This window comes from Vanessa tameamea, chromosome 22 (assembly GCF_037043105.1).
Source record: "Vanessa tameamea isolate UH-Manoa-2023 chromosome 22, ilVanTame1 primary haplotype, whole genome shotgun sequence".
NCBI lineage: Eukaryota > Metazoa > Arthropoda > Insecta > Lepidoptera > Nymphalidae > Vanessa > Vanessa tameamea.
The window spans coordinates 4586481-4658569 of NC_087330.1; the positions used below are offsets into that span (position 1 = coordinate 4586481).

A 72089-nucleotide genomic window follows, 5' to 3' on the forward strand; every position below is an offset into this window, starting at 1 on the left:
TTCGACCTTATAGTGAATACTTGTAATACGTAAATAGTTACAATAAATGCTATATATTACAAAGTAATTAATATTTTTTTATTAAAGTTATTATATGAAAAATATTTTCAAACTAAATTCCGTTTGGTGCAGAGGGTGTAGCGTTCAATAGCGACCTTTCTCACCAGGAAAATATTGCAGCATCGGGCTAGCGCATCTGAGTGAGTACCACCCACTCAACACAATATATGGCATCGCAAAATAGAGTTAGTACAGTAACGGATGAATGTCGCACTGCCGAAATAATGCCATCTATTCGAAGAAAATATTTGGAGCCTATTCCAGCACAAAGCACCAATGCAGCTCGACAAATATATGTATATATATATATATATATATGTATGTATGTATGTATATGATGTGGTGGTGTAATCTGATTTGTGCTGGTATATCATCAGCCTACTGCTGTCCACTGCTGGACATAGGCCTACACCAGAGCGCGCCATGTTGCTCGGTCCTCTGCTTCCCTCGTCCAGCTTCTACCGGCGACCCTGCGAATGTGCAGGATATTTAATTGTGCAGCTATATTTACGATGTTTTCATTCAATGCCGAGCACGAAATAAATTATAAACACGAATTAAGCATATCAAAATTCAGTAGTGCTTACACTCGTTTGAATCAGGAATCTCTGTTTAAGGTTTACGTGTTCAAATGTGTGGATGTTCAAAGGTGTCGATGATATTTGGAATTCTGACGCGTTGTCCGAAGGAAAATTAAGTGGTCGAGATTAATCCATACAATTCTTCAGAATATTAACCACGAAAGATGTGGTAGAAGATGCAGAGTGAAGTGATGAGACAGATCCAATATCTTTTGCAAAGCCAAAAAGCAGCAAAGTAGATCGGAAAGAGCTTGGTCGATAATTCGAGTTGTTCTACATTGAATGCGGTCAAATGGAAGAAGCAGGACCAGTTTCTTCGATTCGTGTTCAGCAGTGAATATTAGTGCCATTTAAACCATGACATTGATAGGCAGAAGAAAAAATAGGATTAAACATCCTTGTGGAACACCAGAATTAACCTCACCGTATGCATTGTCGACGATGACCTTGCTGCTCTGATCTGCCAAAATGCTGTATATTTTGATGGAGCTGGAGCCCAAACAAAAAATATTATGTTTTGGGGTTCATCTATGTTCCTAGGTGAGATTGTTTATTCCAAAATAACTTTGAAATGTCTGAAAAGGTTCAGATTTATGGGGTATCGTTATAATCTTCACATCATTACTCGCATACAAAAAATTCATACAATAAACTGTGTATCCGTCTATTCGTATTTGTGTATTTGCTTGTATTAAAATGGATTTATTTTCTTATTGTACTTTTTTATAAACATTGTATGATTTTACGTGTCTTTTATTTCAATCGACTTTAAAAAGTCGTTATGAATGCGATCTTGTTATTTTGAATATGTGTCATATTGAATGAAAATTCGTCAACGGATACAATACTTTTAAAGTGAAATATGTATTGTCGCATATTGGTGGCAAGACTGAGTCATATGCCGTGACGGAAAACGGCATGATGCTCTCCTATGTCATCAAGCCCCCTCTCCACCGCGTCATTAAGTGCTACATATTATAATAATAAGAAAGAAAATATTTATTATTAGTTAACCTTTTTTGGTCCATATTTTTTATTATGAATTATTACTATTTGCAAAATAGACTGCAAAAATGTTTACCGAAGAAAGTAAAATGGCGGTATTCCAATTTAAAAGGTGATTCAGCCAGTGTAACTACAAGGATACACGACGGATATCATATTTATGGCATAAATCCCATGGCAGAGCATTGATTAGGCTTGTCACTGTATCACGTGACCGTTAGCCTTTCGAATGTTATTAGGAAAAATATATCATACTTGATATTAAGATAAATTGATTAGTAATACCTTTAAATGAATTCAGTTTTTTGAATATGGTTGATGTAACGCTACAGATATTGAAACTGTTTTTATTCTGCAAAAAAGAGCTGTCCAGTCTATTTATAATATTGGAGCTCGAGATTCCCTTAGGGATGTTTTTAATAACGAAGAAATACTTACAGTTACGTCACAATATGCTTATACAGTAAAAGTCTCCTCTTTAGGAGAAGGTTTGGAGCATATTCCACCACCCTGCTCCAATGCGAGCTGGTGGTCTCACATGTGGCAGAATTTCGTTGAAAATAGACACATACGGGTTTCTCCACAATGTTTTCCTTTACCGCCGAGCACAAGATGAATTATGAACACAAATTAAGCACATGAAAATTCAGTAGTGCTTGCCTGGGCTTGAATCCGCAATCACCTGTTAAGATGGGCGCGTTCTAACCACTGGGCCATGTCTGCTATTCATATGCTTACAATAATACAAAATGTTTGTATAAAATAACGGAAGCCGAGATGCTCCAGTGACCAGAACTTCTGAATCTTCTTAATGTGCTTAATTTGTATTTATTATTGATCTCGTGCGTGTGTGTAGTAAAGGAAATTCTCGCAAGGAAACCGGCATGTGTCGGATGACGAACCTGCATTCGAGCAGCATCACCGACATAACTCCAAACCTCCTCCTCAGTAAAGCAGTCTTAGCTCAACGATAAACATTCACAGGAACTTTATATTGTACATGTATTTTCAGAATAATACGAATTATTTTGATTAAATTAGTGAATCGTTGAAATACGAAAAGTGATGTTAAATTTATATAGTCAAGTTTTCAACTCTACAAAGGCAAGTTTCATTGGTGAAAATCGTTTCCATAATAAGATTCTACAGATGTTTTTAACTTTGCCTACAAATGGGTGGTAGCTTCAGTCTCAATATAATCTTATGACCTGACGATTTAAACGCGACTAAGCGCCTACTTGCTTTACGCGAAAGCTATATTTAAGATATAAATTGCTTAATATAGTCAGTAGACATTACTATTTGATAATCCTATCAAAATGTATGACGTAATATAAAGTCCCCCTTCTATTGGCGCCGTGACATACAATTCTACACCCCCGTTTTACCGCCAACCGTCTTGTAACGCTTTGCTTTCTCATTTCTCATGCGCACAGCTTAGTGGAATTTTCTTCCGTTATCTGTGTCTCATGGGCACAGCTTAGACTGGAATTTTTCGTTATCCTAACATAGAAAAAGTTTTGTTGATCCGATTATCTTTAAAGTGAGAACGAATATAACGTATTTTTTACGCAGGCGTGAATCTTGGAACTTAAAATATTACAATTGAAAAAAAAGAACCCGTTGAGTTTCTTTCGCCGGTTCTGCTCAGGTTCGAGGTGCTTATTTCGGAACCGGTATTAAATTTTTGACTATCAATAAGCAAAAATGAAAAATACTTTCAACATTGCTGTTAGTTAAATATGTATCTGAATAATTACAACTTTAAATATTAAAATAAATTCATGCATAAGAAGAATTCTATAAACATAATTGCGTAATATAAATTATATATAGTGACATTTTAAAAGCAATTAACTGCAGTACTCATTTATAAATTAGGAGACGTTTTTTGCTATTGTTAAATGATAAACTACTAACCCAACATACGTATTAAGAACTTATATCAGAACATGCAACGCATTTTAGAGAAGCTTTCACATATATAGCGTTATTATATAAGTAGATGCGCTTCCCAATTTCATGCAATTAATTAAGACTAAATTCGTGTTCTTGTCAAACCATATTTAAGAAAATCGATAGACATGTAAAAATATTAGTAAAACTAAATTACACCAAGCAAAGACTCGGTATATATCTAGTGTTAAAAGTTAACGAGCTACAAATTTCATCTGAAGAAACAGTAATAATGTTAATAAAATACCTTTTCAGATAATTGAAGTTGGAAATATTGCTACGAGTATATTACGCAGGGTAAGGCATTAGGCACAGATGGAAAAACTCGCGATGCCTGAGCGATACGATAAACCTATAACTGTTTAACAAAACCTGCGAGTAATACTTACTGTCTCTGTTATAAATATACTATTTAGCTTTTAATAATATATATATATATAAGAACTCATTTGAGCTGTAAGTTAGCTGAAGAGACTAATAGAATATGCCAAATACGATCCTTGATATCATTAGTTTCACTATAAAAGTAATGTACAGTCGGTAAATCTTTCTCTGTTGGGTCTTACTCTCTCCCTCTCACCTTTTCAAGGTCAAGGTACGCCCGCAGCATACGGTTTGGTGGACGCATATGCGGATTTTCTACTAACACATTCAAGTTTCCTGACGATGTTTTCTTTCACCGCCGAACAGCAGGACGATTCTGTAAGAATTCACTTCGTATGTCACTCGTGAAATGTTAACAATTGACTTACAGTGATACGCCATTTTGATACATGTATCCTACTAATTTTATAATACTAGTTTCTTGTTCCAGAATAGCCCTCCAGGAAATGAATTATAAACACAAATTCAGCACACGTCCTTGCCAAGATTTGAAATCACCATTATCCATTAATATTCACTTGTATTAACTGTATCTTAATATTAATTATTTTAATATTCTATTAGTTTTTCGCTATGTACCAAGTGTGTTGCAACTCTTATTTCTGTGGGTGCGAAGGATTGATTATTGTAATTTAATTCTGTTATTGAATTTTATCATATTTACTATTGTTTGTATTTCATTAAACTCTCGGACATAAATAATTTATTATAAAAAGTAATAATTAATACGTTAAATTTTATTAAAGGTCAAATTTTTCATTATTGGACGTATATATGGCACATAGATTGAACCTTGTGTAGTATATAATAGAAGAATTATTTACACTCATCCATAAAAATAAAAACGAGAAGTTTATGTGTTTGTGCTGTTTTACTAAGCCGATTGTGATGAAACTTTGATGAGTTGTTTTGCATACTTTCGCAAAAGTTACTAAGGCCCCAGAAAAAAAAAACCAATATTTTTGTTTTTTATGTTTGCCCTTGAAAACCTAAAATAAAAGTTCTACGTATACCGTTATAATACTCGTGCAAAGCCAGGTTGAGTATCTGGTACGCAAATAAAAACTAACTTGAGTTCGAATACTGGCCGTTAATAAAATGAAAATGGGAAATAAATTAAAAAGTTTCATAATCAAATCGTCGCCATCTGTCGCTTCGTGACATTTCCTCCAGTCATTCAATATAAAGAGTACTTTTCAATATATTCCTTGCCGCTGAGAATACATTAAAAACCTTGTTAAAGCGAACTATTTTTACGTGACTTTTTTTAAATAAAAGCGGCAAAGGCGTATTATTTTTAAGCCCAAAAAATGGTCTTTGAAGTCTTTTAAGTAACGAATTTCACTGGATGATTTTTTAGCGATATATTTAGCGCACACAAATACACTTTTGTGAACGCTAAATCATCCCCATAAAATATATTTATCTAAAAAAGTCAAAATGTTATATTTATCGAGATTGCAGTTAAGGCTATATATATGTGTTATTCAATACCATTCATTATATCAAATTTATTGCAACTCTTAACCCCTAAGAATCTCAAGCGATTTGAATTAGCGTGTTATTAAAAACTAGAACCAACGATGCCTACTATATTGTAAAAAACGTCAAAGTGTTTGTAAAAAGAGTTTATATTACAATTTTGTTAAGACTATTAAAGTATAATAGTAACGTTTATCAGTTAAAGAGTAAGTTAAAACGTTAGACGTTAGTGTTGTAGCCGCTTAAGAATTTTTCAGTAGACGGGCGGTGGCGTAGATGACGACTAATAATATTTTGTTGACAACCCGCGGTGGTGTGACAGAGACGGTGTCGAATTAATATCAATAAGAGCTGTTACAACCACATATTAAGCTTATTTTTTATATTTCAATGTTTTAAAAATGTGTTTAATGGTTCTAAGTATGGTTTATAATGAAACAATAACCTTTATGACTTAATATGGGTTAATACTACTGTATAACCAATAATATGAGTTATCACTATGAGTTAATTTTTAGTTAATGGAAGATTGAATTTTTCAAAGGATTAACAAGTTATTTTCTTGTTATTTGACTTCAGACTCAAACGACTCATAAATGAAACTTATGAAGTTGCCTCTTATCACATTGCGATAGAATATTTATTTATTTATTAATGTCACACTAATATTGACTAATGTTATTAAATTAACAGCTCTCTATAGATCCGCCTACCGCCTTCGTGTTGGGGTTAGGGCGGACGTATAAGGGCGGACGCGGCGCTTCGCTACTCACTCGCGACTCAACTCGCCTCCCGACCACTCGGGGTGGCGTCGGACTCCGAACGACACTACGACCGCGCGCGTACGTATCAACATTTTTTCTAATGTTCTAATTTTAAATATTATTTTTTAAATTGTATGTGGTGTTTTTTTATGTTATGTGTCAGATCGGTGAGCTCTGTGTTAAAGGGTGAACAGATAACGCGAGCGTTATTTTATTGCGTACACAAAATAACGTTATATCTCGCCGCAATATTGCCTAAAGGCTGTTCGAGATGTTTTTTGATTGGTTCTTATACTTCAGTGGCTTAACAGGAATAGGAAATTGTCACTGAATGCATCCGTTCTGTATATTATTGTATCTCTTCTGTGGAGACCTATAACGTTAAAGCGTTCACATTTCATTACATACTGTGTTATTTAACAAGTAATTGTATGATTAATCCAAATCAATTTATACATATTTTAAATCGCTGCTTATTCATATTATGTAAAAAAAGCTATTTAATTAAATGTTACAAGTTAAAAATTAACATCATTATTTTTTAAATGTAAATGTCGTCGTGTAAAACAGTTATTAATATTACGAGTACGTATAATTTGTTAAATAAAAATATTGTACTCATTAATTATACCCACGACTCTGTGAAGGTCTCCGCTAAAATTGGTGGCTTGAGCGGGTAAAATTTTTCGTTATTTTTGTATATTAAAAATATTCAAATATATATGAAACCAAGAATCATTTTAAAATTGTTTTTTGTTTATTATAATTTCTCCTCAACCTCATTTATGTTGACAGCGAAATTAATTGTATTTAATCCTTTACTGTGAATAAGCATTATTTAAAATGAACTTTTTTAAAGTATGAACTACTAGTCTTCAAGCGCACTTGAGTGGGGGTACTGGTGTGTTAGGTACGTTTATCGGGGATAAGAAATAGCATATGTGCTATTCCAGACTTTAATCTATCTCTGTGCCAAATTTTACTCAGGTTCGACCAGCCGTTCTTCCGTAATTAGCATTTATAAGATTTATTAATAAGATTATCGTAACTAATCTAACCTTCGAAATTATTTCTTCGGATATGTTTATGTATGTAACGTTGTCATATTTCAGTGTAACAATTCACCGTTTAATATAAATATATTTTAATATTATGAAATATTATAGTATACATTTTATAATTATTATAGTTAACTAATACGTATACTAAAGGAACTTTTAATATATAATTATTATTTTTTCGAGAATATTCTAAGGACCGGTTTATAGTTAAAGTTTTTCTAATATATATTGGAAATTTCATTGCGTTCTAAACTAAATAAACCAATAGCATTCTTCGTATATTATTATATGTATATTTCAAAATTACAATATACAAGAAGATATATTATTAGTTGAGTCGTTCACTAATGTTATTTATCGAGGTATAAAAGATTCAATGTGAATCTCTTGATATTTATTTATAGTCTTCCCAAAGTATGTAAACAAATCCCGTATAAAAGACGTAGTAAATAAAAATGTTATTTAGATACGAATTAAAGTGCTTTTACATAAATAAGAATAACAATAGAAAGTTTAGCAACAATTATTAGGCTAATAAAAAAAGCGTTTGATATTTATCTTTATGATATTTTACACACACATATATATATAAACAGGCAAAAAAGAAACAGTTCAGTTACTGTAACACCTCCGTTAACATTTTTTTTTTATTTATTTCGGAAGCCTGACAAATTGACGAGACTCCATCAAAAAAAATAATTTGTTCGAAATATGAAAATTTAGAGATAAATTCATCTTAACAACAATGACTATGATTGAATTTCGACCACTGCTTAAAGACTAGGTATATTTAAATGAGCAAAATCTCTTCCAATTTGAGTAATGACGTCACCAGTTCATCAAAGTCAAATGTTAGCACAGGTATACGTTACACGCTCTGTATAATGCGGAAAGAGGTCTCATCAGAGCGAAATATTGATGCAAGACAGTGTATCTTTGCTTATTAGACATGCAACGAAACTTCTAAACACAAGCGCTATTTTGCAGAGAGTTGTATTAGAAAGACAATTATTTTGATCTTTAAGGGAATAGAGCTCACTTGTAACGGACTATGCTATACTATTTGCATATAAACATGACAATTAATTATTGTTATTTTAATACAATTTGGTGCCGTGACAAGGATGGTCAAATCGGTTTATTCTTAATTTTAAAAGTAGGCGAAAGCCTACAATTTGTTGTCCGTGAATTGGAAATAGTCTGAAGAGATTTATATGTTCAAATAGGCTTTATAACCTTTACAGTCTGGGGGTTGTACGAACTTTTCTTTTGTTATAGGCGCATATCGAGTTTAAAGAATACTCATAGTAATAAGAATTAAAAACTAGTTGTATATAGTGACAATTATTAGACTAGAGGTGTTAATAAAAGTGCTAAATATTTATATTGAACGTTACTGGAATAACAATATATTGTTATTATTATTAAAATGGTTAGAAAAAGGAATAGACAAAATGACAATGATGATATCAATCAACCACTTGCGCAACGTCGCAAGCAAACCCAAGACAGTGCACATGATCGTAATCCAGAGAGAATAGAACCCACACAAAGCAGCAATGCTAGAACCATACGACCTTCCATTGCAAGACGACAAAAACTTATGATCTCTGACGCTCTAAAAGAACACGGTTATTACACAAAATCAACGTTATATGGATCCTAACTAACTAGACGAAATCACGAGCCAAGCCGATATTTAAATATTAGAAAAATAAACGTAAAATTATATTTTAACTAAGATAGGCAGGGAATAGTCACTGTAGATTTGTTAAGGTCACTAACTCACCTAAACCAAGATATAATTTAAGAGAGAATACGTGATATTCAACCAATGATAGCGATTTCAAATATAGGCCTCTGAATATTCTTATGAAGGAAAATATCGTGAGGCATATGTCGGTTGAAAATTTGCTCCATGTGTATATCAACTCGCATAGCAGTCTGATGGGAAAAATTCCACAAGAGGAGGAGTAGGTCTTAGTCTAGAAAGAAGATATTTAAGCTTGAATCACTTTTATCGATATTTACTTTTTTTAAAGGAGTATTTTTTAATAGTCTACTACTATTAGCTCTCCTGGTTTTCATTCAAAACGGGCAATATCAAATACTAACCAACTACGAATGAGTGAGTGCAGAAATACAAGGACACTTTCTGTATCCACACTAACAGGTAAATATGACTGCAATCCTATACGATACAGGGAGATATCAGACAAATTACTTTACATATCCAAAATTATATTTTAAACTTTTCGAACTTTAGGCTACTGCTGATACTTTTTTTAAAGATAATATACGATTTTTATGGACTAGATCCAATATAAAAAAAGAACATTGTTAAAGAAGGCATATTATTCAATACAAGATTATATAGATGATAAAAAAGCGTGGAGCTAATACTTGTTGACTTCCAGGCAGGATGTATTACATACATAAAAGTATATTTGTATTTAACTAACACGACTTTGTGTTTTTAAATGTTGAAAAAGAGTAACTACTGAGTTTCTTGCCGTATCTGCATCCCGAACCGGCGGTAACTTCACTTATACTCATATAGAATTAAATTAAATATAAAATCAATTAATTCATATTAAATGACGATTCAAAAGCCTGCTTGAATACAATATATTTTGATTTTGATATTCGAACCCACGATCTTATGATCTGGTATCCCATAAACTAGTCACAAAGGCAGGACATCCTTTAGGTTATATAGTTGGTTTCGATCGTTGCCTCACAGCACGAATAATCAAAAACATAACTTACCATCTGAACTATTTATTCATCGATATTCACAGAAAAATAATTTGCACAAAATAAGATTTATTAAAACATCGTAAAATTTATTCGTGTATCGTAGCCTACACGTCTTTATTATTATTATTTTTCAATGTTAAAGAACATGAAACACTTTACGAGCACTTAGTGTAATAAACTGGAGGTTGGCGACAAATGAACACATTTGTGCTATTATAGGCTTTACACTGTTTAAATTAAAGATCACTATCGCATATATTATAGGTGGTATCGACAATAGTGAGGGGCCAATAAATAAGGTCTGAGTGGATTACCCAGACATGCAGAGGTATAACTATATGTATATACAGGTGAAAATGTGTGTATTCGTAAGCTCTTATATTGATTCTGGTCTCTCTTTTCATAGAAAATGAAATTGCAAGTAAACTGTTTCCAAAGCTGCATCTCAAGTTGCAAATTTTAAAGGTTATTTGTTCTGTTCCTAGTCGATCATCCTCTGGAAATGCCATTTGGCTATCCCAGTTTAATGTGAAAACATTTACAATTGTGTTACAACAAACAAACGGATCGATTAGCTTCAAAATCAACATCGGACTCGACGACAGTGGCTGATAGAAGCGATCGACTTGGTGGAGAGCATATTTAGTTGACAATACGGGTTGGTTATCAAATTTTATAACAATATTGAGGTTTTTGAAGAATTGCGTGCAATCTGCAATTTCATTGAAATTGTCAATGTACTACAAGTGCATTGTAATTTTAATTGGATTTCCGCATTAAACTTCTTGTCCTCTGTGTTGTTAATTATACGTATTAATTCCTTGTTTGTAATGAAATTTCAGAATATATAATATTAATTCCATATTAGAACAAAAAGGATTATTACAACCATAGATACGTTTTGGAAATTATCCGCTGTCAAAATAATAAGATGAACGAATAAATTATGTTAGAATATTCGCTTCAGGGCAAATTATTAGAATAACAAAGCGGTTACCTCTTTTTACGAGTTAATTATAGAAACTTTGATTTGGTAGTAGAAAATCATAGAAATATTTAATGACCAATTTTTATTTTAAAGTAATCATCTTGCCTTTAAACGAAACAGTCGAATCGCTTGAAACCTTTTGAAATTATTTCGATATTATTTATATTTTGAACTCGGACTCGGACGCATTTGCTGGAATACCTTGTGCAATGTATTTAATAAACATCTTTTTATATAAATTTCCAAATATAAATAACAAAACATTGTTATATTTTTATAATTGAAACATTTTTTTAATGAATATATAGGCAGCATTTATTCTTTCCAATTATTGCCCGTTCTTATGTATCAAAACTATGTATTAACCTATATAGCATTTTTGCAGATATGTGCATTTTTTATCTTTCAATGATGACTAAGTATGATCTTTGAGCTATGTGTTACCTTGAAGATACCACCAAGTCATTAGTAATTTTATCGTTTACCTTATTTAATTATACATACGTTTTTATATATCTTTCTAAATGATAAATTAATGAAATACAAGGGATCCTGTGACACTTCGTACTATACCCTGTACAAGACAGCTTGATCTTTTTGACAGATGTAAATTTTTCTGATCGACATAACTTTGCAACGACGAACATATTAATTTCTTAATTTAATGATTTTAAAAGGTGTAAAATATTTAAAAAAATACATATAATAAGTTCCTAAAGATTCAAGCGTTATCCGAAAATTTTAAGACTTGTTCTATTATATATTATTGCTTCAAAGTAAAATTGAAATAGAAACACTGAAAATAATAGACAATAATACAATGTTACATCGGTCGGAGGGTAGGGACGCGAATAACATACAGTAACTGCTACAAATATCGATTGTTAGGTTATTGTTACGAACCCCCGTCAGTAACAATAATCTAACAATCCGTCCTTTTGGTTGGGGTCTTTCTGGCTAGTGTTTGGGGTCTCTTTAGCTGGTATAACTCTTTTTAGAAAAATAAGTAAAAAAAAAAAAATCTTATTTGAATTACGCATTCCATCGTTCCATCGATTGTTATATGTGTTATATTTTCTGTTTCTCATCACTAGCCCGTCTGTCAAAAAGATCAAGCTAACTAGAATAGGGTATATTATAGAATAATCCATACTAATATTACAAATGCGAAAGTAACTCTGTCTGTCTGTCTGTTTGTCTGTCTCGCTTTCACGCCAAAACTACTGGACCGATTTAAATGAAATTTGGTACACAAATAGTCTAGAACCTCTACTTTTAAATTGGAAAAAAGTGCTGTATAGGGTTGAAAAGGGGGATGAAAGGTTGTAAGTTGTTGAAAGTACTGTCATTTTTAGAACTAGAAGCATAAAACTTATATTTTAGGCTATACAACCACTAAGGAGCGAATTTTGGAAATTCTACCCCTAAAGGAGTGAAATAGGGGTTGAACGTTTGTATGGAAGTCCATAATTTTTTAAGTTAGAAACATGAAACTTTATTTTTGGGATACTGATTAAAAATGAATAAATACGTATTTAAGTGTTTTTTAATATTCTACCACGAAGGAGGTGAAATAAGGGTTGAAAGTTTTTATAGAAGTCCGTCATTTTTTAAGATAGAAACATGAAATTTTATTGTTGGATACTGATCAATAATGAGTAAATACGTATTTGAGCGTTTCTAGATAATCTACCACTGGGGGGGGGGGTGAAATAAGGGTTGAAAGTTTTTATGGGAGTCAGTCATTTTTTAAGTTAGAAACATGAAGCTATTTTTGGGATACTGATTAAAAATGAGTAAATACGTATTTAAGTGTTTTTTCATATTCTTCCACTAAGGGGGTGAAATAAGGGTTGAAAGTTATTATGGAAGTCCTTCATTTTGAAGTAAGAAGCATGAAATTTTATTTTTATGCCACTGATTTAAAATGAGTTGATACGTATTTAAGTGTTTCACGCATAAGGGGAGAAATAGAGTTTGACATTTCCTATACAGGTTAGTCTGGAAGTTCGTCATTTTGAAGTTAGAAGCTCGAAATTTTATTTTTGGGCTACCGATTAAAAATGACTTGATTCGCATTTAAGCGTTTCTGAATATTCTACCCTAAGGGCTGAAATACACATCAATGTGGTATACAAAGAGGTCTTAACGTACTATTTTAAGTTAATTTGTAAATAAATTCATATTCTACGCGAGCGAAGCCGCGGGTAACAGCTAGTTGTCTATAGGTCATAATACTATAGATCATTAAACATTTCTTGAATATATTAACATTTTCTTAAAAATAAATTTGTCAAGCTTGCTTGATAGCATTCTGTTTAATTCTATCGAATTCGGTACGTACATGCAGAGTTGCTTATGCATTTATAATATTGGTGTTTAGATTGTCTCGGTATGATAGTCATCAGTATGATACTTTATAATTAATAAATTATACACGAGCTTTAACTTTTAATTGTAAACAATAGATTAGCTATAATTATCTTAAAATAAATACTTGTACTAACATTTGGGAATTCGTACCCTTTGTAAGAATATCTTTGAATTGTATTTTTTGAGCAATATATATTTGCAAAATATCAAATACAGCCGGATGGTAATCTAATCCGCATCTTGAGTGATAGTCCAATTAAAATTTCAAATCCAATCGACTCAATTTCAATTTGAGCTTTGTTATCTTGGTGAAGAGTTTAATTTCCAATAACGAAGTTAGTTATTTCAAATGGTAATCCTTCTTTGAAACAAAACATATTGATAAAACTTATATATTACGTTAGTTGTTATTATTTATTTAAAGCGATGTAATAAGTTTCAACTATTTAATATAAAAAATATATATATTTTTAAACAACAATACGGCGTGGCGCTCAGTTATTATCAAGCCTACAAATCAGTGGTTCTTACACGAGTTCAAACATGCATTCTTTGGTTAAAATTCGTGCTCTAAACAACTCTACATTACATTTTTTACATTAACGGCCTGTAAATTTCCCACTGCCGGGCTAAGGCTCTTCTCCCTTTGAGGAGAAGGTTTGGAGCATACTCCACCAAGCTGCTCCAATGCTGGTTGGTGGAATACACATGTGGCAGAATTTCATTGTAATTAGACACATGCAGGTTTCCTTACGATTTTTTCCTTCACTGCCGAGCACGAGATGAATTATAGACACAAATTAAGCACATGAAAATTTAGTGATGCTTGACTGGGTTTGAACCTGGTGAATCATCAGAACGCGTACATTTTGTACGCGTTCTAACCACAAATTTAAAATTGAAGACGTGACTGTTACAGCATATTGGGAAATGAGAAAGTAAGGTTGACTCGCCATTGCTGACTATATGTAGGTCGTGTAAAAGTAATTTATGTGCTATTCTCCATTTGGTCTTGCAGTTCTGGATCTGTGCCAGGTCGTTCTGCATTTGAAGGGTGCTTTTGAGACTTATTTTTGAATTCAATTTTTATATATCGCAAATTAATTTCCCTTGCTAAGCGTTAAATAACAATTGATTTAACAATAAATCTAAGTCAAAATCTTTATTGAATAGGTATGATGCTTAAAGTTTGAAAAAAGCTTCATTGATTCGGAAGGAAACATCTCAAACCTGAGAGAAACCGCATCCATATATATATTGAGTATAACATGACATAACATGACTTATACTTTGATGTTGATCTTGATCGTGCCTATGTTTATAACCGCCCTAGACCGATTAATTCCATTTATCGTGAGGAACCTGCATATGTTGCAATTTAAAATATATATGTACATATATGTAAATTAATTCACTATGATCGTTGTTATTGTTATTACATTTTTCTGTATTTAAATATATACAGTACAATCTGTTTATTATGACTCCGCCTATATTGACCAACCGTTTATGATGACGTAATTACACTATGAAGTTTGTTTCTCATATAAAATTCTTTGTAAAAAAGTCGGATATGACTTTCCTTATAGTGACAGTTCGCTTATTATGACACGTTTTTAATAAATTGTGTCCGGTTATAGTCACCGACATGATTCTTTACACCTTCGCTAATGTTCCCGGTGACGTTCGGCACCTGGCTCATTGTTTTTAATCTGAGTAAGTAATTGTCACTCAAAGGTCGTCTGCAGATTTGTTCATAGCAATATTGAAAATGATAATTTGACCATGGCTATGTCTTCTATACACAATAGTATTAGAGACTGTTATTACAAATGAAAAATCAAAAGCAGACAAAATTACAGATTACTTACATTAAAATATAGTACATACATACATGTTTCGTATGTACTTATTACGTGCAAAATATATAGGTATATATATATATATATAATAAAATTATCGCAAATAGTCACCCCTATCACTTCCTAACGGGAATACGTCGAATTACCAATAACCCTGTATATAGAAGATTCGTATTCAAATATCTCTTTTTGACTGCCTCGTTGATCTAGTGGACACGAACAAAAGAAACACGTAAAAGTCCGTAAAATTTAACTGCTTATAAAACTAAATCTCTGTTAATACAGATGACGATTCTGACCGATTCTGGTCACGACGGACAATCTCAAGGGAGACCAGCCAACTACGGGTTTTGAACTCAGAGCCTCAGGATCTGTAGTCCTGTATATGTGTATAGCTACAAGACTAAAGAAGCACTCATAATCATACATATAATAATAATAACATATGTTTTGTTATAGCTTTTCTTATTAGTCAGTTTTACTGTGCGTGTTGATTTATTAACATTGAGGTTTTAACTATATACAAGTAAAAATTACAAGTATAAATCAGAAGCATTTCCCCTTGAAATCGTAATTCCCATCTTCGGCAAAATTTACTGAATCGTGTAAACATTGGAGCGAATAAGGCGATGTGTTGTACTTTTAATTAAGGCTTTTACACTACTATTCTAAGCTTCAAGTTATTCAACTGCAAAAGGGACAAAGGTCACATTTGGAATAAGAGACGAATATATTGTCTTACTATCTTAAGCATTGTATATTATTAGAATTTTGTAATTAGAATGGTGAAAAAGAATAACTACTGAGTTACTTGCTGGTTCCTCTCGGTAGAATCTACTTTCAGAACCGGTGGCTTTTCATTAATTCAACACTAAGTTAGAACGATTCAAAAGTGCCTTTATGAGCCTACTTAAATAAAGAATATTTTGATTTGATTTGATTCAGTATAACATACTAAGTGCGAAAGTGAGCTTGTTCATCTGTTTGTTACCATTTGATGTCTTTTCTACTGAACTGATCATCATGAAATTTCGCTTATACGTTGGCACCTGAAACGTGCCCTCCCCCCTTACGTAGGGGTGAAGTCGTGGGTGGAAAGTAGTTTGTTATTATTAGAAATAATAAGTGCCTACGACTTTTTTTTCTCAGAAGAAATAAGTTGATTTTGACGAAGTTAAATTAGTTTTTTAATATTCTGGGTAGGCTATGGATAAGCTTCAATAAATATTCCAAGATAAGACTGAGACTATGATTATTTATATGGAGCCGAAAAAAGTCTCTTTAATATAGAACCGAGATCCCATTCATAGATAAAATACTTATTTGTTGAACTGTATTTTAAATAAAATATAATTTACAGCTTTTCTTCAATTTTATCTGTTTGTAAGAGTTAAGTCTTGCTTTAATTTTTGGATACTTGGAACTGTTCTTAATAGTCGTTTAATTGTATATTAAATTATATTTATTGTCATTATTTTAGTAAGTCAATTAAATAAAAAACTTTACGTTTAATTTAAATTAGTGAAATAATCATACTAATATGTATTTTTATATCTTCAAAACATAATTGTAAAGAAAATTTTTAATCGTTTATTATAGAAAAAAATACATCATTTAAATTTCAACTCTCGAAGTACATGTCGGCTTACAAATAGCGAAGTAACGTAAGCCCTAGATTATGTATGGCTTATCTGTGAGTCGATATTACAGCTGAAAACGTATAAAGAGGGGTAGGCACCAAGAGTATTGGTACGCTGTCATACAAAATTTCATGAAATATGTTAATTTATATTTTAAATATAAAGTGACCATCACGAAATGGCCGGTAAATGTAAAAAAATATAAATAATTAAACGAATTAACTAATAATTGAAGAAAACCAATAAATATGAACACTTAGAATATCTTCAGTAAAGTAACGAAACACAGTGATTACTGGTACTCATACACTTCAGGGAGTAGGGACGGCATGCCGTGCGCCGTCACGTTATAGGAGTGTGTCTTGCCAAGAAGACGAGCCAAAAGATGTTCTACATAAAAATATTTATATTGTGTAAGAGGTTGGGAAAACTAGGTACATTATGGGGATAATAATGTTTACTTATAGGAAAAAAGGTATTGGAAGTTTTTGTTCTATTTCTTTTTATTTATCTGAAGTCTCGTTTAAGTTTGACTGAAAAAAATGAGCTCCTAGGTGTCATAATTCGAAAATTCATCGAGACTAAAGCTAAAGTCGTTGCAAAAACTTGGTATCGTTAACAAGGTGTAGCGATACTTTACGCCTTAACAGCTTTTACTTTATATCTAAATCAGGTTCGTTTTTGTATGAAGAGCAGGCACTTGTGTATACTCAGTCAATATATCAATATCAGTTAGGGACCATGAACTCGGTTTATCATCACGCTACGAGACACATCGGTGATTAGAAAATAGACGCAAAGTAGGCTACCTATCGTTCTTCAACGGGTTATTTTTCTGAAGTGTGCTTAGGAGTTACACGGCGTAGTACCTACTTCATTCTTCTATTATCGGAAATTGGGTGATTGAGAGCCTACACTTCTACGTCAACGAAAATCGCACGAAGCGTTTTACTTCATAATTTCGTTTTTCTTCGGAAAAAATGTAGAAGGACCTTTCAGCGTGTGTATTTTTTGTATCAAATCAAATTTATTCAAGTAAACTTCGCTATGAAGCGTTTTTGAATCGTCGATGTTTAAATACTACCACCGTTTCGGAAATCAGCCTCCAGCGAGAAAAAACGGAAAAACTCTTTTCAAATAAACAGATTTACAATGCTGTTTTTCACAATAATTAGTGTCCTGTGACGAAACCCGAGCCTAAATCCAGGCGTTTTTTTCTAAAAAGTATTCTTTTAATGAATAATACGACTTACCTATTTATAAATTTAGTCTTAATAAACTTTTTAAATTTAGTAAATGATCATTACAATCCCGATGGATAGAGGAATAAATATAGGCAAGAATGAATAGGCAATTTCTAGGTAAGCAAATTCCATATTAGACTTCATTAATATTTACCGGCAGGCATGGTCATGGCCAAGAGTATATCTATTTTCAATAGAAAAAATCGAGGCGTCACAGTCCTCACTCAACGTAACCAATTCTTTAATCAACCTACCTGAACTATATACTGCATATTTTCGTACTTGGCGCACTTTTCTTTGATAAATTGCACTCGTGCGAAACATCCGATCCTTAATACATCATAAATATTTACTTATTTTTTTAAGATACTTCTTTTGTATCTTAAGATCCTCGGTGAAAGGCTTTCTAAAAGAAAGGTTTTCATTTAAGCTAATTTCCAGAAAAACCACTATACTTCTATCCGACATAATCTTAAGAAAATGAAAAATATTTTTACTAAACATGTTCGCTAGCAAATGTAGTTTGGAAAAAAAAGTTACGACAGTTACACCCCAGAGGGCATCTGGCAGTTCAGCGACGATAATTCATTTTCGATGGGCAGAAAGTACCCAAACTTTATCAGACACGGGTTGGTAACTCTGTAGTAAACTACAAATTCAATGAAACAAAATATTGGGAGTAAATTTTTACGTGCTTGATTAAACACATATGTATCAAGTTTTTGGGATCGCTTTTTATGTAAACTAATAAACAGTGTGGCTATTGTTTCCATGCTATAAGCAATGGTACTGTAAAATGGAATGTCCGATGAGCGATGCAGTAGTACGAGAATAACTTATGTATGGGCTGTATCGTAGTTTTTCGCAAAATCCTATTAACTTTTTAACTTATATTTTCTACTACATAACGTCAAATTTCTTCATGATATTAATCTTCACCAAAGATCACGAGATAAGCTATAAACAAATTTATAGGGTTTTGTGCAAGTCCGTCTGGGTAGATGCCAACAGCAATACTCAGTATTTTTATGTTTCAGTTTGAAGGGTGAGTGAGGTAGTCTATTACAGGCATAAAATACATAGCGTAATATTTCTCAAGGTTGGTGGTGTATTGGAGATATGATTAATATTTCTGTCAGTACCGAAATCTATGGGCAGTAGTGACCGCTTATCACAATTTGTCCACCTAACGATATGACACAAAAAATTGGAACATGAAATCTCAATGCTGCTTACATTAACAGCATGTAAATTTGCCACTGCTGGGCTAAGGCATCCTCTCCCTTTTTGAGGAGCATGTTTGGAGCATATTCCACCACGCTTATCCAATGTTGGTTGGTGGTTGCACATGTGGCAGAATTTCGTTGAAATTAGACAAATGCAGGTTTCCTCACGATGTTTTCCTTCACTGCCGAGCACGAGATGAATTATAAACACAAATTAAGCACATGAAAATTCAGTGATGCTTGCCTGGGTTTGAACCTGGTTTGAATCATCGGTTAAGATGCACTCGTTCTAACTCGGCCATCTCGGCTCGGCCATTGGTGCTCCTCTGGGTATAAATGTGCAGTCGTCGGTTAAGGTTCACATTCATATATTTTAGCTTCTAGATCATCTCAGCACTTCTCAGTAGTCAAGGTAGGTTCAATGACATGGTCTTAAGATAAGGGACTGACAGCAGGTCTCAACATAATTCACCACACTATAACTAGTGAGCTTATCTACCTGAGTTGTGTAGCTAGACCAGTGAATAACATTTTTCAACGTAAAATAAACAAATATTTTGTAAAAGAAATTATTGTTCAATGAGTAATTTACGAAAGGTATATTGAGAATCACCGAATACAAAGCAGATATGCAAATACTATACATTTGCATATTACATGTAAAATTTAATCAAACTTCCATGTGAAATAACTTCGAGGATTTTATTCAACGTTACCGTACGAAGTAAAATTAATCTTTTGTCATCGAATCGGTGCTTCAATAAGCGTTTAATTTTGTCCGTTTGTATTCCTTCTAACTAAATTATTACAAAACTAGCTCCTTAGCTCGAATAACCTTTCTCAATAAACTATCTAATGCATGATTCAAATCAGTTTGTAGGTTCTTTGATTAGCGCATTCAAACAAACTCTTCCGTTTTATAGACGAATAAAGACAGCAATTCAAAACTATACATGATGGTTAAAATGTCAGTGATATACCAGCTGCCTCGGTATGAGAAAGACATAAGTTTAATCGTGAGTCCTTGGGCGTTTATCTTTTCCAATCCCAAGCCAACGCTTACAAGTGGAAATAGTATTGATTCTATTATTTTAAATAAATAAACCTATATCTGTGTAATATTTATCATGGCTGTTGTAGTTTACAACGCTTGTGGTACACATACGGGTTTATTGTTATTCCTGTACTGTTTAAAAGTCACAATTCACAAAATATTATAATTTTAGAAGAAACAAAAAAGTGTTTGGTTGATTAGAATTTTATAAATAGAAAAAATCTTTTGATGGGTGATTGGGAGATGAAATAGAGCAGTCTGAAAGAAAGAATTAGATTCATAATTTCCTTATGATTTATATTCAGTTGATTTAATTTAATAAGATTTATAATTCAAATCCATCTAGATTTAGATAAGCTTTTCTCGTGCAAAGGCATGGAATCCTTACTAATTTTTAATAAAACCTATCGGGAACGAGTATTTTAAATCGAGAAATTGTTACAATCCAATTTTATGTATCGCTAAAGATAACTTTTAACATTTTCCTTTCAAGGTGTATTCAGAAAATAATTAATATATTTATGTAATCATTATACAAGTTCCGGTTATTTTGAGATATTCTTTGATCTTTTTGAAGATGAGCAAAATTATATTTATACGTAATGAGGAAATTTCTTTTTTAAATTCAAAGACATTCCTAAAAATATTTGTGTTTATTTTTGCGTGTTAAAATTAGTCTCCGTCAAAGTTTTCTTTCATCTATTCTAAAAATGTTCATCTGCCAAAAATCTCAGGAACAGCCCAGATTTCGGAATTCGGAAAGCGCTTTTTCGTGGAAAGTACGTATATATTGCTATTGGTCCAGCACCTGAGTTCATTCAAGTCCTCACAGATTTGCCACCTGAATCACCACGATATCGTCCATAAAATTTAACTAAATAGTCTGGCTTTAGACAATAAGGCGTCCTTTATTTTCTAATGATGGCTTGACAGCCAGATGGGTTGACACCCGTGACCGATGCTTTTTATATATAACAGAGGTAAATGAGGATCTCGTTGATGAGACATCGTAGCAAACTCAAATAATATTATACATATTTTTTTATATTTTTGATATATTTTTATTCCTAATGAAGGATGTGAACCCGTGACCTACGCTAAATAAGTCACCGCTGCTCCATCTACTTCACTCCAGCGTACTAGAGACGACAGTGTCATTCTATTGTCAGATAATGCAATAGATGGCATCTGCAACATATACATTATGTAATAGTTGGGTGAACCGGCAAATAGGCCACCTGATGTTAAGTGGTCACCGCCATCCATAGACATAGGTGCCGTTAGATATATTAACCATCCCTTCGCCAATGCGCCACCAACCTTGGGAACTAATATGTTATGTCCCTTGTGCCTGTAGTTACACTGGCTCTGATGAGTGTGTGGTACCTATCCAGACGAGTTTGCACAAAGCCCTACCACAAAGAATATCTATTGTTACAATCTAACGAATGGATTAAATCTTGTTTCGAGTCATTTAATATAAATAACATAATAGTATAAGTCACTAAAAAATCCTTAAAAGAAATACAAAACCACGTAAGAGGAACCAATACAGCAAATATTTTAAAAAAAATTACGAACAAATTAAATACCGAACGAATGAAACAACAAACAATGCAATCGCGCGAGTTCTAAGTACATTTGAAAAGGAGCTGCCCTTATTTATCGATAGTGGATGAAATACAGAAATTCACTTAATATCTTTGCCATATCAAAATTAAAATATTCTTTATTCAAGTTGGCTCATGTAAGCACTTTTCGTCACGTTACAGTTTTGAATCTAATGTAAACTTACCAACGGTTCGGAAAGTACATTCTACCGAGAAGAACCGGCAAGAAACTCGGTAGTTACTCTTTTTCATCATTTTAATTACAGAGTATCATTAAGTTACAGTAAATATCTGCCTCGAAATCAATAGATACTAAGTCCACACCTTTTAATCTTTAATATAATCTTGTATTGAGTAATATGCCTTATTTATTTATGTTTTTTTTAAATGAGTTTTAATTTTTTTAATAGTTTAAGTTAAAAATAACTGTGCGATATAAAAACGAATATCTGCCTGCCAATATATTTACATGATAATCAATGTATTTTTTTCTATTTAAAATCAGTAGTCAGACCTGTAGGTAAATCACCAAGTGCCAACGTATATGACATTGGCACTGTATGAAATGTTAACCATACCTTACATCGATAACGTGCCACCGATTTTGGGAACTAATGTATCAGATCAACACTAAGTATTGTTCCTTGCATACGATAGGAGCCCTACCATAAAGTTAGTGGTGGACTGCTAGTATTCAATAAGGACAATGTTCCATTATTGTCTCAACTTCATGTTAGTTAACGAAGTCTAGTCGAAGTCAGACTGTACTTGGCATTATGGGCCTCTATATAATAGCATGTCACTATTTTACAGATAGTCAATGTTCTGTTGGTTAGTTAGTTTCCCTTGAGATGTGAGCAGTTTCTTTATGTAACATATTTGGCGTTAAAGTAACTAAATAAAAATCAATTAACTAAATATAATTATTAAAAATAAAGTAACAAATTAAACTCAATATATTAATCAATAATATTTAATAGTTCTTTACTGGATACGAACCTGTGGTAGGTTTCTTGTCTTCTAGCCGCTGACCCAAATCAGCTCTCGAATTTATTGCTAAGCTATTGAAATGATAATTCTACTTTGAATGGCTTTCATTTGTATGCCACACATTCCACAATTGGGAAGACTTTCGATCCACTAGGGTTCAGAAGTTAAATCCTCTTACTAAGGTACGTAAGGTAACAGAGTATAAATGTCCCACTAACGGGGAGACTTTTTCTGATTTGCTCTTTTTTTATTGTATTTGTGGTATTTTTTCTACCAACATATTTAGGCTATCTCACGATATTTTCGTAAACCACCAAACACGAGATGAACAAACACAAATTAAGCACACAAAACTGGAATGATGGTCGGCTGGCCTTGACCCCACAATCATCGGTACGTTACTTTATTATTGTTGAACGCGACCGTAATATAAAATCATTTTATGGTCACCCTTTTGATTCACTTAAGACGGTTCATCTTTAACATAAAGAATGACAACTTGATATTTGGTTTTCTTTTAGTAAAATATACCACTTTCATTTTATCTTCAGCAAAGGGAATTGTATAGGTATAACAAACGACGCTTTGGTAAACCTAAAAGCTAAAGTAAAAGCTTTTACTATCTGAAAGGCTGGCCATACAAAATAATGAACCTTATCTTAGTGATCGATCAAATTACTCGTCCATTTTCCTTCGTTGTATCCAAGATTGTCATAACTATATATCTATTAGTGTATTTATGTATGTTTTAAGTGGAAACTTGATTGATTTATGTTTACCTTATATTTTTTACAATTAAGTGTATATTATAATTGTTTGTTTCCCAAATAAATAAATAAATAAGTATGTAATTGATATATGATGCTCAATTATTATTTAAATATATTTATATAAACTATACATAAGTCATTAAAAGATACTGTTTAATTAATCTGTTAGTCATGGGTTTTAAAACAAGTTGAACTAAAATTTTACGTTTCACATTTTGTTAGTGTGTGATAAGATTGTATGTTTTAGTAAAGTATTTTTTTATTTATATAAGTTTATGCTATTTTTAGTTAACCTAGACAATACGTATATATTGAATATATGGTATATATAGGTCGTCGATTATATATACTTGGGGCATTAACCTCGGTTATTAAATTAGCCTAGTCAGCACCCGATTTCACGACCATGATGTTATTATTCATTAACTTTTATATTGACCCAAATTAAAAATTTTTAATCAACGAATTTTTTTTTGTTCTATAGTATTTACGTAATTTGACGTAGGTGTTTCAATGGGGCAAAGGAGAAGCTAAATTTAATAGATATGTTTTTTAAGATTTCACTATCATAATAATTTTAATTTAGTTTAAATAATTTTACTAGTAACCAAAATACGTGGAACGCATTTGAAAAGTTCACTGACTGTTATCTCGGAAAGAGATCTCGTAAAGAAATATATTTCTTTCTGAGATTTCTCGGCGAATTTAATTCAATTCCAACAATTCGTTCAATGAGACATTTTTCAAATTCCTGTCCAAGTTTACTTTGAAACATTCCAACAAACTTTCGAATAAATCTAATTTCTTTTATTAGCTCCATGCTACTGGTTAACTGGTTGGAAGTTGCTAGGTAGCCTATGTGGCAAATTTTATTAAAATCCTTCCCGACTATCGCATTTAGTACGATTATGGCAGTAACGATATTGACTGTGTTTTGTTTCATTTATTTTTTATCAACAGCCATGAATGTGTCATAAAGTTGAAGAATGTGTATCGCTGAACATAATAGTATCAAGTACTAGTTCGATCCAACGTCGTACTGAACATATTTATTTAGTTTAGGAAGCGTTACACTTACTTTTTATTTATGAAAAATCTATATATAGAAATCTAGAACTAAACGGGCGTTTCCACGCGCTCGATTCCATTGATTCTCCTACTGGAAGAAGCACGATGACTAAAATGTCATCATACTCCAAACAGTAGGACCGCAAGGAGAAATATATACATACTCGTACTGTTGAACTGTCACGTACATTCTATAAATATTTTTTGTACCCTGGATATTATAATAATCGTTTATCAACGCTCTTAAGCACCTCCGGAATTTCTTTTCAAATACATATTACGATTTAAAAACAAATGATCTACTTGGTGGTAGGGCTTTGTGCAAGCCCGTCTGGGTAGGTACTATCCACTCATCAGATATTCTACCGCCAAATAACAGTACTCTGTATTGTTGTGTTCCGGTTGGAAGGGTGAGTGAGCCAGTGTAATCACAGGCACAAGGGACATAACATCTTAGTTCCCAAGGTTGGTGGCGCATAGGTGATCTAAGGAATGGTTATTATTTCTTACAGCGCCTTCGTCTATGGGCGGTGGTGACCACTTACCATCAGGTGGCCCATATGCTCGTCCGCCAGCCAATGCCATAAAAAAAAAGAATATTTATCTGATTTGCGAAGATTTTAGAACTAGATAGTAAATTATAGTATATATAACTTCAAATGGCCCTAAAGCTTCCCCAAGCTAGTAACATTAACGTTATCGGCCCTGCTGGATCAGTTAATGTTCATATAAACCCTTTATTTATAAAGGAAGTATTCATTATCAAAATGTAATGAGGGTTAAACCGCAGAGCACAGATATTCTATTTCATATTATGTGTTTGATCGGGAACTACGCGTTCGATTCAGAAAAATATTTCACGTTAAATGGATAGGTTCCGTTTATTGCGTTAGGCTACGGCCTAGTCTACGGACTATAACTTCACTTTACGACCTTAAGGAGTGGAGCAGTAACCATAAAAGTCAATATGGTAAATTGTATGAAAAAGGAGCGTGTGATCCGTTTATATTCTCTATGTGAAGAACATCTTGAAAACTAAGGTTTTACGCACCATATGCCTGAAGTTACACTGCGCCACCCACCCTTCAAACTGAAACTCAATAATATTGAGTATTGACGTTTGCTGCTATATCTGATGAGTAGGTGGTACGTACCCTAACACCTGCAAAGAGAGGAGGCCTACCTGTGGTATATTTATACAGGATGATGTATTAACATCGTAACACACACTTTAAAAAGTAACATACTGTATATTTAAAACTAAATTGTACGTTATATCTAGATGATAATGAATCATCGTTAATTAACTATTTTGTTATCATCAGATTCAAAGTTTAATTAACTTCGATAAGGAAGTTGGAGCACGTTATAATTAGGGCGATATCGTGAACAAATTTCTAAAATCGATAACCATTATCAGCTAAAGTAATGAGTTTTTTTATACTAAATATTATATTAATGTACCTATTTGTTATACGAAAAACAATATATCAAATTTTGCAAAGATTATGAAATGAAAATAAAATGAGCCGAGATGGCCTAGTGGTTAGTACGCGTGCATCTTAACCGATGATTGCGGGTTCAAACCCAGGCAAGCACCACTGAATTTTCATGTGCTTAATTTGTGTTTATAATTCATCTCGTGCTCAGCGGTGAAGGGAAATATCGTGAGGAAACCTGCACGTGTCTAATTTCAACGAAATTCTGCCACATGTGTATTCCACCAACCCGCATTGGAGCAGCGTGGTGGAATATGCTCCAAACCTTCTCTTCAAAGGGAGAGGAGGCCTTAGACCAGCAGTGGGAAATTTACAGGCTGTTAATGTAAATATTATCTGTTATAGAAGACTCTCGTTGGGCAGAGTACTTATATATAGTATAATATTTACAAAAACATAATAAAATAACACAACCATAACATAAAATGAAACGATGCAAATATGACAGATTATTTTTTCAACGAAACCTATATAATATATTTATTTTATTTTGATATATTTTATTCTTTCTTTATTGATTGATTCATATTTTCATATTTTATTCTTTGAATTATTCAATTAAACGTAAAAATTAAATGAATTTATTCGTTTAAATGAACTTTTTCGAACTGTTCATAATGAAGACCTTACAGATAAAAAGATTTTGATTGTGTAGATGCACAGTGTTTTGCTTTCTCCTTTTAATATTATTTTTTAATGACAGAAGAAATACATAAATAGCTGTAAATATACCCCGATATATGTATATAAGAAAAACATAAATAAACTTTATCCAAGTAGGCTCTGACATACTTATTACGTAAAGTAAGGCCATTAATATGTTTCATTAATTCCTGCCATAATGAAACCATATTAAAAATGCACTCAACAATTTGTTCAGAGCGGTTCTTACCGAGTAATGGAAATTATATTTCGGGGTTTTTAAATTGCTTGCAATCTAGACTCGTAGCGGCATCGCTTAGGAATTTTAATTTCAAACAAAATTCCTACTAAAAATATAAACGTCAAAACACATTTAACCTAAATAATAAATTCAGTTTTTATTGATCCAGTTATTGTCATACCTATTAACAATAGTCCGTCCTATTCCGTATAATGGTTTTATCATATCAATAATTTAGTTGTACAAAAATGGAGCGCGTATATTCAAATTGACGGAACTTCCACCAAAACGGACAACTTCAATGACAACTAACTGAGCAGGAAATATTATGCTGCAAAGGTCTCTGCTTGAATATAGATGCACTTTGTATTCCGGTCTTATAGTCCGATGAATCAACAAACCCACACGACCGGAGAGATTTCGGGCGTAATAGGCAAGGTAAGGTAGGGCAGGACAAACAACTTGACTGGCTTTTCCGGGACTTTAAGCAATGCCGTCTCTCTAACGCCAGACCGCTATTGTGTATTTCTTGTTAGAAAAACCAAGTACTGCTTTGCTTGCTCTTTGATTTCGGTTACTACTACTATTTTAAGATTAAAGTGTATTTTTTTTAAAAGTACTTTTCTCAAGATCTTTTGTTTCGTTACCATCATCAGCTAATGATCGTAATCCACTGGTGGACATTTCCTAATACCCCAATGCTCGCGGTTCTCCACCATCCGCATCCAATTGGTTCCCACCATCATTTTTAGGTTATCAAAAATAATATATCGATTTAATTGGATTTGCATTTATTCGGTCATTTTTATAAGGAAGGAATGTTAAAATAGGGATTTTATTTGAATAATAATATGTGCAAGCAAATTTGATTCTTATAATACAATAACAAGATATAATTTCGATTGCTGTCAATGCCATTTATTTTAATGTCGAAACATTTCCTTGTGATTTCCTTTTCACCGTCAGCAACTAAATAAATTTTCCGCTAACGATCGAAGTATTTGTTTAGAAAGATTAATGATAATTTATTTATACTCCAAAAAACAATTCAAAGAAAATAAACGAAAAAACATTTGATACTTTAAACTTTTTTAATGTATATTATATTTAAATTTAATATATAATTAAATATTGGTATAGCAGGTTATGATCGTGATTTTGGCTTGCATTTGCCTTAAAACTAGCCTAGGCCTAGTCAGCTGAGTCGGTCAGGTCGTGATCACGAAATACATAATTGTAATAATGTATATATTATATATAATTGCTCTATTTGTCTAGAATCTAGCTAATGAAACTTTAGATATCGAAGACCGAGGTCGGGCCAAAGCCGTTGGCCTCAAACATATACCCTGCATTCATTATAAAACTCAAACATTGGACATGTGTAAAATTCGTGCACTCTGCACAGCTAGCTAGTTTCTTTTGAATTTTGATTTGTAAATAGGTAGACAAACGGACCGACAGTGACCACCACTGCCAATATACATTGGCACTCTAAAAATATCTAGAAAGAATCCCTTACATCATCAACTACGATATTATATTTCTTATGCTTTAGTTACACTGGCAAATCCACGATTCAAATCGGAACACAGCAATATTAAACATTGCTGTTAAGCGGTTGGATTTGAAATAAGTAGGTGGTACCAAACCAGACGAGCTTGCACATAACTCTACCAAGTAAAAAGTAAATTCAGGCTACGAATTTAGAAGCAAGGAATGGATTCGAGTATAAAACGCAAACGTTAATTGAATTCGGGTTCTAGAGTGTTCGATTTGATTGAACATAAAGTCATTAATCTGGCTGGTGAAATTTAAACGGTATTAACTCAAATAGCTATTCGAGTCTATCACGATCTTTGTTTGCAAGTTTCTATAGTATAAAAGCAATTAAGTAATCCTAACTTACTAACTTAATATCATAAATGCGAAAGTAAGTTTGTTATTGTTTCTTTATTGAGTGTCTTAATCTCTTAGGTGTAGAAAAAAGGACCAAACTAACAAACCTAACGCGATGGGGCAAATCGCACACGAGGGCAAGCCACGGTAAGGATCTAGTAGCATCACATTTCTGAATAAATTTTGACTAATCCTAAAGGCTTATAAGACTTGTTCAATTTAATTTACCTGTAAATAGTAGAACTTTTGCCAAGATAATTTTGAAATGTATTTTTTTTATGTGTTATTGTATTTACTGTTGGTTGTCCTACTGAAAATAAAATATGATTTATTATACTAGTATGATAATTGACATATACCCGAAAAGTGCATCAGTTTATCATCATATGGTTTCTCTGACAACAATGAGCAAGATCCAGTTCCACTATCAAATACTCCAATGGCTCGATAAATGTCTATGATTTGTAAACATTAAACGCATACCATATGATGCAGCGTAGTTTGTAAAATATTTTGGTATATACTAGTTTTATATAAATAGCTAGTCTTCGAAGTTTCTCCTTACTGATTCACTGTAATTACTAATATTATAAATAACTCGGCTATATCAAATATTCTGTTGTACATGATTTTGTTCTTATTGGCCGTAGCGTGATAGTATAGATCTTATAGCTTTCCTCTATGAATACTTTCTAACAATGAAAGAATTTGTCAAATCGGACTAGTAGACCTGAGATTAGCGCGTTCAACCAAACAAACTTTTCAAGTTTTCTAACATTAGTATAGTTTCAGACTATTGACATGACAAGTGTCAATTTCACTTTCTTGAAAATTAATAAGTTAACAATCTTGGTACAAATATTTTAATTTTAAAAATTTTTAATTCCTTAATTCCCTGGTGTCTAGTGTTATTTATGTCCAGTCTGGAACGCCATCAATCTGACGGGGCTTTACAGTTCTCATATATGGGTCGTGCTTTTGTCAGACAGCGTCCTCATTTTGCACGTCACACATGAATGGCCAGTTAGCCATGATTAAATGCACTTCACATTGTTTTATAATCCTTTATGGTTGCGAAAAGCGATTTGTTATGTCAGCTTTATTTTGACACTTTTGTTTTTTATATCAAAATCAAAATATACGTTATTCAGCTTTAACGATCATTTTTCAAGATTACATCATCATCAACAGGCATTGTTTTACAAGATTTGATCTAACGTAATGTTAAAACTGGTTCACATAGTTTCTACTGTAACGATGAGTAAGCGACAAACTTGGTAGTTTGCTCGTAAAAGTCTTCTTAAAAAGAGTGTAATATAATAAATATATATGTAATATAATAAATAATAATGGATTTGATTTTTATTAACAGCCAATTTTGTTCACCTCGGATTTTTATCATATTTTAAAGGATTTAATTTAATATTATAAGTATACATTAAGATATTCAAAATATTTAAAAATTGGTGTTAATACAATCTTCTTGTAAATAAACTCGCCTGAGTTTAAATTCAAAACGTTTGGTCTGGTTTGTCTAGGTGTTCTTACTACTAGGCTCCTTCCGTTAACTCGATATGATTTATGTTAAGAAACTTAAAAGCATTATTGATCACAATGATCATCCATTCGTCCATTCCTACTTCTGGTTGTGAAGTTAATTTCAGTTTCTTTAGGTCTTTGAGAAATGAAACAACAAACTTTTGTCTGTTTGCGGGAATGACAAATAAATGGAACTAAAAAATTATTTTTTTTTTGTAATACTTCTTTGTATATGGAATACATAATTATAGCTTTCAAATTATTTTTCTAATTTACGGTATAAAGATAATCTAAATATATGGGTAGAAAATACATCAATATGCTTTTGACAAATCAAATCTACTAGTTAGGAGAATTTATTGAAGAAATATTTTCATTTGGTTTCACAATATACTCTTGATTGCGTTTCATCTTTAATGGATCTTTTGTATTCTACATCCTTCTGAGCCCCCGAGGCCCCTTTTCCTTAAGTGCATATTCAAAATCCACTGTAAATTGTTCATATTTTGAGGGACCTCTTGGGTATTTATCGAATACCTACATTATATCCATTTATTTTTGAAGTTAAATATTGATTTTGAAATGTTTCATTGTGTTTTTTTTTTTACTTTATAAATTTACTTATTTATCCCTGGATTCCGTATTTTGTAGTTTTTTAGGTATATCTTTTTATTACAAGAACATTATTAGTATTCATTGATTTTTTGAGAAGTTAAAATTTATTTGTATATAATTGATAATGTATTTCGTTTGAGATTAAAATATTAACTTTTGTGTTTTTCTCGCGATTATATTCGCGGTAGAATTCCACAAACAGCCGAATCATACAACTTGGTATTTAATAGTACTTAGAAGAGTATTTATAAAATTAAGTGTATTTTAGTAAATATTATATTAAATCTAGGTTAATGTGTTTATTCAATTTGGGTATAAATTCTGCCTTAAACTCAGCGTATATTAATAATAGGTTTTTTATCTGTTTTTTTTTTTAGAATGAATGGGTTGGGTGTTTTGAGAAAAGTTTCTTTCTTAATATAAACGTTGAATAGCAAGCCGCCATTACTTTGCATTTTATAATATTTTTGCTTCGTCTTATTAACGTAGACACTTTTTCCTTTGTTTTAAAATATATATTTTTGTTTCAATTAAATAAAAAAAAAATACGAAGATTTTCAAATATTGTTCCATTCAATCAATTTTGAGAGGCTTATTTCTAATAGATTTTGGAAATTGAAATGTTCTTGATAAATCGCCTTTATCACCTCAATAAGTTTTATTTAAATTGTTTAATGTTTTTACAATAACTTGAATTTGAATTAAAATACACGAAATTACTTTAATTGAATTTAAAATCGAAATATTCTTCATTCGAATAGGCGATGATAAGAACTATTGAATCGGTTTGTTGCAAGATTGAATACAAGAGTAGTGTTGTCGACTTCATAACTCCTTTAAAAGAATATTTACAATAATAGCATATCTTCAGAGCGATGCTTGTTTCAGCCCGCGGTTTTCCCCTGTGTAAGGGAAGGAGAGGAAAGACATGTGAGTTTTAAATGACAGCGCTAAATAAAAATATTTATAATATATCGTTCAGGCAAATATTATATAGTTCATTCTGTTCCAGTATTTAAAATAGCTGAATAATATTAATAAAACGAGGTTTCGTGTCAGTGCATAGAAGGTAACACTCAGAGCGTTTTATGTAATGCGTTTGGATGCGCTAGAAAATTTCCAAGCAATTTGCTTGAAATAAGTACCCATATTTTATACTCAGGGTAAGACGCTCAGAAAATTTAAATTTTGCAAGTTTCGAGATTGTTCTCTGTTTTACGTTTTACTAAGGTAAAAAACGTAAATTTAGATGCGGTTAAGCCTTAAGAGATATAATTTTAATCTATTTTGAAGTTCCTCTAGACACTAATGATAAAACTATCGGTTACTTAATCGATCAACATTATGAAATATTACGAAGTATTCATTACTAAAATTCTGATCTATTATCAGTACAAGATTTATTGAAAATATGTTCTCGCCTAGTAGGTTGGTACTTTTAAAGAAAATTTAATTGCTTTCTTGTTCGAAGAATGCGTAATTAGGAAAAATAAAAAGATTGTTAAATTTTTTGACCTTACCTCTGATAACCTCCTGACGTTAGACGACGCAAAGGTTATCTTATGTTTTTTTTATTAAATTTGTTACACTAAATAGAATAAATTAAATTAAATTTTAAAGAATTCACAAAGGATAGAAAACTAGGGAATTCATTGTACGTTTCTCTAAAGATTTTTCATTTGGGTAGCGTGTTCAGGTATGTCTACATATGTAAAAAATTATATTATTAGCAAAAATAGTAGAAAGTGACTTTAATAAACTATTTTTAACGTGTTGGGAAAAAAATATATATATGTTTAGGTTCAGCAAACCTTGCCTTGAATAAAATTGCTTTGGATAAAACCGAATCAAAATAATCTTATCAGCAAGGTACCTATTTTATAGATATTACTGAACTAAAGTATACCACTCGACATTAAAAATTTAATTTAAAAAATGTTTCATAATTTTGACACCAAATGTAGATAAGTGACTTGCAGTTTCAAATAAAATGGAATCAAAACAAAAATTTGTCATAGATTTCGAAATTCCTAAAAATCTGTTAAATAAACACGAAGTTTCGCGGGCGACCCACTAGTAAATTCCTTCATTGTTCTAAAAAACTATGTTTCCTAACATTCAGTGGTATTTACTTTAAGCAGGATGGAATGACAGCTTCTTGAGAATATTCCCAGAACATGAAGAGTCACTTGATTTCCGTATCTAGCGGCGTAGTTATGAACTTTATCTTAATTAAAATTTGTTGCCAAGTTACCAATAATTATGAGCATTATAATAATGGTTGTATTTATTGAGGATTTGATATTTATTAATCGACATTAAAAATTACATCACTTTTGGAGTTCCCTAACTATATATATTTTATTGATGGTTCGTGTATGAAGCGGTTTCAATTTTTATTTTTGCTTTGGGTTATATGAGGTTATAACTCAATTTAATTTGTTTTATTGAAAGAATTATAATGAAAGGGCTCACAAGGAGAACTCGTAATTTTTTTGCATACGCTAGGGAGTACACTCCCATATGAAGGTGTCATGCGGGTTGTCGTGACGGCACATAAATCGGTCTTATCCCAAAACGTAACGACATTGTTGATCAGTGAAATTATCAGTATTTGTTTACAAAACAAATCGTTAGTATAGTATATTATTTACGATTATACTTATAACTCACGTTGGAAGCCTTGAAATCTTGAGATTCTGGACATAAAACCACGTGTTTTAATGTAAAGCCGAGCCAATAAAATTCAATAGGTTTTTCTATCAAAAATTCACGGTACTCTTTTCCGCCTCGGAGAGTCGTTTAAGCCTGTCCTACATCTAAAGTCTCTTTTACACGATTAGATCGCCATAAGACGAAGAGAGAAAATAGAGGGAACACCTCTGCTTACGTACACAATAGTGCTCCGTATTGTTTTCGTGAAATAACAGCCGAGTTACAGTTATAAGATAGACATTCCTGCTGATATTGGGAATTGAATTTATCATTAGTATATCAATAGTAATTAGATTTATACACTTCGATTGGTAAGTGAGCATCTAATGAGTAACCATGTCACGTATTGGTATTTACAAGTAATTAATTCGATAAACATGTCAGTAACGCTTATAATTAATTAAATTCCTCGAGTTACGCGCGTGATTTTCCTAACAATTCATTATGTAGTTATGATTATATGATAATTAACTAAATACAATAGATATGCCTCAATCAGATACGACAGTAAAGCTTATCACAGAATGTATTTGTAAAAGTGGATGTTCGTTAATGTGTTTGGGATTGTTAGACTGATACAACCGTTTTTAGGGTTCAGTACATAAAGGGTAAAAACGCGAGCTTATTACTATGACTTCGTTGTCTGTCCGTCCGTATGTCTGTCACCAGGCTTTATATCAAGAACCGCGATAGCGAAACAGTTAATATTTCACAAATTATGTATTTCTGTCGCCGCTATAACAAAAAGTACTAAAAATAAAATAAATATTTAAGTGGGCTCCCGTACAACAATTGCGATTTTTATGCTCTTTGTTGCTCTATATCAATAACAGCACAGGTATGCACTTGAAATATGTACAAAACACTCAGTAATTTTACTTTAATAATTATTAATAAAATAAATAAAACATAAACATCAATAATAATGGTACGGAACCCTTCGTGCGCGTGTCCGACTCGCACTTGGCCGGTTTTTTACGTTACTGTTGAACCGTTAGTTATGAATGTTGCAATACACACAAACAAGACAACGTACCGACAACATATTCCACAATTTAAACAAACGGTTTTACATAACTGCCCAAAATAAAAGTATAATCAGTATTTAAAACGGGATATTAACCATGTTTTTTATTTTTATTTAGTGGAATGAATTTGAATCTGAATTCAAGACATTCGTAGATAATGTCGAAATATCGAGCTCCATCAAAAAAAAATAAAAAACATGGTAAATATCCCGTTTTAAAAACTGATAGTAATAAAAATAACCATGTTAATTTAAAATCTTATATAAAAGTATAATGTTGTAAGGGCTCAGGTATATTTTCTCCACTCCAATTAGGTATAGGGTATCGTTAGAATCCTTATAGCAACTTAACTCGTTCCCTGGCAAGCTGTTAAATTTATCGACATTTTCACTATTTACTTTGTTATATATACGAGTATTTGTGAAAGACACAGAAGCCCTTAATAGTGTTTGTCCAGAGTTTATCCCTTAATCTTTGGTTAATATTCTAAACATTTTAATGTAATCCTTCCAATTAAGATAAGACAAATGAAATATCTCAATTCATAACATATACATATATAATGTCTTAAATACATATACGTAAATCGTACGAAATATTTTGTTACAAGTCCTTTCACCGAAAAATTCTAGATATTTTTTCATAAAATAATATAATTATATTATTTTGAACTGTAGGTAAATTTCGTGAGAATGATGTAAATTTTATTAAACGTCTGAAACGGAACGATTTTCGTGTCAACGTAATTGAAGTATTAAAAACATTTTATTATTAAAGTTTTTTATAATGTATATATTTTTATCTTTGCCTTTCAGTGTTAGTAAAAAAAGTTAATAAACATGTCACGTGATATCTTTATTGCTTTTAACGTGACTTTACGAGCTCTCGTTAGATTTATTAAAAATGATAAGCGCCCACTTTTTTTCGTGTGTATTATGATATACGTATACTTGTAGTTCTTTTGTCTGCCCTTGGCAACCCTACTTATATTCGAGGTCAAAAACTGTCTTAAATCATCATCTGAAAGTGTGTGTGTGTGTGTGTATAGATGATAGTTACTATTGTTTGTTTGACTTTTATATTGGGTCGTTTTTGGAGCGTGGAATAAAGTAAGCCGATCCATGAGCGATGGAAGAAACAAAGGGTCAAAAGTTTGATGAGCTGTCAATATACGATACCTGATAAGTTTTTTTTATTTTATAAACTTATTTATTTTACCACGAACTTTAGGTCCATGTCTTTTATTTTTCTATTAGTTTTATTTTTATTTTTTATTACTAATAGATTGGAGACTGACAAGCAATTTGATGATGATTAGTCACCACCGTCCAAAGACATTGGGCACTGTTGGTAACATTAACCATATCTTACAACTAAGATGTTATCCCCATGATGCCATACTCACCTTTGGAACCGAAACACTAATTGATATGGTCATTTTCTGCCTTCGTTATACTCTTAATATTGATTAAATATTACATAACTTCAATATTACATAACAGCATAATTAATTCAAGTTTGCATCTTTGTAAAACTGCTCTAAAGTTCGCCAACAATTCCTATGTTAAGTAAGAGCAATTAACAGTTGCAACCCTTGTTTATAGAATGCTTCATATGCTTGGCGTATAGGCGCTTAAATCGGTATTGTAATGTGGACGCAACCAACCGGCAAATGCAGTCTAAAGTTAGTTGGCGACAGGCGGACGGGTTGTCGTAAAATACTGCCAAATTTTATCATACACTGTGCCGACTCTACTCAATTAAGACAAGGGATATTAAATTATGTTTCATCATCCATAATTTCTTACGATAAATCTGACACAAATGTCTACTATCTTCAAATATAAAATAGATTCAACAAGTACGAGTATGTTGAGAAACATCGTATTGGTTAAACAATAAAAAAATGTCATCATAATACATTCCATCGGCTATTTATTTAAACAAAAAACCGTAAGTGTTTTTGAATTCAGAAGACACTTTGATTTTTGGGTATTAGTATATATATAGTTAAGTCTCAATAACAACATCTTAAGCGCCTTTGTAAATCTTAATCACATTTTGACCTTTTGTTTTACAAAGGGTTCATGTAATTCGATATAATTTATTCTCAAACTTTGCTTATCTTGGTATTTGATGAGAATCCATTTCCCAATTATTTATTTATTTACTTTAACTGTCTCGTGTGTGTCTTTCTTTGGTTAAAATATATATCGGGATAATTCTTTTACTCGTACTAAGTTTCACGCAGCTGAACGTGCCTAACTGTTCGTAACGCAATATTGTGAGTGCGAAGTGACAATCGATAATTATTATTATTAAGTGACTAAATAAACATGACGTCTTAACTACTTTACCTGTACTTTAACGATTATCATTAAATTTTGCATAAATATTGTCAGAAGTAAAGAAAAAGACAGAGTATCTACAAACAATCCCCCCTCCCCCGACACACACATGGGCAAAGCTACGCGTGCAAGCCGATTTAATATCAAAACAAATTTAATTAGAATTATATGTGTGATCGATGTATTCGCTATTCCGAATCTTATTCAGCAGATAATTATTTTAGATTCCGCTCTGTAAATCGTAATCACGAGAATACGAAAAGTCAATTAACTGAAACATATAATTAACTGAAATAAATTAAATTTCTCCCTTGTAAAGGAAGAATTCTCGCATTTTCTTACAATGTTATTCTTAGTTTAACGTTAGAAACGAAATGGTTCCGTGGATAGGACTCGTTGATCTTTATCGAATGTGTTTTTTTTTCTAATTTATAGTATAGGAAGGCAGACTGACAAATGGTCATACTAAGTGGTCATTAGTGCTCATGGACATGGCACTGTAAGACATATTACCAATCCTTATATCTTCAATGCACAATGCGCCACCAACCTTAGGAACTTTTAAATTCTTTAGTATTCTATCTTTGTTATGTCTTCATTTCATTTATTAAAATTTGAGTTTATAAAGATTAGTTTGGTTTATATTCTAGAAGATCAATGTATTTTAAACCTTTAAAGACGAATCGCTGCGAATGTTACCTATATCAGTTTTTAATTTTGAGTGTTTAATAATAAGTTGATTAGGTAACTAATTCAGCAAATCAATAAATACATTGCTTCACGCACTCTTCAAACCGGAACATAAAAATACTAAGTATTACTGCGGTAGCATATCTCATATGCCTAAGCTTGCACAAAGCCACCAGAGGATTATTTTTTGTCTGAAATTATTATTGATTCTTCGTTCGGCAATAGTTTATTTCCCAATGCGTGCTGTGCATTTATAAAGTCGTGAATGTTATAACCTTTAGCAAACAAACTATGACGGTTATTTTAAGCCTTTTTATAGAAAATGTAGATCGTTTTCTGTAATCCTGTTGTAAAAGCGTATACATTGTCCCACAAAAGAATTACTAGCCCCGTATAGTCGGGTTCCAGGAGTAAAAAGGTTTATATTTGTTCCCTGTCTTAAAGCGTGTCCATCACAATTTCTAGAAAAATCCTTTACATATTTACAAAGACACATTAAAAGTACCCTTTTATTTTTATGTACATTATTAAATAATTTTATGTATGTAATAAAAACTTTCTTCAAACATTCTTCTCAGTTTTTAGGAAAATACCCTTCCATAAAATGTTTTGCTAATATATTGCTAAGGTTCGCCATTCATCATTGTTAAAGGCGTCTAAAAAAAATTTTCTGATAAATATATACCGGTATCTACCATATTCTGACAACATTATGATTTAATGTTTTAGTTGAAAACAGAAATATATTACCAAATTATAACAAAAAAGTTTATAAATTAATTCTAAATAAGATAATAGCTTAAAAAACTAAAAAGCAAAACTAAAAAGCTTTTGGAACGCACTAAAAATTACAAATGGAGCGTTTTGTCTAAAATAATAGTTTAAAAACACGGTTTTAGCACGCACTAAAAATTACAAAAGCAAACCCTTTCATTTCATACCCATATCATGGGGGCGCATTTCAAATAGTCTGTGCACCATCTTGGACGTCCGCCATATTGGATTTAAGTCACGTGACTATTTTTTTCGTATTCCTGACAGCAAACCCTTTCATTTGATATCCATTACATGGGGGTTGATTTCAAACAGCCAGTCCGCCATCTTGGGGAGGCCGCCATATTGGATTTGTAATGATGTTTCTTAGCTAGTCATGTATTGTCATCAGGAACTCAGAGCTCGTGCAAAATTTCATCTTAATCGAAGACCGGGAAATGGGTCAAATCAAGATTCCAAGATTTTCTTACATACACAGTTACAAGTATAATATAAGCGTGTTCAAATGAACATTTATTATTTGGCATAAATCGCCATGCCTAAGATCTTTTAATTCCAGTCATTGAATAAGTCAGTCAACAAGTAGGTAAAAGCTATTTATTACTATCTACATATATAAAACCTCTATTGTATGATATTGATATCAAAAAGCTATTATCCATACTTTTGATAGCAACTGATAAAGTTTTCAGGCGCATATTGCGGTGAATATTAGTTGCTTTGTAATCAATACAACTACGAATAAATTATCTACACAATCTATCTTTTGAGGGATGATAACATCTGGAATATCGACGATACTTTGTGATTGCACAATGTTAAATAAAATATTCAACAAAATTGAATATTCAGTTCGTCGAATGCTAGCTGCTTGATTACTGCCGCATACTTGAAACTGTACTGTACAAACATCTATTTGCTTTGATTATTTATGTCTAGATAAACTGTCAAGGCTAGAACGGATCGAAAAATATCCAACAGTTGGCCACTAAATACACTCAGTACACCGTAAAGAATAGCTGTCACGCACACCAAGATAATAAAGTTGGCTCGTATGTTTCAGTTATTTAACAAAACTAAGCCTATTTAGATTACGGTGGCAGATACTGTAATGTATTATTTTTATTTTTAGTCGTGAACCCAACGCATAGATCAAACATACCAATACCAAGTATCGCTGTTTGGCGGTAGAATTACTAGAGAGTGGATACTGAATACCCAGGGTTCCCTTCAATTTTCTATCACCACCACCAATTTCTTTATGTTTTTACATGACAAGCAAAGTTATTACATAGTCATGACATATATATTTAATAAAAAAAAATATTTTAATGCAGAGAAATTAAGGCTGAATAAAGTTAGAAATAAATATTCGATTGTTATGTTTTTATAAATACATTTGGCTGTAAATAAATATAAATTCTGTACATAAAGAAGTAACATTTGTCCGCTATAACAAGTTACCTGCAAGGTGTGTAATTAAACCTCAAGATTTGATCTCGAGCCAGATGCTAACATTCCTCGACCACTTTGCAAATGAGGATCAAAAGCCATGAAGCGTGAAATGGGCCTCAGGGAGGGTTTCTTAGAGACCGGGTTTGTTAATCTACCTTCATTAAAACTTGACTGTATTTGATACAATATTTTCATCGCGAATTTTTTTCTATTTATAATATAACATACATATATTACTGATTGAATGACAGGAAATAAATAGTTGATAAACCTTCAGACTGTGTGGTCCTGAGCTTAATTTCTGGTCGGCAAATATAATTAAATGTGTTTTTCTGTTAAGAAATCATTGGAAACAATTTTGCAATGTGGCAATTCCTCGCTTTGGAAATAATTTTAGTTTTGCTTCTAAAATCTCTCCGGTCGTGTAAAATTTTCGTCATAACGTATCATGACAGAACATCTGTAATTTGCGCTCACAATCGTTCACTATGATAGCTACTTTGTAAATAGCTAGTCTTCAAGAATTGCAGCTGTAGTCGGATATCAGGAAAACATAACATGTTAAACACCTTTGAGAAAACTAACTCAAATAGAAAAAAAAAAAATCTACAAATTAAATGAACATTGACTTCCGCTAATAATTTGGAGATACCTAAGAATCTATTTTTGCAGTAAAGACCACTTGCATTGTCTACACATCCAACGCTTGCAATTACCCAATAAGGGCTTCTAATTGATGCAAGCAATTCGAAATCAGTCTGATAAGGATCGTGAAGCGTGAAATAGAGATGTAGGTCGGAACAAAGAGCAAGGCTTAATTACGTCCATGAATCGATCTGTTAACGATAGAACAGCACACGTGATGTTAATCAGTTCTGGAACGATTCACTATAGATGTATACTAAGTAAGAGCTCATGAAAATTCAGTTCCGAGATTTTGAGAATAAGACTCATGAATAAATATTTTTAAAGTAACTGATAACTTATTGGAGCCAATGTTTAAAATGTTTGAATCTGAAACCCATACAAGTTCTGCTGAATTTTCACGAGCTTCATTTGTGTTTATATTTTAGCTGGTGTTCGTTGGGTAAAGAAAACATAGTGAGGGGACCTACTAAGCGGATTAAAAACTGTCACATGTCTATCCACCGATACGCGTCAAAGGTATAGAAATAAGTTTCGAACCTTCTGTAAAAAAGAAGAATTGGCCTTACTCTGATGGAATATTAAAAAATATGCGTTAGAAAATTTTCATACTCATTTCTCTAATATTTGAATTAAAACAAGAATTGAATGGCAACAAAATCTTAGTATAGAAATGTATTTGACTATAAGCCAATTTCACGTATTAACTTTTAACACACACAAAGACAGATAACTGTTTTTGTGTTATTCTTAATAAGTGATGAGTGGGTGGTACGTACACAGAAAAGTTTGCGTAAAACTCAACAGGTTCACATACCACCGCGTAAATATAATAAAAATCGAAAAGGCCATTGATACAATTAAAAGTTAATATTTGAACAGCAACGAATGCAAACAGTAATCAATCAGAATGCAAATGAGAATCACGAGCTATGAACCGTGAAATAGGCCTCCGCAGTGAGTCTCCTTAAAGCTATTGACTTTAATTACTTTCATTGAGAGATTGACTTGAAAACATTAATTGCACAGACCCACTTCGAGATTGTATAGAGTTAATTCATTTAATATCCTTGTGTAACATGATGAGCTAGACCTTGTTCATTTGATCAGCCATTTAGTGCAATATAATTATGTTGATCAATAATTGTTGATTTGTGGTTTTTTTTTAATATCTTTCAATTTATAGATGAGATTTTTTTATATATTTAAACTAGCTATTACCCCCGGCTTCGCTTGCGTAGAATATGGTGTGTATTTCAGCCCTTAGGGTAAAATATCCAGAAACGCTTAAATGCGAATCAACTCATTTTTAATCGGTAGTCCAAAAATAAAATTTCGAGCTTCTAACTTCAAAATGACGGACTTCCATACAAACGTTCAACCCCTATTTCACCCCTTTTGGGGTAGAATTTCCAAAATTCGCTCATTAGTGGGTGTCATGATATGTTAGTTTATAAGTGTACAGACTAAAATATAAGTTTTATGCTTCTTGTTCTAAAAATGACAATACTTTCAACAACTTACAACCTTTCATCCCCCTTTTCAACACTTTACAGCACTTTTTTCCAAATAAAAAGTAGCCTATGTCCTTTTTCAGGCTCTAGAGTATTTGTGTACCAAATTTCATTTAAATCGGTCCAGTAGTTTTGGCGTGAAAGCGAGACAGACAGACAGAGTTCCTTTCGCATTTATAATATTAATATGGATTGTTGGTTGTTAATAATCTATACTAATAATATTAATGCGAAAGTAAATCTTTCTGTCTGTCTGTCTGTTGCTCTTTCACGGTCAAACCACTGAAGTTAATTTGATGAAGTTTCCTTTCAAGCAATGGTTTGAATCCCATAAAAGGACACAGGCACTACTTACTGGCTATATTTTAGACCAGACGTAATATGTACAAGTGGTCCATTTTTACCATGAAGAGCTATTGTCTGTTGCCAATAATACAATGTTAAATGACTGTTAAATATTTTAGGGGGTAAGAAGGAACAGTAATTTAAAAAATTATGATAGGTTTTGTCTGATTTGTCAGGTTTATAAACTAAGCTTTAAAAAATTACCAATTTGTAAAGTTCGATCTTAAAAAGTCATCAGGTATTTAGTTGTACTTGCTATTTGTCATTTATTCTATCACCACACGTGTTAGATAATAATGTTGTGTTCAGTCAAGGTGACCAATTACCACCTGATGAACCATTTACTCATATTTATGTCTATGATACTGCTACGTCCTACTGCTGTGCTAAGGCATCCTCTCCTTTTGATGAAATTGGCTTGGAACTTACTCCACCACTCTGATCTAATACGTGGTTTTCTAATATATAACAAAGTACATTACGTACAGTCATTTGTGTTGTGCGGTCTGCGTCTGGATATGAATCAATTGAAACTATAATGTACGGACGAAATGGGAGTATTGGTTATTATTATGCAGCAATATTGTCCACAACTGGCACAAAGCGACCATTGACATCGATCGGTAGAAAAAGCTAAGATACGATTGCTTTGGATAAGTGCCAAGAAATTATTTATATACTAAAATACAGATACTAAGAAACAGGACTTTATATTCAAGCTATTCACCGCGACCCCTTTCCGCTTTTTTATTTTCCTGAGATTCCCCAATTTTTCGAAATTCCCGTTATTTTTGCTTATGTCCTTATCCAGATCTATCTGTCTCTGTAATATGATTGATACAGTTTTATAGACGTAATTAGGTAACAAAGAGACATATAGAGTGCTGTATTTATAATACTAGTCTAATACGATATATACAAGGATACCATTAAATTGGTTACGGCTGAGTATTTTATGGACCAAGCGTCGTTCCTTTTGCTTGCCTACTAAGGAATTATCACATAGTATATTGATAAGAAACTTAAAACTAATTTGTGTTCATTTAAGATTTCGATATACTATATATACACAACAATACTAGATACTCCTGTTTGGCGGTAGAATATCTGATGAATGGGTGGTACCTACCCAGACAGGCTAGCACAAAGTCCTACCTAGTAAAAAATATTATAATCGATATTAAAATCGGCAGTGAAGGGAAACATCGTGAACAAATCTGTATGTATCCGGTGAAATTGTACCACGTGATCATTTAACGATCCGCAGTGAAGCGACTGAAGTGGGATATTTACGCGTATAACTTTTATTGAATCTCCGAATCCTTTACAAGCGCACACAGCCACATTTATGGAAGACTATTTGACATTCTTACTTTTATGAATACGAGTAGCAAATAAAAAAACGTTACGTATAAATAATATTAGGATTGTCTAAACTTTGATCTTATTTTTTCAACGTAACGCAATATATTACGTTGTGTGAAAGGTTTTGTAAACCAAATTAAGGTTTCATTAATATTTTCGAATCATTGGTGTATTTTTTATATTAATCGGCTTTTAAAGCAGTTTTGTATTTATCTTCTTTGTATTGTAGTTTATTTTATAAGAAAGAAAATATGGATGGCCCTTCGTTCGCACATTCGTTTTTAAAATTTCTAAACGAATTTTTAAAAACCTGTTTTTTGTCTAGATTGGAATTGCGATTCAATTGGGAAATACTGCTAGCACTTTTACCACCTTTTTTTGTGATATCGGTAGGCGGACGAGCAAATGGGCCACCTGATGGTAAGTGGTCACCACCGCCCATAGACATATGGCGTTGTAAGAAATATTAACCATTCCTTACGGCACCAATGCGCCACCAACCTTGGGAACTAAAATATTACGTCCCTTGTGCCTGTAGTTACTATGGCTCACTCACCCTTCCAACCGGAATACAACAGTACTGCTGTTTGGCGGTAGAATATTTGATGAGTGGGTGGTACCTACCCAAGCAGGCTTGCACAAAGCCCTACCACCATGTACCTAACCTTACCTTACCACTCTTACTCCACGTGGTCATGATTTATATAGAAACTGTTTTTATTTTTTAATTGTATATAATTAAAACTTATTTTTTATGATTGTTATATATAAGTCAACGAGGTTTTTTAACGCTATAGATATTTATAGTTTACGTGACATAATAATATATATGTATATTATTACTGTATGCAGTTATAACTCAGTTTCGTATAACTTAACTACGGAAAATCTAAGCGTGACCGGACACGGACACTGGAATAAAGTTTGTAATAGGAAAAGTTATTATTATTAAAAAACATGTGTGTCATATAATTATATATTTTTTTATATAATATATTTACTATGTATCCGTTGCGATTTCGTACGGGTCTAACCCTTATTGTACTCCCTATAATTGTACATAAACATTTATATTGAAGAACAAACGTACAAAAATAAATTCTTGCTTTCTAGTCATTAATATAAACTACAGTACATAGAACAATTCATCTTAGAAATCTTACGGAATCAAATAATGATCAATCTATTAGAAATTTAAGAATAAAATATAATCAGTTCAAAAAGTACGATGACCATGAAACCTAAAAACTATAACAGACCTTATTTCAAATTAGGAATAGAGCGATTTTTTTTTAAATTCCACCAGCTTAAAATAACCCAATTTCAAGATTAATTCTAATGATCTCTGCTACCCTTTCGTTATCTCTGTAAACAGCTTTTCAAATTCCACAGCATTGGATTTATGATTAAACGTAACTTTCTAATTACGCGGAGTTATATTACATTTAAATACCGATGTAAATATCAAAACTCGATTAGACTATTTTAATGGGTTTAATATCTGTAAATTAAATTATGTCTATTAGTAACTTTATAAGTATAATTATACATATTATATTAATTATTTACTTTTTTACTCTAGGCAATGTTTTGTTTTCTTTTTACAAATGTAAAGTTATCGATTACAGAAGGAAATAATTCAGCGTGTCCATTTCTGAGCTATAAACATACACTCTGTGACATATGTTTCCTCTCGCTCTTGCTATCTGTGGGAGTATTTTGGTAAAAAGGGACGGAAGTGTGTAACAGTTGACCGTTAAACGGTACCAGTCCATTTTCAGAGAAGATATAATGTTGATGTTGCTTATTAACAACATTACCATTAATATAGTTGTCCGATTTTATACAATATATGCAACTATAATAAGACTATCTACTTTTCTTTTAAATAGAAATTTATAAATGATTAATTGTTATATATATTTTATATGTATATTGTGTATAGAATCATATTTGTAAATATTCTAGGAGTTGGCTTGTTTGGGCGAAATAGCTAACCAGCCATTACACCGCCTCTTCAAATAAACAATGATTTATCCTAAGCATTTTTCTTAACAATTTATATTGAGCGCGTTGCATATAATATTATATAAAAAAGGATTTTGGTATTTTAGATTTTGCCTTCAAATATGTACGTATTTAAACAAGTTTTTAAATATAACTAGTTGAGCGCAGTTCGTTTCGCATGCCAGGTACTATGTCGTAAATAATTATAAATAAAGTACGTCTAATGTCTTAATCACAGAATACTGTTGAAATATGAATATTGTACATATTGTTTAATCCACAATGAGTCATGTTAAGACTCCGTCTGTTGAACAGAGACAACAGTCCATCTACAGAACAAAGAGCACGGTTGAAGTAAAATATATTATAACGAACGTGTTGATTATTAAATGACTTCGGTGAGAAGTGATTTATTAACACTGTAAACAGAACACCAAAAGTAAAGACAATAGATCGTTAAGTCTTTCACAGAGGTCCAGAGTCATTTGTGAGGTAACAGGTACCTCCCTTGTTTTTATCAAGAGTGGGTAATGTGCATGCCTGTTTTATATATATCCCTTACTAATATTATAAATGCGAAATTTTGTATGTATGGTTATTTGTTACACTTTCACGCAAAAACTACTGAATTGATTTTAATGAAACTGTACAATAATATAGCTTATACATCAGACTAACATACTGTGTGAATAATACTTTAAAACGCTAGTTAAAAAAATCCAGGGCACGGGAACTATACAATTTTTTCCCGGATCATTTCGATAGAATATCCTCACTTCGAATTTGTGGTAGTTTTAATACAATTCCAACAAATAGTTACAAAATATACGTACATATTAAATATGACTGTAATGTTCTAAAATAGATATATTTTGATTTCGATATCCACAATTAACTATTACAGAATCGGCATACAGCACTAGCTGTATATATAAAAAAATGATGTAGGTACTAACCTACATCAATTTCTTATCGAAAATGACAAACGAACAATACTCTATCAGAGCTTCAATATTTATTCAAGAACGAATGAAAATGTAATTTATTATCCCTCTGTTCAAAATTCCAAGTCATATTTTTTCAGCACTTTTCTTAAATCTTAATTAGCGGTCTTATTGTTTCTTCGTAACCGAATCCCCTCGTTACATTTTTTATAAAAAGCTCGTATTTTGTATAAAGCTCAGTAAAACTGATAGTAAACCCTTTGAAAAACAAGAGCAGAAGGAGAAATTTAAGCTTCTTATTATATTTATGGTTCAAACCGAAAACAAAAGCATTACACGTAATATTGATTGTCAAATTAAACGCTACCATTGTTTCGGAGAAGAAAATATCCTGACCTGAGAAGAACCGACGAAAGAAACTCGACGGGTTTTTTTGTCATTGTGATTGTCAAATATGACGATTTCGTTTGTTTGTTTGCTAGGTAATTAGGGAAACTGTGTCGCGCTGGTAATCTATATAATTATTAAAACATTATAATGATTCAATACGTCATGAAACGCTATTGTATAAATGATTGTAACACCGAATAGCAATGATACTGGATGACAAATATTTACTAAAGCAATTTCCTATTTTTTTTTTCAAAAGAAACTAACAAGAATATTATAAAACTAATACCATTAGATAAATCATCATTTACATTCATATATCAAAATATGAATAAGTTCCATGACATTCAATTAATTCTAATTGAAATGGAATAAAATGTATTTGTCATTAATACTATGATACGATACTGTAATGTAATGATACGCTGTATTCATCAGTATTGCGGAGGCTGTATTAACAGATAAAACCTTACCAATTTCACGGAACGAATGAATTGAAGGATCATATTATTTGTAATACTGTGGGGAACTCTGAATTTACAATTTCTCGTTTAAATAATTAATCTTATTTGATTTTTTTACCATAGTAAAATGGCGGGACAATGTTCCAATGTCCTTTCGAGGAGCAGTATTAGAGCTTATTCCTCAAGGCAGCTTCAAAGCGCGTTATTTTGTTATCGTCATTAGACACTTGCATAATTTGCGATGACCGTCCTCAATACGGATCGAAATAGCTGTGGGATCGTTTCAATGGCGGAGCTATCCTTAGGTGGTAAGAGTGACGTCACGCTAGCATGCGCCAGCGATTCCATGGCAGCCCTTAAAGGGACACGCTGGGTACCGCTGGTCATAAGTGGGTATTCTGACACACTTAGTACCGGTGAGTCTTACATACAATTTTTCCGGTGAGTGTGTATGGCACCGCCACGCCACCCTGTCTGCTGTCGTCCATTGGGCTACCTTTAAGAGGACACACATGTACTACGTGTAGGTACACGGGCCAGATCGGCTTTTTTAATTATGTTCAAAGCTTTGATTATTATTTATATGGCTGGATAGACAAAACTGAGAACCCATCGAAGAAAATAGTGTCCAACATTCGGCCACTAAGTTTACGCACACTAATTAAGAAGTATGACTGGCGAGTGTCAAACGTAGCTGATAAAATTTGCCCGTTTAATTTGAGTTTTTTACTTTCACAAAACTACCTTCCTTTCACAAAAATATTTTTTTTTCACAAAACTTGCACTGGGATGTTTGTTTAATATAAACTAATTAACTGAATTTTCAAAGTGGTTTGAAAGTATAACTCGTAAGTATCGTTAGAAACTAAAGTTAATAAGTATCGTCTAAAGAACTTTCTTTTTCATTTTTAAAATAAAACTTCCTGTTTATATATATATATATATATATATATATATATTAGACAGAAATGCCAGGTTATCCCTATCCCTGATTCGTATAAATTGCCGTGGCTTTCAATACAATCCCATGGACACTATTTATCACTACTGCTGAAAGAAGACGAACTGTACATTTTGATCGCTAACAAGCGTCCTTGTTCATGTTCCAACACATAAGCCAATAATCAAAAAAATACTATTAATACAAAAGGCCCCTAATTCCTTAAGATTCTGAGTAGAACGAGATCTTCAGATCAATCAAATAACTGAAGCATAGAACTGGTGGCTCCGGATCTATTTTCTTTCCGTAATATCTCTTTGACCTACTTCTAAAGAAAATTCGCTATTTCGTTTACTGAAAGTATTTGGTAAGAATTAACTAGGAATCCAACAATGGCTTCAGGGCAAGGGTTAACGAACTTTATCTCGAACACGTGTATTTTTTTTCGTATTAAATCTTTATACGAAACAAACAGATAGATCATATGAGCAAGATAGATAACAAATAGATAGATCTATATGAGCAAGTATAATTATGAGTACGCACATGACTTCTTAGGACCCATAAACTTGATTTACTTTTTTTCTTTCTTCATAACGAATGACGTTGAAATATTATTTTATTTATTAAATACTCGTATAAAAGATACATACTGACATATAATATATATATATATATATCATACTGGTAACGATATATCAAATACTGATGGACTTTTAGGGAGGATATGTTATATAAATTAAATTGTATTTAACTGACATACCTTTGTATTTTAAATGTTATAAAAAAGTAGCTATTGTGTTTTGCCGGTCCGTCTCGGTAGGCACTACATTCCGAAGCAGTGGTAGCTTTACGTTTAACACAGTTCTTTAAAATGGCGATTCAAATGTACAAAGCTTAATTGAATGAAGTATATTTTGATTTTCGAACGCCTGATAAATCAAGAACAAACAAAATCAAATACAAACATACTCGGGGGATTCCCTTTATTGAATTAGGTTAAAAAAATATTCACAAACTCGGTTTACAAATTATCTTTTCATATAAAATTTTCCTAAACCCCAAATGGGATGATAATGTGTGTGTTTAATTCCTTATTACTCCGATAAAAACAAATTTATAACAATAACTACGGTAAATGGTTATATAATATTATTACTGACGATACCAGCAAATCGTTATTGTCCTCTAATGACCGTCTGTTTCTGGAATTATCAGTAATTTGTTTCTCGGCTGAGCCAACAGCTGAGGGCCGATAATAGCTTCAACCCTTTAATATTCTCGTGGCAAACAGAAGTCATTACACGGCTCGGTTAATATCTTGCGAACTACATTTATTGATTCCAAAACACACTTTTATTTTATCTTGTATTTTAATATGTGTTTATTAAATTATACTTGTTATTGACAAAATCTACAGTAAATAAAAAAAATTATATGTAATACTTATATATAACTTGTCCTTAACTCGTATCGAGATATCTTTATTTACGTGTGTGTATATATATATGTTTGTGCGTGTGATCCTGAGGCTAATAATATATGTTGTAGATACTTATAATAGTTATTACACTTCCGACATTGGCCAAAAAAGGCGTTATACCACTCAAGGTCATGAAAATATTTCTAGTTATCTATCTATACTAATATATTCTAACCCTTTCTATCTTAAAACCTTTTTATCCAAGGTACCTTGGGATTTGCGACTTTATAACTAGACCAACGAGTCAAGTACCCCAGGTTGGGCCAATAAAAATTTATTGGGCTAGAGGCTGGAATTTGAATGTGTACACGCCCGTGCATAATTGGCTGACGGCCGTGGCCAAAATCGGTCATAACGAACAGCTTATAATATTATTATATAAGTGAGCAGTTTCACCCCCTTTTACTTTAAACCATTGACGTGATAAGCGTGAATATAATATTCTTATATTTTATTCCCATCTCAGTCTAGCCATACAATATTTATATAATTTTTCCCTTTTGAATTCAAATCGTGTTAATTTGCTTCAGCCGGCTGTGTTCGCACGAACGGATGAACTGGAAAGCTATAAGTAGCTAATATAGCTGATCCTTTTTCATCTTTCACTTTTGATTATTGTAACGTACACATTTACGGCCTAGGTTATAAATGTTGTAATAGGTATTAACTTATATATATTTTATCACTTTTATCATTGATTTGATATTTAAAAGATGAAGACGCAGCATTTATCGTCTGACTAATGACAATGAGTATCAAGATTTAAAGATAACCATTAAGTAATAAATGCGATTTTTAATGATGATGTATTTTTTAAATATAATATTTGATTATAATAAACGATTTTATATATCGTTTTAGCCAATAAAATATAGCTGTTTTTCGGTTTAAAGGATACCTACTTTAGATTGACGGTACATTGATTATGACCGATTGTATTTTAATATGTTGAAGTTTATTTCAAATAACTTATCGAAAAAGCCCAGTAAAGTAAGAGTCTATAAACGACCCATTGCTAGACTAACGCCTCTTCTCTGTTTGGGGAGAGAGTTCGATAAATATTCTACAACACTGCTCCAATGCGATTTTGCGGAGTATGTATGAATATGTAAGAATTTTATTTAAATTAGATACATGCAGGTTTCGTCTCAATTCACTGCTGAGCACGAAATAAATTATAAACATAATTAAGTTGATGAAAATTCACAGGTTCTTGCCTGGATTTGAACTCACAATCATCGTTTAAGATGTACGCATTCTAACCACGTCATCAGCTGGGCTCTAGTCCTAGATATTGAAGAATAATTCACGAATATCTGTCAGTAGAAAATATCAAAAAACAAACACATATGAATACTTAAGCATTATTAAACTAATTTAATTGAAAAAGGCTACTAAAGATCACGAGGCAAAGATCTTATCAAACTCGCCAACACAAATATGAAATGACAAATAGTGGTCTACGCACTTAAACACTAAACTCAAATGTAACTCGTTCAGGATATGGTTGTACGCGTATTTGACTTCACGCAGGAACTTCGCTTTTAATACGAACTCAAACTTAACCGAGTCCTTGGAGATGAAATTGTAAGTCAAGATTAATAAAACTGGGTACACCTTGTATTTTGAAAGCCAATCTTGGTAGATAATACCCACTAAGCACTATTCATGTATTCAACAGCCAAACAGCAATAGTTGGTATCGTTTTCACATTTGCTGCTGAAACACTTGAAACTTGGAGTAGTATTGGAAAAACTTTAATTAAAAGTATAACACCTCGCTTTATTGCCTCCACTAATTTTTAAATCTCATTTGTATATAGTTAAGGCCTTAATATTAATAATTATTATGTATATACAAAAAATAAAACTTTGGCAAAGTATAGTTGTTGAAGTTTGAAGGCTGAGTCAGCTAGTGTAACTAGGCACAAGGGACATAACATCCTAGTTCCAAAGGTTAGTGGTATATTGGTGATCTAAGGTGTAGTTAATATTTCTTACAGCGCCAAGTCTATGGGCTATAGTGACTACTTACCATGCCCCGTTGGCCAGACACAACCACATTTAAAATAAAAAGATGGGCTTACACAAAGCTTTACCACCCAGTAGACCATCACTAAAATTTATATTATTTTTGTTAACAAAACTATTGGCTATTTTAAAAAAAATATCTCCGAAAATGGTACCGATAACCGAGAAGTTCCTCCTTGTTGTGAGGAAGATTGAGCATGGATGTGGATGGATATAGAGGAAGGGGACGACCGAAGACACAATGGATGGTGTGATGGTGATTGTGTGAAAGACGATATGGCTGGAAAGAATGTTACTTGTGAGATGATTAATGACAGAGAAGTATGGAAGAAGAAGACATGCTGTGCCGAACCCAAATAAAATTGGGAGAAGGACAGGAGGATGATGATCCCATAAAAGCTTAATGAAGATATTTCATAAGGTACATCGTACATTTTGAAGCTTCAATAGTAGCAAAGTCATTGCGTTGTAAAGCATGTTGAGTTAATGATCCTCATGACTCGACAATTCGTTTTTATTGGATTTCAAAATAAGAACAGATATGAAAATTAGTTTTACGATTCATACTGGTTTTGAACCACTCGCTACTCGAAATATTTTTTTTAATAATATTTCATTTTTACTAACAATCAAGTCAATTTTTGTTCCAATCAAGTGTCACACGTGACCTCTCGTTTACTTTTATTTGTATATATGTATGTACATGTTTCGTCTGTAATAAAACTGGATCATTCACTAAAAATAACATTCTCTAGTTAAATAAATTAATGTAGGGTACATAGGGTACTGTGTTCCTAATAAAAATATCATGTCTATTAAGAAGATATTTAACTTGGTTGTAGGGCTTTGTGCAAGCCCTGCTGGATACCACCTACTCATCCGATATTCAACCGCCAAATAGCAATACTTACTATTGTGTTCCGGTTTGAAATGTGAGTAAGTCAGTGTAAATACGTATACAAGGGACACAACACATGGTTTTATGGCATATTGGCGACGCAAGGAATGGTTAATAATTCTTACAGCGCCATGTCTATGAGTAGTGGTGATCATTTACCATCAGGTGGCCCATTTTCTCTCCCGCCTATCTATATAATTAAAAAATAAAAATTAATACTACAGTCACGAGGGCATAATATCTTAGTTTCCAAGGTTGGTGGCACATTTACGACGTAATAAATGGTTAATATATCTTACAGCGCCAATGTCTTTGGGCGGTGGTGAACATTGCAACCAAGTGGCCCAGTAATCCGCCTATACATATATATCATACATAACATACAAAACATAAACAGCCTGTAAATTTCCCACTGCTGGGCTAAGGCTCCCTTTTTGAGAAGGTATGGAGCATATTCCACCACGCTGCTCCAAAGCGGGTTGGTGGAATACACATGTGGCAGAACTTCGTTGAAATTAGACACATGCAGGTTTCCTCACGATGTTTTCCTTCACCGCCGAGCACGAGATGAATTATAAACATAAATTAAGAACATGAAAATTCAGTGGTGCCTGCCTGGGTTTGAACCCGAAATCATCGGTTAAGATGCACGCGTTCTAACCACTGGGCCATCTCGGCTCATATATATCATATAATAAAAAAATTTACGTGTTATGATTGTAAACCTAAAATCAAAGTAAAATCTTTATTTTACCGTATCTGTATCTGTTATGAAAATATTTCACTAAACAAAGTAATCATTTATTATTTACGTGTGTTACACTAAATGACAAACTAACTGATTTCCTGCTTCTGACTCGAATCTTCATGAAATTGAGTGTTTGTATTTCAATTAAATATGGAAATTGCTGAGTAAATTCTAACTCGGAATTCAATCAAAATGTTCTATTTCCGTTAACGTAAGCTCGAATCAAAGCTCATCGGCTTCGGAGAATATGTCGATAAGATTCTTAAGGGTACCTTCCTTATTTGATTTGTTATTTAAAAATATTATATATTTATATTTAATCTTCGTTCGTGAAGTTTTATTATACAAGCTCATCTTATTACCTTAGTTACTAATATTTATGATTCTTAACTAAATAAAACGGTGACCATTAAGAGTACCTTTAGTCCGTAATTTATTCTTCTTTGAGTAATCAAGTGTTCACGTCCCAAGACATGCAACAAACACATAAGCCGTAATCGGTACACATTTTATGGAGCAATACGGATTTTCCTACGAAATACTTCGGAATGAACTCATGTCATCCTAATCCAATTTGATTTACAAGTAGGGAAAGGGTCCCGTGACGTAACTGACTCTTCAGATGTACCCTAGCGAAGAAATTATAAAGGTTATTTGTAAATTAAACACTTCAAATATAAATATATATTAAAGATTCATCGAATTTTAGTAGATCGTGAATTATATGAGTTTTATATAAATAATAATGTCTTTTATTCACAGTTTAAAAGAATCTAACTTGAACATACTGGCAGGACGCAATACCAACTGCACAGAATATAGTACTGCACAAGAAGAATAATTAAGTCTCTAATATATCACTTTCATGATCCGATGTGATTTCCATATAGTATGACCGGAGACCTTTTTTTTCTTATGATATAGTTTGGATGTCGACTAAACGGGCTATTTGATGGTGATCACTTAAATATTGACCATTCCTTATTTCGCCAATGCACCATAAATCTTGTGCCAAAAATTACACTGGCTCACTCACCCTTCAAACCGGAGCACATTAATGCTAAGTATTGCTATTTATCGGTATCCGATGAGCGGTTGGTTGCCCAGACGGGGTTGCATAAAGCCCCACCACCAAGTATTTATTGAAGCATATAAACTTTATTTATGCTACGAATAGTCCATCCATTATAATTTTATCTTCCACGTCAAGTAGGAAAACAAGTAACTTAATAACATATCCAAACATAACATTTCGGTTAATCTGTATAAGTTGCTAAGTTGGCATTATTAAGCTCTCGTGTAAAACGGAGAGGCTCAGGATTTACATAAACCTACTTTCAGCAAATGTTACTAAGCTAACTTAAGATTTTTCTTTATTAGAATTTATCGCATGCGGACCCTTAACTTTTATCATCCGTAAACTTGTATACAAATTGTCCGATCGATCAAAGAACTTTCTGAAATTATAATGGATTAGGTTACAAATCTTTGCCTTATTTTGCATCATTAAAATCTTGCACGATTTGCGTATTATTTTTTTAACGTATAAATAGAATTCATTATGTTTTTTTTTATTGAAATCATTTAATAAAGATGACGATAACAGGAAACTTATATTAATATTGACCAAATAGTCATAAATATTATCATATACTTACTTCTATCCCCTTTGTTTGAGGTCTGCGTTATTTGTAAATTTGATTTGGCAAATATTCAAAAATATAACGAATTATTCTTAATACCTATAGAAATATGGCTGGTTTATTTTCCACTACCATTCGGGTGGTGAAGTCGCATAAATGTGGCTTTTGTATTGATAAGGATTTAGAAAATCCCTAAGTAGAGCCAACGAGTATCTCTATTTAAAAAATCGTACCAAACATAACGTTCGAAATATATATAAAAACAAAATATGAAAATATTCTTGTCTGACATTCCTGTCTTCAAACGAATTAATATCTATCATTTACTAAGTTGACAACTTACAGAATATACGTTTTAGGGTTTAGTTATGGTCGTATGCCAACCTTGCCATTTGTCAAATTATGATAAGTACTTTAGAAGTTATACGTGAACAGATAAACATCCATCAATATATAATGCGCCAATATAAAAACCATTCTCTGAACTTCGCTGTAGTCGGTTAAGCACAGAAGAAGAACAATAAAATACGAGTTACAGTAATAAAATTTAAAGTACACTGAATTCGTCTGAGCCTTCCTCTATATAAAACAGCCGTCGGCAACTTCACCGCAATCATACTAAAACGAGACGGTGTGAACTTGAAAATCAAGAATTGCCCAATTGCGCGATTGAGTTTGATTACTTTAACATTCGATAAGATATACGTTAAGGCGTAACGAACGAGCGAAGGAGAGGAGAAACAAATGGAAATACGATTTAAATTTTATCTTGTATAAATTGTATGGTTTTACATTTTTATTGGAGAGTATTCGATTCTGTAATAAAATTCTAATTCGTTGTCGAAAATTCGTTGTCAAAAGTTATTCGATAGTAATAATATAGACGATAAATAAATAATTGATACGTTGTACGTATGTATACTGTAAGGTCATTGCTATCTAATAAAATATATTTAAATCAACGAAACAAAATTGAATAATTACGTACGATTTTTAGTTCTAATAAGCAGTCTAAATTATGAATAAGTAATCTGAATTGGTCACGAAATGTCCTTTAACGGTTAGTATTTTTTTGTAATTGATCAACATTTAGCACAACACTAAATGCAGAGAGTTAAACATTCCAAGGTCATCGGAAAAAAATGGAGACTCAAATCAATCTTAGAGATTGGATCTTAAATTATTTTAATTAGTCAAGATAATCACAATCGGTAAATTAATATTGGTTAATATCCGGAATACAATTGCCGGAATATCTTTTACACAGCTACCGTAACGAAGCGTTTCTCTTGAAAGTTGTTCATCCGATAAAATTGAGGTGCTCCTTCCGATAATTTTTTGCTGCTAAGCAATTATTGAACATTTACTAAAAATAACAGGCCAATTCGGATCACTTTTAAAAAGGTCAAATTTTCTTGATTTTGGCTGCTATAGGTTAGATGAAGCCAAGGTTCTTGACCTATTCGGCACTTATTAAGACTAATTCGAACATGACAAGACCACTGTTCTTTCGCTAGTTTCGTCTCTGTTGCTTCCATTATTAACCTAATTAATATAATATAAGTTATTTTATTTGAAGTCTTATGTTTTATTTATTTCTTTCTGTTGGGTAATGTCTGTTATCTCTGGTTTACATAGAATTTTATTTGCAGGTGAGCAGCGGTTGGCGCTTGGGCAGCATGCCGCGCACCAGCGCAGTTATGCTGGTGCTAGCGGCTTTTCTGTTGGCAGACCAGTGCTCTTATGCTTCATACATTGATCCAGGTATCCACTCGTATATGTTCTCCAAGAAATGATAAACATTTAGCTAAGGAATATCTAATATACATATTTTTATTATTATCAAATGTACTGGGTTTTAGTCACGTTATTTTTATCAAAGTATGCGTTACATGCCGATCATTTAAGAAAGAAGTAGTATGAAACTTGAATTATTGGGCAACGTCATAGATTATATATTTCTATTTGTTATTTTCATATTAACAATTTGATATGTTTTTGTAGGTGACGATGACATCGAAATAACTGGATCCGATTACGATGAAGACCCGACTGACCTTCAACTGTTGCAAGATGTTGGCAAGTGAGTTTGAACCCATAATATACTCGTATACTGCAGGATAGGAAATGTTTCTGAATCATGTATTACCAGTTAATAGAAATTGAGTTAATTTCATTTAGCTAGAGTCTCAATTCGAGGAAAGTTTATCAAGCTGAATTACGCTCATTTTTACTTCAAATTGGTTTTGGTTATTGGTAAGTCACCAACGAAGATAGACATAGACACTGTAAGAAATATTAAGCATCCTTTACATCATCAATGCGGCACCAACCACTAAGATCTTATGTCTCTTGTGCCTCTAGTTACACTGGTTCACTCAACCAAATAAAGTTTTGAAGTTTGGCAGCTCGACTTAAACTCGAACCAGTATTTTGGTTTCCAATTATGATCTTGTCCTGTGAGTGTGACAGCACGGACACAAACTTAGGCTAGCATTCGATGATGTGGTTTCAGACGTTCGTCGCTGATCTACGTTTTCAGGCGTGCGTGTATTCGGCGGGGAGGGAACTGCGACCATCGGCCAGGCGACTGTTGCCACTCCTCCTCTTGCCGCTGCAATCTATGGGGGTCCAATTGCCGCTGCCAGCGCATGGGCCTCTTCCAGAAATGGGGGTGAAACAATCCTAATCATTGCAGCGGCGTAATCACCACCGAGTATCGCCGCACCAAACGACCATAGCGTTTTATCACGGACCCGTTGCGTTAATAGCTTCTACCTTTAACTTCTCTTTCACTTGATATCTTTCATAACTAAACATTTTAAATCGAAAACAGGGATGTAGATTTTAGTTCGGATATATTTTTGGACCATTTTTACTAAATTTGTAGTTCTTGTCTAAAAAATTAATTTTGTTACGTTAAATTTACTGTCTCTTTTCAATATATTATTTTGTCTAATTGAGCCGAGTGTCCGCTTACATGGTTGGGCAATCACCCAGCCTTATTGCCCAATCAGTACGCTTCGACGCTATGCTCGGCCAATTAGAAACCGATACTGCTTGTAGCACTGGATTCTTGGGCAATCTAATTATGTTCTATTTTCATTTCTACCAACGAACCCATCGCAACGAAGCAGTCTTTATTCTATTGCAATGTATGTATGTAGAGTTAAGTAAGCTTAAAGTAGAGAACAGTAGCTAATTGGTGGTAAACTTATGTCAATAGGAAGTAGAAAAACTACAGATTAGAAAAATATAAATGTAACTTTTAAAATAAATGTTCTAGTCATTTAAGAGACTATCGGTAAAAAGAAACTTGGTGAAGGACGCTATTATAAGCCTATATATGACATAACGCGACTTATTTGCGATTGGCAACTTAGTGTTTTAAAATACTTATTAATGTGTCAAAATATAATTCTTATATAATAAATAAAACGAATCTTTAATGTACTCTATGCGTCTCTCAGACAGGGGACATGGTATTGCAGCCTAGTAGAATCATCTGTATGTAGTTTCTTATATAATATACGTTCCTGATAATGGAATATAATTGTATTATTACTAATATTGGAATATGGAAAAGATATATTATTATTGTACTAATAAATGTTTATGGATGACATCAGTCTTTGTTATTTATAGCCTGAATAATAATAGTTATAAATAATAATGAGTTTATGGCGGTACGTATAGTGCCATAGTGGATTAGTCAAAATAAATCAACTGAGACCTTTTTTGTGGGGTGATTGGCTATTCATGAATTCCACTATCCTTATCCCTACGATATCGAATCAGCTACACCAAATTAGTTCATTCAGAATTACGTTTATTTCCAAAGTTTCATACGTGACTCTTAGATAAGATTAACTTCGTAGATTTGTTTATATTTTGATTTAAAAATGTAATCGAATTAAATTATATATTTATTATTTTTTGTTTTTAAATTTAATGTACAATGAACAACTGTAATATGTTAATAAACAGCAAAGTTACGTTTCACAAAACTCAAATGATGCAAAAATGGGAACTAAGTTGCTCCTTGTGCCCGTACACTGGCTTGCTCAAGCCGTAACACAACAATACTGAATACTACTGTTTGGCGGCAGAATATCTGATGAGTGGGTGGTACCGACCCAGGCGGCATTGCACAGAGCCCTACCAGTAAGTAAAAAAAGTAGATAGCCCTTCAATGTAACGCTATTGACTTTATTTAAAAATCTGAGACGTTTGAATCTTACACAAAATATATAGTCGACTATCACGTATCAGAGGACATTCAACGAGACGATCAATATTATAAGTTCAAGTTACCACCCTAAGAAAGGCAGCAGTAACTATACACATAAAAAAATATGACGACCCCAAAACAAAAAAAGTACTCCAAATGTAAGTCGAGTTTAATCTCGGTTTACAATTAGTAGGTACTTGATGACCGTGAAATTGTTATTCGTTTGTTACTTTATTTACAATTTGATCCCTGTTGAATTTTCTCGTTGATATCATATACCGAGTATTTGATTTATATTTCTCACAGCCTAATTTCTCACAAACTCATCAATACAATGACTACGTGCATAAATACTATGTCTAAACTTAACAGACGGAAGGATCGTTTTTATTTCCAGAGATGCTCTGAGTTTATGACTGAAACATTTAAAGGGCCGAATGGAGAATAATTCCAATCAAAACACACTTTATTCCAGAAGGCTTTTGCAAGACTTTTATATCTTTGTCACAGTTCGCATAGGTTATTTTATTTAGGTTGCGTAAATGCTGTTGGCCCTACTGCCATTACTTTGCGTTACAGGGCGAGGGAGTATAACTAGACTCCACCTTGATATTTGAGTCGTCTGGAACTCGAACGACGTCGAACCTGAATATACCTATCAGATTGCAATTTTGCTCAGGTGTGGTCGGTAGATAGGACAATGTTCATGGTGGTACCACTATGTGATAATTACTTTGTTTTAATAATATACACTTATTTTGAAAAATCTAGTCAACGCGATTGAACCCTGACATAAAGTAATACTCGTCATCTTTTGATTTAATTGTAACATATTAATCTTGCTTCCACACAGCAACGTAGCACCAGACAGACGTGAATTTCAAATGGCATTTTAAGTAAAGTAACAGCTCATAAACGTCCAACGGCTGAGCTAAATATTATATTGAATGTTTTCATTTGACCCTGAGAATTGTCATATTTCTGATGATATTTTCATTCATCGGTAATCACAGGTACAATTTTAAGCGAAAATTAATATCATGATAATTCAGTGACACCTGGGTTTGAAGTGCCAATTTTTTGCTTGCTTTTTTCGACTTATGCTACCGTAAAATTGTGTGAAATATAAATTGGAATTACCTATCTATAATCTATATATATCTATATATCTATCTATAATAAATCTTTAACTTTTCCTACATCGACTCGACCGGGAATCGAACCCGGGACCTCGGAGTGGCGTTCCCATGAAAACCGGTGTACATACTAGTCGACCACGGAGGTCTTTTAATGCTAATTTATATCCCGGAAAATTTTACCGCAGCATAAGTCGATAAAAGCAAGTTAAATCAAAAAATAGAATTATCTGATTGGTAGTTAGTTAGTAAGATCTCAGGGTCGTGCCCTAGACTTAGGTCTGGAATATACCCTTAAAGATTAAATAGTAAAATTAACCCGCAATTTTGGGAAACTAATACACTCCCGGTCCTTTTCCCTGAGGGATCTTCTTATCTCCTAATGTAAGATAAATATTAGATGTTTATACATATACTATTTCTTTTTTTTTATTTGGAATTTCAATAATCTAAATATTTACTAAAAAAAAAATTAGTAACTCTGTTTGTTACGTGTTTACGCCTAAACCACAGAACGTGATTGGATAAATTTTGGCATAGAGCAAGATTGAATACATAAGCTACTTTTTTACACCTAACACTTAACGATCAACCCCTAAAACGTACCCAACCCTAAACAATATAGAATTACAATTATTGATCGCCCAATTAAACACTACTACCTTGGGAAAAGAAAATATCTGAGAAGAATCGACAAAAATAACTGAATGATTATTTCAATTTTGTCAATTTGTGATTGTTTACATATATATTAAAAAACACAAATAGGGAATATGTCCATATATGTCAAGTACCCGAAATGCTTCTTGAATCTTGATATATACCGCTTAAACAAAATAGTACTCTTTAAATAACATAACATAATCAGCCTGTAAATTTCCCACTGCTGGGCCAAGGCCTCCTCTCCCGTTGAGGAGAAGGTATGGAGCATATTCCACCACGCTGCTCCAATGCGGGTTGGTGGAATACACATGTGGCAGAATTTCGTTGAAATTAGACACATGCAGGTTTCCTCACGATGTTTTCCTTCACCGCCTAGCACGAGATGAATTATAAACAAATTAAGCACATGTAAATTCAGTGGTGCCTGCCTGGGTTTGAACCCGAAATCATCGGTTAAGATGCACGCGTTCTAACCACTGGGCCATCTCGGCTCAGTGAGTACTCTTTATTCATGTAAAATACATAGCCGTCTCTACGACACCACGATGCCCGATTTTTATAAGATTGACTTATTATAATTTAAAAAATTTAATATTCCTTTGTTTCGTTACAATGATGGAAGACAGAGACGTTAAAATAAAACCACTTATGCTTACCCGATGGATATGAACGAGGGATCCCCAATTTACTTACAAGTCCGCAGGCGAGACCGAGAGGCGAGGGCGAGACCGCAGGCATGATCTAGTTTGTTTATAAAAATAATAAATATATTAAAAATTCGCTCGACAGCTATTGCTTCAGTTTAATATTAGTTTAATCTATAGGTCTAGACACATAAATAAAATTGAATCTTCGTTTTAAAGTTTATTCGATGGTATCTAGCAAAAACAATATTTATTTTTAATTTTGTCTATCGTCCATCTCGTTTGTCCAGAGCAAAAAAATACAAATTTAAATAATATATTTCGTTAATATTAGTAATCCAAAGGTATAAAACTTATGCAAACATTAGTAGTAGATTTTTTCAAAATTTCATACACACAAATCAAATCAATTCGATGGCGATTTCTAACGTTATATTAATATGCGCAATGAAATAAAATTGTGATTCAATTTGCTTATTATTGCATAAATATAATATACTTTTTAACTTTAAATGAATACTCTTTGTAAAATGTTGAAATCTTCTTTGATATTTGACCTCTGTGTCCTTTTACAAGGGTCGAATAACAAATAAAAGCTACGAACAAAATTGGTACGTACAATTTACATTTTGAATAAAGTTTGACCTTTTGAGATCATTTTTAACCTACTTAAAAAAATGAGGAGGTTATCAATTAAAATTTAAATTTTTTTCCTCTCATTCATGAACCGATTTGAAAAAAAATTTGTTGTTAGGTCAAAAAATTTGAAGTCAGTTACTTTTTTGTAAAATTTTTATATTTTCAAAAAATCTTTTATGGCGAAGATATAAGCAACATTAAATACCTCTTTAATGCACGAGAAAGTGTAGGCTGCAAATATTTACAGGTGTATCAAAATTCAAGTAGGCTTTTACAAGCACTTTTGAATCGTCATTTAACAAACTATATTAAGTAAAGCTACCACTGGTTCGAAATTTAGATTCTACCGAGAAGAATCGGTAAGAAACACAGTAGTTATTCTTTTTCAACACAGTCATGTTAGTTAAATACAATTATACGTATATGTATGTTATATATCCTGCCTGGAAGTCAACAAGCATTAACTCCACGCTTTTTATCATCTACATAATATTGTATCGAATAATATGCCTTCTTTATCAATGTATTTTTAACAAATTATGTGCCTAATATTACAACAGCGCGTGATCTTAATAAAAATACATTGAGTATAAATGTAGTCACTCATTTTTTACCAATATAATCTAATTTGTATTTTTTTGCTGTCTTTACACTTATTATTCCTCCCACGCACACTAAGACATCTAGTGAGAACGAGTGTCACTCATGTTATGCAGACTCATAATTATACATTGTCGTCTACGCGAGTGGATAGAGCTGTAAAACTTTAGAGCTGTCACTATTTTTTAAACATTTTTTTTTGTGCTGGAATACATTTGCATATTATGTTAAAATTAAAGGAATCAATTTTAGTTAGTACATGATGTTTTTTTCACCGTAAACAACAAAATTATGAAATAAACACTACTGCGTTGTCAAGCTGTTTATATCGGATATTAGGATCATTATATCATTTTTTTACTTAACCGATTAAAAAAAGTTATTGACATTTCATATGAAGTTCATATGAAATGTCATTGATAAGTAAGCCATAGTACAAGATTATATTAAAGATTAAAATAGTACTTTTTTATTTCTAGGCAGGACATATAAAAAAAAAATTGTCGTTTACTGACTCTGTAATACTCTGTAATTACAATGGTGAAAAAGAATAACTACTGAGTTTCTTGACGGTTCATCTCGGTAGAATCTACTTTCCGAACCGGTGGTTGCTTTAAATTTAATTCAACATTGTAATATGACGAATTATAACCCTACCTGTATAAAAAATATTTTGATTTTGATTTTGAGGCAACCGGTATTTGTCGGTTGAAATTCTGGTACATACATTATCTATTGAACAATATTGGTAGCGTGATATAAGCTTAAAACCTTCTACTCTGGAAGACGGAAGACCCATGCCCACAAGTGGGTTATTAGCAGTTTATTATAACACTTGATATTGGATGTATATATCATGGAAAGTTATTAACATTCAGAGGCATACTAACATTAAAATAAAAAAATATATTAATTTAATAAGATACACCAAACCTCACTACACTTAACTTCTACCGATATTTATTCGAATTGGAGAATATTTTTTCAAATTGTATATTTTAAACCTTGCTATCAACAATATTTTCCCGCACGCGTAACTATTTCTATAATTTTTTTATGACAAATACGGCTATGTCATGGTTTTATTATATGTCGTAACGTGTTACGTAAACAAGAAGTATCTGAACCTTGAAGTACGTTAAGGGAATTTACTTATTATTTTGAACGCTTACTTGGAAATATCACATATCATATACCATATTATGTAATTGTGTAATATATATTTTTGTATATAAACTTATTTATGATTTTATAAATGTAGGTATTTTCTATCTTATATATTAATAGCGTAAGCCGATTTGTCCCAGTGATTACGGGATGATGGCTGCACATAAAAAATCGGTTATGGTCTCATTTTGAAGAGCTCCAGCTAAAGATGTGCAGAAAAATAAAGAGGATTCTTGATTGCAATTTACTAAATTGCTACGATTTAACTAATAATTAATTGTAGAGAGCGGAAAAAAGTTACTCGCCGATTAGTACTACGGCTGTATAACAAATAGATGAAAAACGTAAACAAAATCAAACTAAATTGTTATCGACAAACTCCAATTTAAACTGAACGAATGTGTACTATTTGACATTAAATATTTCGTTGAAATTAGGTTTCATCATTTTAGCGCCAGAGGATTAACTTGCAGTTTGCAATGAAATGAAATCATAACAAAACCTGCCATAGATTTCGAAATTCCTAAAAAATCTTTTGAATAAACGCGAAGCTTAGACCGACTCGCATTATTTTTATTTTACTACACACTTAGTGGTGCAAGCAGCAATACGTAGCATTGTTGTGTTCTGGTTTGAAAGGCGAGTGAGCCAGTGTAAGTACACGCACGACATAGCATCTTAGTTTCCGAGATTCGTTGCACATTGGTCATGTAGGAATTGTTAAAATTCACCGTGCTAATGTCTATGGGAAGTTGTGACCGCTTACCATCAGATGGTTAAGTACGTCTACAGAACGTTATAAAAAATACATAAGTATATTCGAAATATTACACAATAATACTAGGATAGTGTATCATTGACTTGTTTTATTGTGCCCTAACCAATTAGTCTTCTACCCTTAGGTTGCCTGGAAGTGATCGTTCCTGTAGCGACAAAGCCGCCTGTTGCACTTCATGCAACTTTGTACAATAGTTTTATAGTTCTTATTGTATACAAGGTCTTATTTCATTTGTAATAATTTATTTTGCTCCTTTATAACAAGCAATCGGATTGGTGATCCAACATTTAATTACTGTCAGCATTCTTGTCACGAATTTTATTAAGCATATCTATCAATTTTTATAAGCTTATTTGTATATACTTAGAGAGCCGAGATGGCCCAGTGGTTAGAACGCGTGCATCTTAACCGATGATTTCGGGTTCAAACCCAGGCAGGCACCACTGAATTTTCATGTGCTTAGTTTGTGTTTATAATTCATCTCGTGCTCGGCGGTGAAGGAAAACATCGTGAGGAAACCTGCATGTGTCAAACTGTGGTATAATTTCAACGAAATTCTGCCACATGTGTATTCCTCCAACCCGTATTGGAGCAGCGTGGTGGAATATGCTCCCAACCTTCTCGTCAAAGGGAGAGTAGGCCTTTAGCCCAGCAGTGGGAAATTTACACGCTGCTAATGCTAATGCTAATGCTAAAATGTATATACTTATTTATATATTTATTTGGTTCTTCAACAACGTGAACACTGATTTAAATAATAGAATATAACAAAAGTAAAATTCTATTCAAGTGTCACAATTACTTAAAATAGAACACAGCATGCACAAAGAGAAAAAAAATCAACATCTTAACCTAGTTAAAATTAGCTAGTAGCTTCTTAATTTAAAAACTACTTAAAAAGAAATGTTTATTGAAAAGAAATTATAAAACTCTATATAATAAAAAAATATATTTATGAGAAAGGATGCATCAACTTAGACATAATTCTTGCAGCCCAGTACGATCTTTTTCATAAATGCAATGGACCTGACATTTAGATCGACACTGTTTTGATACTCATTGTAAACATTATACAATATAAAATTTGTTCGATGCTTTAGTTTATTAAGCAAGTGTAAATTATTTGTGTAAGTAATCTGGTGGAAACATTAAAGTAAGCTTTTGTAATGCTATATCGTATAGTTTGTATTTAAATACTTATATGAATAAACGCTGATTCCTTATTTCTGGTTCCAAAGTGCCTAAGAGCTCATCGGGCATCGCAACCAAGCATTGTCCATAAACTAGAATATAATAGAATACGCGTGATTTTACAATAAATTATAAATTTCTTGGGTTGTATTTAATTAACGATATAATGCTTTTGTTCATTAGTAGACCGTCAACTTAATTACTAAAGTTGAACGCTATTGTAATAAGAATGTGTTAAATCTTAGCTAGAACAATACCGACGTCTTAGAGTATTATTAAGAAAAAGTAAGAGGACAATAATTTAATGGTATAACATTATTATTTTACTTATTAAAAGCATTATTCTTCATTCTTTGTTATATTTTTAATTATATTTTTGTATCAAGACAAAAAAGTAGTAACAGCCATTAGTAAGAACAGTAAATGGTTAAGTCTTGGATTTTATCCCACCACGCTGTTCCGATGCGGATTGAAATGCAACATGTGATAAATTATCAACTTTAATTTATCACGTGAATATTCAGTAGAATTTATCCGGGTTGTTTAAAGTCCTCGATTAAGGTTTAGTTGCCACAGTCGACTATTTGGGAGTATCATGATTGCTTGCGCATTTGTTATAACCACTGAACCACCTCAGCCAAAACGTATTTTGTTTCCAAATACAAAAAGCGCGAACTTTGAATACGTAACAACATTGTCATCTGCGGGATGTAAACGTCATAGAATTTTAAGCGGAAATAATTTAAGATACAGAGGTAACAGCATTTCTTATGCATTCGTTCCTTTCCTTGTTCAGTTGCTATGAATATTTAAACGAGGTGTGAACACTAGCTGAAATTCCATTGCCCTGTTACTGTTACTTACACAATGTATAATATTTTTTTTATACGATTTGCAGCATGGTTAGAACACAGCTGGTATATCACACTATTTTACTTGGTAGGGCTTTGTTTATTTATTTAAAATGCTTTTAACATATAAGTAAATTTATAACATGAAAAAAAAAATCAACAAATGCTGCGCAAAGGAGGTCTTATCGCTTATAGCGATCTCTCACAATCAACCTTTGCTGATGAGCCTTGTAAGAAAAAAGTTAAGTGCAAAGATGAGAATGAAGGGCTTTGTACAAGCGGATCTGAGTAGGTACCACCCACTGATAAAGTAGTCTATTTCAATATTCAATATTGTTGTGTTTTAGTTTGGAGGTTAAGTGAATGTAACAGAGATATGGGTGAAAACAAATATGTTTCCAAGGTTCGTGGCGCATTGGTGTTGTATGGTTTGGTTAATATTGCTTACGGCGCCAATTGGGCGAACTCTTACCTATTTTATAAAAAAAAAAAAAAACATTGAATCATCTAGATTCATTATAGATGTGAGTTTTCCAAATAAGTAAAGCCGAGTGAAAGGTAAGGTAATTTTCGATTTCATTAAGTAAAACTTAAGAATAATAATATCAAGACAATCAAGCTTTTATGTAAGAACAAAATCGAAACTCGCTGATGGAACTCGATTGTGAAATTTCAGAAAGAGATATTACCACATTAACTTTAATTATAATTACGACAAAAACGTCGGAAAGTCGGTTTCTAAAATTTCAAGAGTGATTTACGAAATGAGTTCTAACTGACAGTGAGTCAAATTAGAACTGCTGGACAGGTTTGAAATTCAATATTCCGTACTTTAATTGTTATAATATGAATATTAATATTATCAAAATGGTTATTACTAAAAATATTGTTAGTCTTTAAAATTATAATAATTTTCCCTCACGGCGTGGTTGCTTAAGTTTAAGGTAAAAAAGCAAGGTGAGCGTTGTACTCCAACCCTCTGACAGCTTAAAATTATTTTCCAATTCGCTATGAAACGTGAAATTTTGGATGCGAATAAATTTTCCATCGCTCCAAGGAAATGGGAAGTTATAGATGTCACAAGTATCTACAAGAAGCTAAGTAATAACTAACCGGAGTTGAACAGTCCGTTTAGTATAGCTCGTATAGTTTAAGTTTATTGGCTCTTTTTATTTTTGAATTTGTAATTTACAAACTTTTATTTTGTGAATTTATGTTATCCATTCTATGTGATTATATATACATATATATGCATTTATTTATAAGTACCACCCATTAATAATATATTCCACCACAAGCCAGTAATACTCCGTATTGTTGTATTCCGGTTTATAGGATATGTGAGCCAGTCTATATGTACAGGGGATTTATTATCTTAGTTGGTTGATGTCACATTAGCGTAGTACGAAATATTTAATATCCCTCAAATTAATCCCCATTTCCCAATATATATTAATAATACTGATAATTATGCCATGTACGTACTTGGACTTGGTATAATCAGGATTAGACCAAGTCCAAGTAATATCAGCTGCGGCATGCAACGAACAAAGCGGGCATGTGTGGGTGTAACTTTAAAAACCTCTCCCAGAATATCTTATGATGCGCAAGCTTCCTAGCATTGTTTTCCTGTACTTTCATGTATAAAATTAATTCTAAGAAGTTATTTACAACAACACGAACAAAAACAGAATTGAAATTTCAAAAGATTTCACCTCTGGTTAAAACTCAAATATATTATTAAATTTTGTCGCCATAGAATTTTAAATGTCCTCGACTGGCGTTGATATTTTGTTAAGTGTAAGTGATCGAGTACTACAAATAATACATGAAGGACGCATCAGACTAAAAAAACCACTGTATTTTTTTAATTATAATTTTTTTAGAAACCTGTTTTACCCATACTGTCAATTCCATGTTCCAGTTGGTATTCCTGTTCAAAATTTCATTCCGTTAGACGGACTGGTTAGTGTAATTTTACTAAGCAGGTTTTTAATATGAAGTGTTCGTAACTAATTCAAGGAATCATTTAAAACCATGATGAAATAACAGCATAACATTCGATTTGGATATTCAAATAATAATCCATACTAATACTAATATACTAATATTTTTAATATTATAAATGCGAAAGTAACTCTGTCTGTCTGTCTGTCTCGCTTTCACGCCAAAACTACTGGACCGATTTAAATGAAATTTGGTACACAAATAGTCTAAAGCCTGAGAATGGACATAGGCTTTTTATTTGGAAAAAAGTGCTGTAAAGGGTTGAAAAGGGGGATGAAAGGTTATAAGTTGTTGAAAGTATTTTTAGAACTAGAAGCATAAAAGGCTTTAAAAAATTTTAGGCTGTACACTTATAAACTAACAAACCACTAAGGAGCAAATTTTGGAAATCTACCCCTAAAGTGGTGAAATAGGGGTTGAACGTTTGTATGGAAGTCCGTCAGTTTTTAAGATAGAAACAAAAAAACTTTATTTTTGGGATATTGATCCAAAATGAGTATTTAAATGTTTTTTGATAACCACTAAGGGGATGAAATAGGGGTTGAAAGTTTTTATGGAAGTCGACATTTTTTAAGCTAAAAAAAAGAAACTTTATTTTTGAGATACTGATTAAAAATGAGTACATACATGTTTGAGCGTTTCTGCATATTCTACCTATAAGGGTTTAATAAGGGTTGACATTTTTTTATATAGGTTAGTCTGGAAGTCCGTCATTTATGAAGTTAAAAGCATGAAACTTTATGTTTGGGCTACTGATCAAAAATGAGTACATACATATTAAAACGTTTCTTGATATTCTACCTCTGAGGGGGTGAAATCAAGGATGATTTTTTTTTATGGAAGTCCGTCAATTTTTAAATTAAATACATGAAACTTAATTTGTGGGCTACTGATTAAAATGTGAAGATACGTATTTAAGCGTTTTTTGATATTATACCTCTGAGAGGATGAAATATGGGTTGAAAGTTTTTATGGAAGTCCGTAATTTTTTAAATTAAAAACATGAAACTTTTTTTTTTGGATACTGATTAAAAATTAATTGATATGTATTGAAGTGTTTCTGGATATTTTACCCTAAGGGCTGAAATACACACCAATGTTGTACACAAAGAGGTCTCACATTAACGTAATACTTTGAGTTAATTTGTAAATATATTCATATTCTTCGCGAGCAAAGCCGCGGGTTACAGCTAGTAACTCTATATAAATATTCTTTACAGACCTAAAACACATAGAAATGCCATTAGCAACTTTTTTGCTCGTCCATGTCTATTATTCTTACGTCATCAATCAATTTACATTTTCCTTGTTTTCTTATTTCTTCATCTTTAAAAACTTTTATCAGTTTTGAAGTATTACATCATATCGAAAAAAAATAAATGGTTATTTTTAATAATGACGATCCAAAAACCACTTCCGGTCGATTTCTTACTACTACGAGATGATTGAAACTGAAAAACAAAATGTTCCAAAATTGCGAATTCGTTATTTAACGCGTTTCAGAAAACATTATTCTCTACAAATTTTAGTACAATAAAGTAGTATAACGGTTTTACACTGAGTAGGTATAATTTAAATCTGTCCTTTACGTTAGAAACTAAAGCCGGTAATATCAATATACAATTTAAAGTAATTTTACGAGGGTCAAATACTTTATGCATTGTCTCAAATAAACCCAATGTTTACTTTATAGGCGATGCTTTAAGGCTGAATTTTTACGATCCAATATTACTGGGCTCAACATCGCCGTAATAAACGTTTAAAGGAGTCAAATAAAGGGGAAATAAATTTGAGTAAGATTTTAGCTTAACTCAAAATTACCTAATTAATTACTTCTCCGGCACCTGTGTTGAATTACTCAGTCCCGAGTAAGTTGTAGTAATATGTATTACTAACATCATAATTTATCTGAAAACTATTGTAACTAGTTGTAAGATACTTTGATAGAATTAAGTACGCAACCATTCCACGATGTCTTGATTTGTAGAGTAACTATATTAAATTTTTATTTGTATATAATTAAGGCTTAATTGCCTCAACCGATGACAGGAGAGCTAGTTCATTTTTTGCTCAGAAGATTGGAATTGCAATTCGACGGGGAAATGCTGCTAGCATTCTTGCCACCATTACACGCGGTCATGATTTATACAGTAACATTTTTTTTAATTCTTATATGTATATAGTTCTTATTTGTAACTTGATATTAATCATTCTAATGTAAAAAAAAATCCTCCTTAAAATGCTTTCATGCAAATAATTGTTATTTAAATAAATGCAATAATAATTTTAAAAAAAATGTATGAATCATGAAGAATTAGGCTATATATATATATATATATATATATATATATATATATATAAATAATAATAAATAGTATATATATGTATAATTAATAACACTCATTCGTTTATTGTGTAGTCCGTCCTGTAGCGTGTACTTGTC

The 72089-nt window shown here is 32.3% G+C and overlaps 1 protein-coding gene across 2 annotated transcripts; it reads left to right on the plus strand.

Annotated features, from left to right (window-relative positions):
• The first annotated feature begins 6224 nt into the window (after nucleotides 1-6224).
• LOC113391484 (U8-agatoxin-Ao1a-like) lies at nucleotides 6225-59362 on the plus strand. Of its 2 annotated transcripts, none has more exons than XM_026627454.2 (4): nucleotides 6225-6310; nucleotides 57392-57503; nucleotides 57744-57822; nucleotides 58255-59362. In XM_026627454.2, the coding sequence occupies exons 2-4, from the start codon at nucleotides 57419-57421 to the stop codon at nucleotides 58415-58417; spliced, it is 327 nt and encodes a 108-aa protein (XP_026483239.1). In that variant the 5' UTR covers nucleotides 6225-6310; nucleotides 57392-57418; the 3' UTR covers nucleotides 58418-59362. The 2 variants fall into 2 exon arrangements, with proteins under 2 accessions (XP_026483239.1, XP_064074569.1); XM_064218499.1 differs by having other exon boundaries at nucleotides 6230-6310; nucleotides 58282-59362.
• Nucleotides 59363-72089: the final 12727 nt, after the last annotated feature.

Bases quoted from the DNA above. Each gene is read 5' to 3' on its own strand.
- LOC113391484 (XM_026627454.2), top strand. From the start codon at position 57,419: ATGCCGCGCACCAGCGCAGTTATGCTGGTGCTAGCGGCTTTTCTGTTG. The intron at 57,504-57,743 runs GTATCCACTCGT...ATGTTTTTGTAG, and splicing joins TGCTTCATACATTGATCCAG to GTGACGATGACATCGAAATA. The intron at 57,823-58,254 runs GTGAGTTTGAAC...ATGTGGTTTCAG, and splicing joins CTGTTGCAAGATGTTGGCAA to ACGTTCGTCGCTGATCTACG.